The sequence below is a fragment of the Culex quinquefasciatus genome, chromosome 2, assembly GCF_015732765.1.
Source record: "Culex quinquefasciatus strain JHB chromosome 2, VPISU_Cqui_1.0_pri_paternal, whole genome shotgun sequence".
Taxonomy (NCBI): Eukaryota; Metazoa; Arthropoda; class Insecta; order Diptera; family Culicidae; genus Culex; species Culex quinquefasciatus.
Window position 1 is genome coordinate 163,562,221 of NC_051862.1, and position 60,948 is coordinate 163,623,168.

The 60,948-nt window shown below is 36.5% G+C and overlaps 1 protein-coding gene across 1 annotated transcript; it reads left to right on the forward strand.

Moving 5' to 3' along the window:
* The first annotated feature begins 11,633 nt into the window (after positions 1–11,633).
* On the forward strand, positions 11,634–58,609 carry LOC6037085 (diencephalon/mesencephalon homeobox protein 1). Its single transcript, XM_038255913.1, has 9 exons — positions 11,634–12,204; positions 30,066–30,189; positions 40,795–40,886; positions 40,986–41,087; positions 51,241–51,345; positions 51,444–51,646; positions 51,717–51,962; positions 57,223–57,347; positions 57,429–58,609. Exons 2-9 carry the CDS (start codon positions 30,093–30,095, stop codon positions 57,914–57,916), a joined length of 1,458 nt encoding a protein of 485 aa, XP_038111841.1. The 5' UTR covers positions 11,634–12,204; positions 30,066–30,092; the 3' UTR covers positions 57,917–58,609.
* Positions 58,610–60,948: the final 2,339 nt, after the last annotated feature.

Genomic DNA, 60,948 nt, shown 5'->3' on the forward strand with positions numbered 1-60,948 from the left:
CTTGTTTCTTGTTTCTTGTTTCTTGTTTCTTGTTTCTTGTTTCTTGTTTCTTGTTTCTTGTTTCTTGTTTCTTGTTTCTTGTTTCTTGTTTCTTGTTTCTTGTTTCTACAATTGTTTTAACAAAAAAATAAAAAGGTTTGTTTCAATCGAAACGTCGCATAATCTTTTGAGCAACCCTAGCTCAAATACCGGTTTCAGTGATGCAAAATGATCCCGGGTGGCCGCTTGATGTTGTCATGCCGCAGCTCCACCACAGGACAGGAAAGGGTTGTAGCGATATCTATGCAACTGCGCGATCGGCTGGCAACACGGGCTAGACGAAAATAGAATCAGAGGATGTTAAAACTGCTGTAATTGAATCGGATAATGTGCAACCTTAAGTACCCTAATGCGACTCAATTGGGTAATAAATAAAGTAAATTAAACACACCGGCTTATCAGGAACGACAGGCCGGTCGTTGCAGATGCAGATCGGTTGCATTTTGCAGCATCAGTCAGCCAGTCAGCCGTTCGGAGCAGATCATATCAGATCAGACCCGGGCAGCGGAACCGGGCGATTGTTGAGCGTTGAGCCAGGCGTACATCATCATCAGCATCGGGGTAATTGATAGAAACATTACTTCCCGAGCTGCTTAGCTGAATTATGATGCGCTTTGTAACAGTGCAAAGTGGAACGGAATTGCTTTGACATTGGAACGTGCCAGGAGTCGGATTTGGGTCAATATTGTTGCTGATTTATTGGATTTTGTGAAGCCTTGCGATTATGCGATGATTGCAAGATTTGTGCCGTCTTCAAGCTTGGAAGATTGAAATAATTCTAAAATGCGATTCTCGACGAAAACCGAAAAAGGGTATAGTTTGATTTTGTTAATTGGCCTAAACTTTCTGAGGTTCTTCTCTACGATCAAAGAAGTCATTTTGCAATGAAGATATATAAAAAAAGTATCCATACAATTATATACAAAAACCTTAGACAAATTTCCAAAACTCGACGATTTTAAAGCATTTATACCCAAAATTTACATTTTTATTTATTTTGATTTGATTTTTTGATCAAGAAGTTCAAATCTATCATACCTTGACGAAACTGAAGCGTTTACTGATCTCAACTTCAAAAATGTCAAGTTGTGTGATCAATGTTAAGGGGTTACATACAGATAAATCAAATTGGTTTGAGCACACATTTAAAAAAAAATTAGACCTGTTTTCAGGGCATTAAAATATACATTTTCATCTATTAACAAAACAAATTTTTAAACATTTTATTATATCATGCTATTTGAACTTAGCTGCTTCAAAAAACGGGTGCCACGATATCTCAACACTGATTTGACCATATAGGCTCAAAATTTTTGTAAAGTCTCGTTAAACCAGTCCCTGTGCATGACAAAGGCCGTATTCAACAAAAAAAAAATGGATAAAAATATGTTTTATGTTTTTCATATAAAAAAATCACCAGTTTTTGATTTTTTTTTAAATGCTATATTTCAAAATCAGTCATCGTCATGCACACGGGATATGCCTTGTAAGTCTTCACCCCGAATTTCAGCCAATTTGGCTCATCCCATCTCGAGATATCGTGGTACCCGCTTAGAACAAGATTGTCCGTTCGACGCAGTGGTGAACGCAGAACGCTGTGCCAGTTCGATTTTTCCATCAGCTGTCAGTCGAACAATCTGCAGGGGTTGCTTTGTTCAATGGTCGATGACTGGCAGGCTATGATGACAGGCGCAGAATTTTGCGTTTGCGTCCAGGCCTGACGGACAATCTTGTTCTTACCTTAAATCAACTCGGAGAAAATCGCTGACAAAGTTTGACAGCCCGCTTTGCGCATGGCAAAATTTTGAGCTTAAATTGTCTCTTACTCAGTTTAATCATGAAATATATTCATGAAACATTCAGGAGTGATTGAAAATCATCTCTTAAGTTGATTTAATATATTTTCAGTAATTTGAAATTTTATGATTTTCTACATGTATGTAGACCCCTTAAAAATATTTATTCGTGAAGTTGTCTGATATTTTCGAATATTTTATAAAGCATATATTAGGCCGATACAGAGGGTAATGATTCTCGGGAAAACGAGAGCTGAATTTTGCATTTCCCGGGATATCCAGAGACCCGAAAATTTCAATTTTTATGCAAAATTATTGATATGTTGACAAACAATTTGAAGAAATATTACTGATTTATAACATAAGCATAAATTTAATAACATTAAGTCAAAGTTATTCAACACAATATTAGTTTATTATCGAGATTTTAAAAGATTGTGGAATGATTTCTGCTTGCTGATAATGTTTTACAAATCCGAGAGTACAAGTTCAATTCAATGGCTTGTTTGTATTAAAAACCTAAAAAAAATCTATCAAATTTAAGTTGTCTAAGAACTGGTGTCTCGTTTCACCTTAATGAATCTTTCTGTGTCGTAGTAGACATCAAATTGTTATTTTCGTACTTGATTTTTGCCAAAAAATTAAATATTTGGAGTTACAGGGAAAACTAAACATTTCAAATTTACCAAGAGTTCACTTTTCTTTACTTCAATAATTAATCTTATCATAATTCCAGGGAGTCTCGCCGAAATTTTTCGGGAATCGAGAGGCTCAAAAATGGCTCAGTTCTCGGGAAATTTGACCCGGGAATTATGTTCATGCACTCGTTACCTTTTAGGCCCATACGAATAATCAGCTTGATTAAACTCAAATGTGCCCTTTTCAAATGTTCGTTTATTTTTTTTCGTGTAAACAAGCAAATATTCTGTTTATTTTCTCGGCTTTGAAAAAAATAAGACTACTTGTTATAATTACCTGTCAGTTTTCGTAAATGAACAATGTATATAAACAAAGCGAACAATTACATTCAAATTATGACGATAATGATGGAAATAATGTAAATTTAACATTTTCAAGTGTTAGCAAGAATAAAATCTGTACCAGATTTTGAAAGATTTTTCTATGTCTGACCATTCTGAACAACTTTTTGTTTCAAATGATCGAATTCAATTAAAAATCGAAAAGTTAAGTAACCATTACTAAACGAATAGGAAAAATTCAACAAAAAAAAGCGTAAAAATCAATGGAGCACTTCCATTCGAACAGTTTTTGCTTTTTTCTACAATTTATTTCTTTCATTCAAACTTTTGGATTAATTCATATCCACACTTTCCTTCCCCGTTCGTATTTGTTAGATATTCGACTGCTAAATTATCTTGATGTTTTTATTGGTACTTGCCAGATATTATTAAATTTTATTCACACGGAGAAAAAAAAGTTCCCAAAATCTTGAAAATCAGAATTGAAAAACGTTTTATGCAATTTGTACACTTTATTCGTGGTTTCGATTTTTATGAACGCTTGTTCACGATTTTGGGAACTCTTTTTGCCTTTCTTACAAAAGAAAGGTTTTAGGTTTGCTTTTGGAAAAACGCTTTTTTCAGAAATCTAAAAAAATCGTGCACGGCGAGGATTCGTCACAGGAAAAAATCCTATTACTAAATTGAAGGTATAGATGCGCTCTTTCAATTGAATTTTGGCCCGAAACCCGGAACTCAAAGTCTGATTTTTGAGAGCTCTTTTTTCTGAAATACATGGCCGATGTCTGTATCCGCTCTTAAAAATTTGTGTCTTCCATCACTGGCAAACCGCTCGTAAAACCCACAATTTTTAAAAGTCAGATCTGTAGCCGTGGGGTCGGAGACGAACATTTTATTTTTCGATTCACAATTTTCGACCAGTAAATGTGGTCAAAGCCATTTTTAGAGGTATTTTTTGGACTATTTTACAGATAACACTAGCAAATTTAAAGAATTCAGTTTCAAACAAAAAGCCGTTTGAAAACATGCGCCATAAACTGTTTGGGCCCAAAATTTGAAGCTTTTCCAAAATGTATTTCCAGAGATATAGCAATTTTAGTGTTTTTCGTTTTATTTTTACCCTATTTTTTCCTATTAAATTTTTGGATTTATACAAAATCATATACTGAACATCAAATTCGAAGTCCCGGCTCGTTCTCGCTCGAAAAATCGTCAAGTCGAAGCTTCAACGCCGGGGCTTTTACGCTTGCGCGTTTTACGCTGCGCGTGAAAGTGTTCTTTCTGGCTTCTCATAATTGATCGACAAAGTGCAATAGCGATACATATTTGTTTAAGTTTATCATAGACTAACATTATAGACTGAGTACTTTTTATTTATTTTTTCTAATAATGTCAATCCAATATGTTTTTTTAAATTAAATTTAAATTGCGACAAATAATGTACTTCTGGAATTTAAAAAAAATGGCATTTGAGGTTTAGCCTAAAATGATTCGAAGCCTTAATCTCACTGGATGGTATCATTATGTTTTTGAAAAATTAATTGCACCAATATATTTCTCGGAGTTTCATCATTTTGTAAAAAAGGCTCTATTTCACCTCTGGTGATATTAAATCGGGTTTTTCTCTGTGTAGTGTCTTATTTTACTTTTATATGATTTACGTTGATTTTTTTAATTATTGACTGGGCTGGCAAAGTTTTATTAAGATATATTTGCGTAAGATTGAAAATTCATTCCGTGTTTCATTCCATTCTTCTTGCGTCATTTTTTAATCTGAAATGAAATCTACCGTTTGATGTTTTAAAAACCTTGAAATAATAAACCGTTTACTAAAGAAAAATAACATTTACCGCTGTAAAACCACTACACACGGTTTCATTAAAAACCTTTTCAAAGTTCTTTGCAATTCGCTATCTTGCAGGAATCTTTAAAAGCCGGCAAGATAATTGATTATGTAGACCTCATCACATCAGCAGCCATCATCATTCCGAAATCACGTTTTCAATTATTTTGAAGAGCAAGCTCCCCATTCAGTTTCATAATTATTTCTAACCGATTTTCCAGGTTGTATTTGCTCAAAGTACTATAAAATTCCGTTTGACACTGAGATGAGTTTTTCTCTTGCTGGAAATGCTTTTCGCATCTCGTGCCTCCTGTTCTTTGCCGGCGGAACATCAAATAGATGCAACGGGACAGATACGGGACCACACCTATTTGCGATAAGGACCATTGCCGTCGGGAGGAACTTTTTGTTCAAGATCCTCTTCTGAAAAGGTACCCATTAGTTTTCATTTGCACATTCGGATTGCATTTCGCAACTGGACAGCAAATATTTGCTGGTCACTTTCCGTTTAGAAAATCCCATCTGATAAGAACAATTGGAAGTAATCTGGTCCCAGATATCGTTCCGGCCAGATCGACGCCCCCGGACACTGGACACGGACATTGAGTTATGTTCTGACAGAGATGGCAAGACCTCGTCGGAAGCTGGATTAAATTGCATGACACATAAATTGCTTAACCGAATCAATTTAATTTCTAAATTTAAAAACCAAGCAATTTAATACATTAACTTATAATGGACGTCTCACTCACACTCACTCACACCAATCATCGCCAGCACATAAGAGCAAGATGCCACTCACACGCGATTTCTTCATCTCTCTGCTATCTTTGTCTATGTACCTACCATGCGTCCCCACACCACCTCCAGCTCAATTTCCTCTTCTCAGTCTCAAGTGGACGCGCCAAAGGAAAATCCTATCATTTAATTTTCCTCACGCTCCACTCACACCCACACACTCACACTCACACAGCAGCAGCAGCAGCGGCCGGAAACTTTGCACGAGCGAATCCCAGGGACAATTGAATGAAAACAATTTAGTCGCAATCTTCAATTTAGCTACACACAAACACTCGCACGCACACACTTCTTGAAAAGGAAATTTCATATCATGCCTTGGTAGTGTTGGTGAAGTTTTCCTTCCAGCGACCGACGAACGTCGTTTCAAGACGTCTCGAGTGGCGTTAGTTTGCTCGAGAGTGTGAGAGAGAGAGCGAAAGCGAACAAGAGCGAACGAGAAAGTGGGAAAATCTTGAGAACAAAACGCAAAACCTTGAGCAAACGTACGACGACAATGGAAGCGAAACAACAAAGAAATGCAACTTTTTGGATTGCCTTGTGAAGAACGAGTGGTAGGGGAGAACGGGGTGTGAGTGTGTGCGAGAGTGATGGGCGGAGCCTAAATGTGCTTTTGTGGTGTTGTTATTCTTTCTTTCTTTTTTCGTCGTCGCTCGTTATTGTATCAAATGGATGGAGGATGCTGAAGCCGTATGATAAAGGGGATGGGAAAGGAATGGTTTCAGGTTTTGATTTGGGAGAAAATTGTAATTTGATTTTGGACGTGATACTTTGGATTATTACTTTTCAATCACAATTTGGCTGTGGGAAATCGATTAGCAAAATTGATGATTCCCTTTATAAAATACAGACTACTGCCAGTAGGGGTGACATTGGGTCAAAGTGATTTTTACGGATTTTACTATTTCTCAGGTTCTTCTCAATGAAACTAAATCCTGTTAAAAGGGTTGTGTAGGGGACATCTTAAGATGACTTCGCTGAAAAAATCTCGTTCCTAGAACAAATCCTGTTATTTTGGTAGCTGTCTAAAGTTGAGGTACGTTTTTGGCCAAAAATGACCTCTAGAAAAATATTTTTATAATATTTGTGTTGGAATTGCTCGAAAACTACTCAAATGTTTAAAAATCTCTACTTCAAACATTGTAGCATGTCAATACGATTCCCTGGAACAACAAACACTATTGGATGACTTGTTTTTACCACATCATTTTATTTGAGCATCATTTTAGTTTCATTTGATCCGATGTCACCCCCGTCTAAGGGATGAAATTGAATCAATTTTCAAACTATTGGCATTTAAGGTAGTGTTCATCAAAATCCACCATATTTTGAGAAAATGTTAGTAAACTATCTAACAACAAATCCACGTTGAAAGATTTTCGATGTTATTCAAATTGTTTTCGTTATGAAGAAATTACGAGAGGTGAATCGTTTTTTGACCCATAGTCACCCCCACTGACGATATGTTTTTATGCAATGGAATAGTTAATGTTGATGATTGAAATATTCTTTGAAAACTAAGGATTCATTAAAAGTGCTTCCCACATTTTCTTGTATATGGCATCAAAAAACTTTTATTTCTATTTTAAAATTATTACTGTTATTTTGGTCCCAATTTTTTTGGGAGACTTCATCAACATGAAGCCTGAAATTTTTGGCTACAAACCTTCATGAGATAACAAATTCATTTTTTCCATTTTTTTCTGTATTTCCATTGAATTAAAATTTTAGCCCGTTGCAATTTTTCTGGCCAAAAACAAGGGGGGGTAGGCTAAAGCAAAATATGAATATTTAAATTACAAGCCATGGTATTACCTGCATGGCTTGTATTTTAAATATTCATATTATGTTTTTGCCCCCCCCCCCTTGTTTTTGGCCAGAAAAATTGCAACGGGCTAAAAAACTAATTTAATTCAATGGAAATACAGAAAAAATGGAAAAAATCGAATTTGTTATCTCATGAAGGATTTTAATAAAAAAGTGTTTTGCAATGCATTTATCACCTGTATTTCCTTTAAAAAAAATTAAATTTTGCCCCCTAATTTTTCGGGCCGATTTTGGAAAGGGTTGGTGACATAAACATTGAAAGATATTTGGTGACATAAACATTGAAAAATAACGGCCTTATCAAAAATAAAAAAAAAACTATTTTTATTGAAAAAACGTTACTTAATCCACCATTAGGTGGTTGGTGCCTTCCTCACATGTTGAGTGTAATGCTAGGTAATATATGAGATCCGGCCTCCACAAAGTTCATAAATAACACTTAAGTGCTTATAACTTTTGATAGGGTCGTCAGATCTTCAATCTACTGAACTCGTTGGAAAGGTCTTTTGATTACTTATCCAACGACAGGTCGCATGATAGATCCGGACAACGTTTTCATCGAAATATATGAGATCCGGCCTCTTAAAAGTTCATAAATAACACTTAAGTGCCTATAACATTTGATAGGGTTGTCAGATCCGCAATTTATTGAACTCGTTGGAAAGGTCTTTTGATTACCTTTCCAACGACAATTCGCATGATAGATCCGGCCAACGTTTTCATCGAAATATATGAGATCCGGCCTCTAAAAAGTTCATAAATAACACTTAAGTGCTTATAACTTTTGGTAGGGTTGTCAAATCTTCAATGTTTTGGACTCGTTAGAAAGGTCTTTTAAACACCTTTCAGAAAATGTATAATATGCCAGGTTTTCTTACAAAAACCACCCTTTTTACAATCTTTCGGACTTTAGTCAAAATCGTTTTTTTAGCATAACTTTTGAAGTACTTTACTAAACTTCATAATTTTCAATAGGGACTTATGGGACCCCAAGACGAATCGAATGAGACCAAAACGGTCCAAATCGGTTAAGCCAGTGCTGAGATAATCGAGTGCATATTTTTTGGTGCACAGACCCACATCCCTACACACACACACACACACACAGACATTTGCTCAGAATTTGATTCTGAGTCGATATGTATACGTGAAGGTGGGTCTAGGAGGTCAAATTAAGAAGTTCGTTTTTCGAGTGATTTTATAGCCTTTCCTCAGTAAAGTGAGGAAGGCAAAAAACAAAACATTACCCTGAGAGTTTATTTTAAAAAATCATTTAACTACTATTACCATCTATTTGATTTTTTTTGTTTTTCATTTTTGACTTAAACATTTATATAAAAAAATATCTGAACCGTCAACGCTTCAGAAAATCCTAATTTGAACTGTAGGGTCAAAAAGTTTAACTCCGCTGCGCTAAAATTTAAGAAGGATGTAAAATGTTGTACCAAAAATACGATTTTTTGAAAAAATGTGATTTTTGAAAAACAAAATACGAAATATTGTCAAGCAAAAGTTCGAAAATCATTTTCTGATACTAAATCAAATTTATCATTCACTCTATTCTTTTCTTTTCTATTACTTTTTTATAAGGAACGCCGTTTTCAAGTCATAGGCATTGTCAGATATTTTTAATCGATAAAAGGTTTTATAATTTGACAAATTAATAATACATAGGCATAACTTTGAAAGGTTAACAATTACATGAAAATTTTTTGTCACATTTTTGAAATTTTACATGAGGGGTTGGTAAAATATTCATCAGTTGCAGTTGAATGTCACTTTTCAGCACATTATTTCAATAAAATTTCAACTGGTAAGTTTGTTACGAGTTATTTGTGGCTTTCTCAGTCAACAAAACAGATCAATCGATTTTGTTGTTTGAAATTGCCCTAAATATTAGTTTTTCTCAGTGTAATCTAATTAGCCCTTATTTTCAACTCGCAATATCATCGATTTTCTATGATAAATAACGTAAATTCATAAAATTGTCTGCTCGTTTCAATAAAAATATTTTGAAATTTTAGAATTAAGATTAACTTTTTCAAGGGGCTAGAACAATCATTTTGACATTTTTTTTTTTTAATGTTGGGCTTGACTTTCTCAGACTTTGCAAGTTGAAAAACGACACTGAGAAAAATTAACTACACGGATAGAAATCTTGTAAGCATATCCGGTAACTCTATTATTTAAAATTCGTAAACATTGAAATGTTGCCAAAATCATCATCATTTTTTCAATTTAGATGTAAATGTTTCAGAATCAACAACATTGTTGTTCGCAGTCGGATAGAAATGTTGACGATGTTCGAAACATTTCAATGTTTACAAATTTGAAAACATAGAGTTACCGGATATGCGTACAAGATTTCTATCCGTGTATCCAGCAGTACGATCAACAAAGTCCAAAAATTTAATTGCTGGAAATTTTCTCAACCCAACAAAAATATTTTTTGCAACATTTTTATGAAAAACTAAAACTTTTAGTAATTAAAAGTCGAATACAAAAAGGGATTCTTTTTCTGGTGATTTTTTTCTTAATACAGTCCAGACTCGATTATCCGAAGCCTCGATTATCCGAAGTTTCTATTATCCGAAGTTCGATTATTCGAAGGTTTGTATGGGACTTCAAATAATCAAATCACGAACATTTTTTTTTTGTTTTTTTTTTCTTTTTCTTGTTTTAAACATCAAATGCGAGTTCTGCGAGCCATTTCAGTCAAATTTGAAGAGTTGATTGCTTATTAAATAATAAAATGCATGTTTTCAATATTTCGTCCCCACCATATTGGCCGCCATCTTGGATTAAAAAATGTAAATCACTTTAGCGTAGTTCAGGGGTCATACTTAAGCTCGACAATCAAAAAAAAGACAGCGAAAATTTTTTTTTCCTGATTTGATTATCCGAAGTGAAATTTTTCCGAGGCCTTCGGATAATCGAGTCTGGACTGTAGTCTTAATAATACCCTGCAACTATGCCGAAGAAATCATAATGATCAGAAAATCATATTGATCCGTTATCAAGATTCAAATTGTTGAATATTCAAATTCGAATTGTACAGAAAAAATAAAAATGGCTATTTTTGACATATGGATTACGTGGACAAATTTTCATCCAAATAAAAAGTCCCAATTAAAATTAAAAAAAAGTGAAAATATAGAGAATGACTCATTTATTTTATTAATTTAATCAATTTTGATTGAGATTTATTTCAAATTTAATTATAGAGATCTCGAGAAAGCATTCAAAAATTCCATTATCAACATTGTTCATGCATCAGCAGATCCAAACCAGCATGAATCATAAGCTATGCCAGTATACACTACAAAACACTCCGTAGAACACCAACTTTCAAATTCCATCTTACTGCTCACCACCGTTAGCAATCTTCTCCCGTTACAATTGTCTCTTGCCACAGCAACCATGCCGAACACGCTCAGCGCAAATAAATAATATAATTGATTCATTAAAAGTTTACCACCGAAACCTCATAAATACTGTAAACGAATCTTGTCAGTTCTCCACGTTGCCCCAACACAAACTCCCCACCACGCGCATACACACACAGAGAAGTAAGAGGAACCACGTGCTACACCAACAATCTCACAAAACAGATAGGGGAGTTGCTCAACTGCGCAAGCTCGCCGTTTTCGAAAGCTCGCTCTCACCAAATCAGATTTCTGCACCCCTTGGTTTTCCCTGCAAAACAGAAGGGTGGAGGTGGCGGTGGTGCCAGCAAACTCATTACAGGATCATATTTTGATTAAATTCTCTCCCAATTCTTTGTGCGGCGTGTCTCCTTTGCTCTTCGTTCTGAGTTCCTCTCTATCTCACTCTAACCACTGTACCAGCTGAGCTGATCTCGCACCCTCTTCCTCATCCTTCCATCCCTTCTTCTACCACAGTGGAAAATTATTGCCGGTTTTATATCGTTTTCATTCAATTGGATTCCCGCTTTTCCCGTTGATTCGTCTCATCCTCTCTTCCACGGATCTCTTTCCTGAATCATCAGCTGAACTGCCCATATTTGAAAATTCGGCTATTATGCCAAATCAAGTATTCCGAGAAAAACGCGTTTTAGTGTTTGTCACAAAATCTCTGTCAAGGCAATTTCCCATAAGAGTGGCATATTAGCCGTTTGGTTTTTCGCATCGGCAGCTAAGTCTAAACACTATTTCAGTGAAATTCAAGTTCCAGGAGATGCGTTGGAACATCCTCTACCGCCTGGTGCGAATATCTCATTTTTGCCAAAAGTGGATATTAGCCGTTTTTTCAATGGTGGGCAGTGAACCCCCGCGCGCGCGTTCGCCGTCATAATCATCTCTCTCACTGCTTTTGCACTTCTCGTAGAGTTGTGCTTGTTCTGAAATTGGATGCGTGACTGGAGGACTTGAACCCTGGCTCTGCACTCGGCTGATGGTCTGAAATTGGATAACGGCAAGTGATTCGGGCGAGCTGTGGATGCTGGCTGATGATTCCTATCGTGAACGTCGCCGTGGATGGACGTGCCCGTAGTCTCAGCTTGTCGTGGCTCGATTCGTGAGTGAGTGTGAATACTGTGCGGTTCTTGTGTGTACGGAAACGACGACAGGTCGTACGGTCGACCATCAGGTGAAACTGTGATTTATTTTTCCTGAGATTAAAATTTGGAGCCTGGAACAAGTTGGAGCAATCGAAGAGGTGTTGACACTGTGGAATCAGAAACAAATCAGCAGAGCATCGAGCAAGTTTTATAAAAGTTCAAAAAGTTAAGATAAAAAATAATAGTGAAAAGTGAACTACAGAAAACCTGCAAAGTGCCCAACAAATATCAATTTTGATACCAAATTGTGAAAAATCAGGGAAGCTCTTTTCGGGATTACAGGTGAGCGGGCTGCTAGGAGCCTGCTGTTACGCTGACAAGATTTTCACGGACGGGAATAAGGTGAGCTAGAAGAAATGTTCGTCGTGAACTGTATGAAATACCGACGGTGGATGAGAATGATTTTGGTTTTTGTTGCTAGTACAGTCAGTATTTGATCCAATAATTGAACCATTTGTTTCTTTGTATCACTTTAATTTTAAAGTAAAATTCGAACTCAGATCAATTTGGACTTTCCCATGCAAATTTAAAAGATAATTGTATGAAGAATTATTGCGGTTTGCTCATTGTATGCTTTTTCCTTTTGTTTTCTCATTATATGTTGCGTACAATTATTTACTCCTCATACCAAACTGAGTAAAAAATCATTCAGTTTTCCCTTTTTGTTACGGGATGAATCAAATTGGATTGCATTCATGGAACTCTTCCGTTTGCATTGGCTAGTGTAATACAGTCATCCCACATATTCGGAACACCCACAAATTCGGAACCCTTTGTGATAATTCTGTCGAACCTACTATTTTTATGACCTTTTTTTGGACATTCTTTTGCTATTTCAGTGATAAAAGCAGTAATTTTTAAACAAAAACTGCATTCCCGAGCAGACGGTAATAACTTGAGAATAACATTTTTTGATATTTGAAATACTAAGCAAATAACATTTTATGTTATTTATAACAAGATTTGTTATTCGTCGTTATGGATTTTTTGTTATTTGATTGTTATTGTAATAACATAAGGATAATATTTTCAGTTATTTTTTCGAACAAATCTTTGTTATTATTTTTTGTTATTTTAACAACTAATTCCATCCCCATAAAAGTTGGAGGTATTCTTCCATAACAAAAAATGTTATTCCCAAGTTGTTTTGGCTTTCAATCAATATCAGACCAATAACAAATTTTGTTATGATAACATAAGCTGTTATTCAAATCTTATGCAAATGGATTTTCCAAGAAGATTCCATAACACTTTTTGTTATTTTAACTGTATTGAAATGACATGAATTTAGTTATTACCGTCTGTTCGGGTTTCAAGACGATTTTGTTCAGAGCAGCAAAACACTGCCTCCAAATTGCCTGTTCCATAATTGTGGTTTGTGATTGTGCCTCCCACAATTGTGGAACACCTGAAATTAACTGATATTTTCAAGATATCTGACCATGCATAAAACGTAACTAAGCTTGGTGTGTACTTATGGAGAGAACCAAAGTTTTTTTACAACCGTATGAAAACATTATTTCGAATTTGTGGATTTCAAGGGTCAAAGTTTTTCTTCAAAATCTTGATATAAAAGAACGCTCCCATTATACACAAAATATGGCGAGCAAATATTACAAAATTTGAAGAGAATCACGAAATTTGTTAAATTGTTAATGATGCCGACACCGTCGGGATTTTTTGTGCAAACAGATGATAATAATAACATAAAATGCTGTAAATCACAATTGAAGTTCATCAAACTATCAACTTAACAGCATATAAAAATGGATACGGTTCATCTGAAAATAAATCACGCTTAGAAAAAGATTTATATTTTAAATGAACTTTTTTTTCAATATTCCGTTTTTTATTTTAAAAAATCACACTTAAGCTTATACTGTATCCCATTTATTAGTCGGTGGATCTTTGTTTGAATGTTTGAATTAAAAAATCTCAAAAATAATTTTAGAACGTTTAAAATCATAAAATTTAGAAGTTTAGTCTAAAAATGTAGACTGATAAAGCAATATCACGAAAACCTATTTTCTAAAAATTTATTACTATATTGAAACGGAAATCACTAAAGGCTTATCATAGCTTTATCGAACTGCCTAAAAAGCGAATTAAAACAAATTAAAAGTAAAGAAGAGCGAATTTTTAACATTTTGGTTGTTAATCTTTAAAATTCAAAAAGTATACATTTCTTAGTAAGACTGTACCTATTTTTTCTTTACAGTCCATATCCACATGTAAATCAAGCTTTTCTGAATTACTCAGGTTTTGATAACCCTATAGGTGACATTGTATCTGGGGGTGAGATTGAGTGATTTTTTTAACGGATTTTACAATTCTCAGGTTCTTCTCAATGAAACTTAATTCTGTTTAAAGGGTTGTATAGGGGGCATCTTAGGAAAATTTGGCTGACAAAATCTCGTTCCAAGATCAAATCCTGTAATTTTCTCAGCCGTCTAAATTTTAAGTAGGTTTTTGGCAAAAAATTACCTTTAAAAAATCATCCTTAGATTTTTCATTTGCAAGAAAAGTATCTAATAGATTAAAAATCTCCACTTCCAACATTGTAGCATGTCAAAAAAATCCCTTATACAAGTAGTGCTGTTGAATGATTTTTTTTGACCCTATATTTTGGGAATTTGTTGGTATCCTATTTTTGAAAAAAAATACGTTATAAGTTTTTGATAGCATTTAAATTGATTTTGTTATTGAAAAATTTAGCAGGGTTTACTGTCCCTATTCGCATAAATGGCCCACATGCGATTTCATCACTTTTGAGTTATTGATGCAATTTGGTTCAAAATTGAAAAACCAGAAATATCAAGTACCGTCATGATTTTCTCAATGAAAATGATTTTGAATTGGAAAACCGAATGCATTTTAGGATTTTTTGGACAACTTTTCACTAGAAGAAGGTAACATTATTTTGTAAATAATAAATATTTGGTGTTTTCGAAACAAAATTTAAAAATAAAACTCTACATTTATAAGCATTTTTCGTTGAATAAATTCCATATGAAATATGAAAACTTTTGATTCGTGCTTTGAATTCAGTACTCGGGTGCACAGCAACGAAGGAAGTTGTTGTCTTCTTATTCCAAAATGGTCAAACTTACGGACCCAATCCTGCAATAAAGGGAATGTAAATTTAATCAAACTTTGTTGTAAATCACTTTGTGGACAGTACTTTAGGGGATGAATAAAAAAATATTTCGATAGTACCCGTAGTTCTGAAGATACTAAAAAGTCTGTAACAAAAATTTGGGTGCAAAATATCTGGTTAATGTGCACCGTTAAACAATTTTATCAATTATTCATGTATATTTGTTAAACAAACATATAAACTAAGTAAACTAATTATAAACACTTTTTTAACTATATCAGCAACCTTAGTGATAGTATATTTGAAGTAAAAATAAAGTTAGAACGCCATTAATCTGATTTTAACAAGAAAAACTATGGCTATCAAAGTCACCCCCAAATTCAAACTAAGAATAACGTAATCATTTTTTTAAGCACATTTTAAATAACTTTTTTTCAAAAATAGTGCATGGCCTTTGTGTGGCTTGCCCAAGTTAATGTTTAGAAATATTTCTTAAAAAAAATTGATTCGTATCAACGCATTTCATTTCATTTTATTAGGTTGCTTTAACAATTACATTGGTGCTGTTGTAATCCTGAGCTGAGATATGAACTACCTTTCAACAGCTGATTTGTTCGAAATGGAGAGAGAGTAGAGCGTCCAATTTCCCGGGGTTACAAAATTCCCGGGAAACGGGAAATTTTCAACAAATTTCCCGGGAAATCCCTGGAAATCCCGGGAATTTTGAAATTTAACAAAAATTATTCTAACCCTGCTTCTAATTAATCTTTTGCAACGAAATTGTATAGAACAGCAACTTTAATGGTCAAAATGAGTGTGAGGATCAATATTGATCAATGGCTTGACTGCTTGTAAAAAATCATGCAACTTTGAGAAAATATAAAAACTTTCTAATTTTTAAATCTTTCAAATCGTCCCAAATGAAAGAAAATATAATTAGTATTTTTGTTGAGAAGGATTTTTTTAAATCAAAGTGTTTGGATAGTGAAAATCTATGCTCCACAACCATGAAGTTGCTTTAAAATTTGTATCAGTGATCATAAAGTTAAAATAATAAAACCAAAAAAATCAACTTGTGAAAAAATAAATAAACATTGAATTTATCTAAGAAATCTAATTTTAGCGCTTTTTAACTTGAAACACTATTTCATGAAATCACAACTCAAAGTTTTCAAATATTTGGAGCGAGTTTTTGAAAAATAGTTGCATTCTTTGGGTAACTTTCATATGATACGAAGTTGTTTTTTAATAGTTTTTCATGGTTTTATGATATGATTTAAGTTATATGGTATTCCATTCCGCCTAATAAATTAATTACATTAAATTAATTTTGATTATTTAAAAGTGGTTGAAATTCAACAATATTTTTTCATATATAACCCTCTTACGCCCTTGGTAGCTCTCGTGTTTCATAAATTTATAACTTCAATCTGTAATTTCTCGAATACTGAGAAACAAATTCTTCTCACACAAACCTTTTTTTTTAATTTAATATATCAGTTCAATTTCCATCCAACATGTTCAAGGTAAAAAAAGTCAAGCAAATCTCAATGTTGATCTTGGCCGGAAGATGTAAATATCTTATTTTCAAATGATATGACAAAAAAAAACATTTAAAAAAGGTTGTCAAAAATTTTATAGTTTATATTCATTCCATAACAGCGTAAATTTTGTGGTCCAACATATAAGCAAACAATATTCCTAGTGGTGAATGCTTCAGAAATAAATATTATATGAATTAAACCTTGACATGAAATTTACAGACAAGCTGATCAGTTCAATATGAACAGTAGATGGAAATAAATAAAATCGAATCAGGTTCTCCATTTTTTTTTTTTTTTGTATAATTTCAAAACATTGATGCCAAAAAGGTAGGAAAATGTATACTTCTGCTTGTATTTCGGGAATTTCCTGGAAATTTACAAATTTCCCGGGAAACGGGAAATATTTTTTCCCGGAACGGGAAATTGAACGTTCTAGGAGAGAGTTTACTGGTACCAAGGAGAACGAATTGGACATAGAAGAAAAAAATGCAAAAATAACCGTCGAAATAGGGGGTTTCCTCTCAATGTCACGCCGATTTACTGTATTTTTTTCTAGAAAACTAGAAAGAATAACATGAAAAGAAAAAAGCCTTCAAAAATTTCACGTGAATTGATGCACAGAAAATTTGTTAGTTTTATAAAATGCAATTATAAATTCGTTGAAAACAGTTTTGATATCAATCAAATCAATTGCACGGCAAACAAATCATTGCTCTGCATTACAAATGCCAACCACAAGCACACCCAAACACAAACACACTCTCACAGCAACTTGCAGCCATTTTGCAAATTTTAATCCCTCCCAATCCACGAGCCCCAACAAACATCCTACCCCCTTTTCTCTGTGCTTTCCATTGTATCAACGGCCCGCGCACGTTGTTGGCGCCCAATAAATGTGCAAAATAGGCAGCGATTTAATAAATAATCGAGCGGATATTTATTCAATTTGTGCAATTTGCGCATTTGATTGATTCTGCAAATAAAAGTTGCCGAGGCGGGCGGCGCGCTCCGTGATTTTGCGTTGCTGGGCTGGACGCGTTGATTGGGTTGCGCGTGACCACGTGGTGGGTGGGGAGGGAAGGTGGGGGTGGCGTTACTAATTGGGGATGGAATTGGCACAATTAGCACTAGCCGGAGTGATTAGTGTGCGGGTGGTGGTAATTTTGCACATTGCAATATCCTGGGCGCAGTGCTTTTTAGATTTCCGGCACACGGGTCACACGGCTCGGTGGAGATAATCTGTGATTGTTTGTTTTTTTTTTTACGATTATATTCTAAATTGTTTCACTGAGTGGTACTAATGGATAACAGCGACCTTGGCCCTTGGTAATAGTTTGTCACTGGCATATGTGGTAAAATTGTGGACTTTATAACAAAAGATGAAGATTCTTTGATTTGCTTGAAAGGAAAAATTGTCAACAAAATGATTGCATTTCAATAATCTAGGTAGACTAGTATGAAATTAAAGACCCCAAATAAGAAAAAAAAATAGAGGTCGATTGCCTGTTAATTACTAAATTAATATTTCATCACTTCACCACCTCCATATTCTCGCCATCTTGGATTACATATTCTCTCATCACTTTGCATTTTGGAGGCCATTTTTTAGCTCAACGACCCTTAAGACAAAGACGAAGACGAAAATGGGATTGTAATTTAAAAATACTTAAAGATATAAATTTGTGAAATGGTTTTTGAAAACCATGAAATTCAAAATAAAGTCATGCAGAAATTCAGAGATTTTTTTTGTTCAATCTCGATTTCATCCTCGCCCGTTAAACCCTGGCCCGCGGGTTCGTTTATGCGCGTCCTTTATCCCCCGCCCGAAGCCCCAAATCTGAATAATTTAAATTGTATCCGAGCGATGAATAATTAATTTTCCTTAATTTCATTTGTCCCCAATCAGGACGTTGCCCGTTTGTACACAGTTTGTCAAACTGAAATTCAGTATCCAGAGAGAAACAGAGATTCAAAAAAGCACACTCTTTTTTTTCTCGGCCAGCAACATCAATCACAATCAGATTTCATCACACCAATCAGATTGAAGGATGAGTCTGCTGCTGATGGTGGGTTCTTTCTGTGGTCAATTTCATCCCCACAATCACCATGTTGATAAAAGCTGTAATCAAATAATCATAAATCAAAATAATTTCACCCGGTGTTGAGCGTTGGGCTGGCAGCACTGATTGAGCGACTCAACATGCCGATGCCGTGGGCACTCGTGGTCCAGATTTCTGCCAACCGCTATTTTTAAATGCATGCACTCTTATCACCCTTGAGGATCTTTAGGAAGTTGACGAAACCCACGGTAAGCTGAGCGGAAGCAGCAACTTGCGTGGGAGTTCGTACTCAACAATTCTCAGTACTCGTCAAAGTGGCTTAAAACTAGTTTTAAAAATAGATCCTCCCTGGCTACGCACCTCCAACATTCAAACAGAAATAGTATACCGCAATTATGATGAGACCACATCTGGTTACAAACTACAAGTGTCAGCGAAATTCAACCAACTCCCGAGCAAACATCATGTGCTGCACATGTGCGAATTGTTGTAATGAGTCCGAACGAATGTTAATTGCTTAATTGAGACCAATTAAATCGTATTCGACGTAGTAAGGAAGCAGCTGCTATCACTCTTTAGAATACGAAATTGACTTGCAAAACAGCTCATAAGTCAGACTGAAACCTTGAGAAAACAACCTAGGACTTTATTACTAAATTCAATTATCAATATCTCTGGCATTCTATTTTGACATCAAGTTCCCTTAAAACCATCAGAATTTCAAAATTGATTTGGCCTTGAAGCGTGCAAAAAGACAGCAGCAGTCCCGCAGAGTCCCGAGCGAGATGATATCGCCCAGCTCACTCGGCAGTGGTATCATTCTATTACGGCTAATCATATTCACATAACATTATACATCCGTCATAAAGTTAAAACAATCTCCCCCAGCAATTTGATGCTCAGCTGCATTTGGGTGCTGGTGGCGGCTCGTGTAGCTCATGATAGAATTTATACTTATCGTTTAAATTGGAAATAAAACTAACTAACATATATTTTAGAGTGTAAGTTCAATTCCAAAAGAACAATAAGATATTGAAATTTGATGTTTATTGAAATACATAGCTGAATGATTTTTACTATAAAATTAATCAATTCCATTATTGATAATTCAGAAAAGTCATTTAGAAACTACTTGGATACATTTTTAAATCCAAAACTTTTTAACGTTTGAGCAATTCCAACCCAAATCGGGTATTTTTCTGGAACTTTTGTATCCGACTCTCTCCGATTTTTTTATTTTGTGATTTAAAAATTACTGTATCTCGGAGCCGTTACATCGTAACAATAAGTGGTCAAAGACAAACTTGTATGAAATTGGACGGGCTTTCTGAAAAAATACACTGAAAGAAACATACACGCCACCTCTATGAGATTTTTTTATTTTTACGTTTAAAAGTTAGATTTTAAGGTGATTTCACTTTTTTTCGTTCAAATTTTTTGAAGAAATAGCCTAAGATGTTACAAAAAGTATCACGAAAAATGCAGGATCATTTACTAATACTGTTTTTTGAAAAGTGGTCTAAACGCCAAAATTTTTAAAAACCGATAGTGGGAATCGATTCCCCAGACAATTTCACATAAAGTCTCCATATTGACCATTGTCCAATTACCAAGCTTTGTGAAGATAGAGCGGTTTAAAAATAAAAATGTAGAAAAAATAGGTTTTTTGGTGGTATTTGGAAATTTTTATAAGACAGACTTGATTTTTCAGTCTCAAAAATATTTTTACCGGAAAGCTCGTCCAATTTCCTAAAAGTTTGTCTTCACAGCATTTCAATTGCATGTATGGGCTTATAGATAGGGGAGAGTGGGGAGACTTGATCCCCTTTTTTTGTATCGCACATAACTCTGTCAATTTCGCACAAAACAATGAACTTTTTGCATGAATTGAAAGCTTAAACATTCAACTATGTTTGGCTGATAAGGGTATTTCATCAGATAAACTCTTCGAATCAAGCCAAGCGTTTTTAAAAAAATATTTTAAATCGGTATTTTCAAAATGTTGGGGGTTTTTTGATCCCCCTTTCAACATTTTGAAGAAATCTTAAGCAAATTTTTTCTCATTCATCCAAACTTTTAATTTTCTATAAGTTACAGCAATTTCACATTAAACCTGTACGTTTGTGTTCAAAATATAACAAGTTTAGCATGTAAAATATTTAAAAACTTAAAATTTTCTTTTTAGACCAAAATTGAGCATGTTTACAAAAGCTGGTAATTTTTGTTTGCAAAACTTTTGAAAAATGGTTCAAAATGCAGTAAGTTATGTTCAACTATACTAAAGGAAACTATGTACGAAAACCCAGCCCAATTATATAATCTTGAGGCTGATTCTAGTGACTGTATAAATGCAGAGTCTCCCTAAACGCACTTTTTTAAACAATTGATTGTTAAAAATAGTATGACGATAAATTTAACATCAATTGCGTAAGGGTTTTGGAGTTGATATGTTTATCAAACAATTCATGCATAAAAAATATTTTTTTGAATAATTTTTGAGTGTTTTCTATACTTATCAAAACAAAGAAAAAAGATCTCTTGGAAGTTTTTTGCAACACTTTTTAGAAAAATGTGTGTAACTCAATCGAAACATTTTTTAATTTTTTTCTTTGTTTTCTACAATGAGTTTTAGTCAATTTCGCACAACTTTCTAGAACAAAGCTAATTGTTTTACCCACATGCTGACGAGATACAGGCTTGGGATCAAGTGTCCCCGGGGATCAAGTCTCCCCACTCTCCCCTATAAGCTTGATTATATTGCTCATAACTGAAAATAATTTTTTTTTCAGTGTGGTAGAAACCAGGATAGTAAATAAGCTTATATGTAGATATTAAAACAAGTCAAATCAAAAAGCTGTCAAAGATAAACTTATGGGGAATTAGACGAGCTTTCTGTGCTTGTTTCGTCAACATGCTCTTGCTAGGTTGTTTAAACACGAACGCGAACTACACATAAACAACTTGTTTACGATAAATACCAACTGAAGCCAAAGGTCAAATCTACTATGATAACTCATGTTTAGCAAACTTTAACTGAAACATCATGTCTGCAAATGCTTTTCGAGTTCTTCAAGCATGTTTCATTTAAGTCAGAATCCGATGCTAGATTTGGCATTTGAGTTACACAACCATGTTGAACAATGGTTTTTAATCAAAATGTGAACAATTGACCATATTTTATGACACTTGTTTAATAATAAACGTAAAAAAACGTTTGTGCAGCAATTATTTAACAAAAATAAAAAGCGAAGTTATGCTTGCTACTTGGGAAGCTTCGATAATTTGTTCTAAAGTTATGATAATACTACCTTAATCCACCTATGTGGTTGGTGCCTTCCCACTTCTTATCAAAAATGGGTCACAAAAAAGGTCAGGAAATGATAGCATCAAGCATGATTCTGGTGCGGAACCAACTGAAACCAAAATATCCGGATTCATAAAAATACAACGTCATGATTCGAAATCCGGACACTTAGTAGCATATCATTTTTGTTATAGCTGGCAAAAAATCATGTAATAAGTTGGAAATGTAGAAATATCATAAGGATGTAGTTTAAACAGTCAGTTTCAAGAAAATTTTTCAATCAGAATTTTAAAATTAAAATGACTTGTTGTGCTTTGAATCCCGGACACTGATAAAAGCTGATTCGAAATCCGGACACTTTTGCTTCGAATTCCGGACACTCGATTTTACTTATAAATCGCACAAATTTGGACTGAAATGTTAATGAATGGTATTCTTTAGGTCTCAAATAAGCTGTTAACATCAAAACAATCGATAGTTTATATAATAATTTGTTAGAATTCAAGGAAATCGAAACCATTAATTTCTGCTTTGCCTTCCCGGTGCTTCGAACGCCTATGAAATATTTCAAGTGAAATGTTTCGCATTTTTGGTAAACCTATAATTTTATTGTATTTAATTGTTTTGGCATTAACTACAGCGTTCAAACAAACTTTAAATGAAAGTTGATGTTGGAATTCATCAAATAACACAGTTTTGACATTCATAATGCGAACTTATATCCAAATTATTGAGAAAACAAGATGAAGTGTCCGGGTTTCGAAGCGTCCGGGAATTCGAATCATGACGTCATAAATATCACTGATGTGGTCATGACTTGACACAGGGTTGCCAGTTCTTCAAAGTTTTGCAATCGTTTTAATGATCTTTTGATAACCAATTTGACGATACGTCGAATGATTGATCTGAATTTGGTTTTCATACAAGCTTAAGAAAAAATATAAATATGATCCAACCTACAACAGGGTTGCCTGATCTTCAAGATTTTCGACCAGATCCAGATAGCAATATTTTCCCAAGCTCGAGAAGTTTAAGTGTTGAGCACGAATAACTTTTAGAAAGGTCAAATGACTCCCAACTCTAAAAAAAATGTGTTAAAATCAGCTCTTGCTTCACGATCTTTCACTCGACACTCCAATCTTCTCTTCATCAAAACCCAGTCTCAGTTCGTGCTACTGCCTGCCCTGACTAGCCTTTCCCTGATAGTGTCGCGTTGCTCTGCCGGCGGAGCAGCAGCAGCGTCAAATTCAATTTAAGTTAATTTAGATGAAATTGTTTGACTATAAACGCTGTTAATAATGTATTCATAAATTAATTGTAATAAAAACTAATTTATCAGAGTCGCGTCTCGTCGCGCGCCGTGGCATGTCCGCATGTAAAAGTGGCTGCTGCCAGCAGCCCCGTTTAAACAGAATTAAATTAATCAAGACGAATGAGCTTTTCTGCGTTGATGAACATCGAGCGATGTGCAGTGCAGCACCGCGGGTTGATGGTTATTCCCGCAATTGAATCGAATCGATTCGCTAGACTTTGGCCCGAAGGCGCCTCCCGCGAAGTTCTGCAGCAGCAGCTGATGACTGTTTGCATTCAAATGTCGTTTGGAGAGTTAAAACCCTTTTCTTTATGATCGAGAGATTGCCCAACTAATTCCATGGGTGCTACTCAACAGAAGAGTGAAGATTAATTGAATTTGGCTCGCTACCCGGCTGAACCGTAAATGCAATTGCTGTGGTCCGCAACTTCTCCGGACTGGGTTGTGACAACATGTGATTAGCGGGCGCGTCCACTTATTACGCCCCCTTTTTTAATTATTCCCGGCGGGAAGGGGTTCACAATCCTTTTGGGTAAGCTGCTTGCTGGCAGGATATACGCCATATGTCTGTCGTCATGCGATGCTCCACGAGGGCGAATTCGTTAGATGACATCATACTTCAATGTTTGTTTTTTTTTTACAGTAGGGATGATCAATTTTTGAATGAAGAAATGTTTATGTAGAAACAAATATAATTCATTCTAAATTTTAATGTTGCTTCCAAGATTTCTCGAGCATCCTCGAGCTATATTAAGACTCCAAATCCCCTAAAGAAACCAGAGATGGGCGATGAGGGTTTTTTTACTCCCAATCTTCCATCCACTCCGGGATTCGAACTGATGACCTTTGGATTGTGGGTCCACCTGCCGACCAGCGATTCTACCGGAGTTTGTTTAAACATTTACTAGGGTTACGACTCCACTACTGGGACTGAATTAACAACCTAACCTCCTTTTTTATCTTAATTTACTTCGCCATCCGATGGAAGTCGTGATCAGACAAAACATGTTACCACTTCGCCACTAGACCCGGCTAATTTACAACAAAAATATTGTTTACGGTTAAATCTACATAAAAATTTATTTTAAAAACTGAATTTACATTTTCCAGCAATCTAAGAGAAACCGGATACTGGACCATCCCTAGGACCGGGGGAAGCCAACCCCAAAGTGTTGAATACCAACTGGTTACCAACACTTGAGGAGCTAAATCTTTACCCTCCCGAGAGTGTGTAAACAGGCAGCAAACTGAATCAAGCGAATTGGTACCTCCTTATCGCGATCAAGAATTTGTTCAACATCCACACCCCTGCCAATTCCCCTTCCGAGTCCTCGTGTGCTTCAAGTGGTTCCAAAAATTCCGTTCCACCACCGTCGTCGTCACTTTTTTTTCGTCTCGTTTTAATTTGCCTTAATAAAATCACGCAATTTTCTTACCCATTTAGAGCGTACACAAACTCGTTTTATTCAATTACCCAACACTCCATCTACATGCGGGTCATAATTGCTGGCGGCAAACACGGTGACGACCGACGAGTTTTTAGATCCGGAGGCCGCGATACGGTTCAGAACCATCCCCTGAGTGTTGTTGTTTTTTTTCGAACGAAATACCTTCCTAATCTCAAGAGTGTGTGAGCTTTTGTGTAAAACCAGGACATGTGAGCAAAATCACAGGAAAGGAGCGAAAGAAAACACTTCACGGCTGGATTCCGATTGATCTGAAGTTTTTATTGTTCTTATATTTTTTTGTTTTGAAATTCCATTCAAAAAGCGTTTTTCGGAATTGCAGAAAATGAAACTAGATTTTTTCAGCACTCGTGTTTATCCAACTCTGAAAACTATCCAGCTGAAAAAAAAACTTCTTTTTGTAACTTTTTGCAAAAACTACTTTCGCAAAATTTTGATAAGGTTCATCGTGTTCAAATAAATCAAAACATTTTAAACAACCCGTTATCAAAACAACCAATCAATCATGGCAACACAATTGAAAACACTTTCCCCCCCAAAACATGTCCCAATTTCATCAAAATCCCGTGGCCACTCTGTCCAAACTTGAGTGCGGTTCAAGCGCGTAAATTGACCACGCCAAAATATTTGCGCTCGCGCGTGAGTCTGCTCGTGCTCGTGGACCATTCCAGCCCGGAGCAGAAACTAGTTTAGAACAAAATATCCAGCCAAACGTTTATTAAATTAGATCTCATTGAATTAAATTAAGTTAATAATTTAAATTCATCTGCATATGTATCAGCGTCATCACACCCGTCATCGCGTCGCCGTTGCTGTCGTTGGCCACGGTCCCCGGGGGGAGGGGAGTGAGCGTAGGGACCCGGCCGGGCATCACAGTTTGCACAGCGTTGACGAGGTCGGCACAAATTTGCGACTTGTGCATTGTTTTCTAGATGAAAATGATCCCCTCCCTGATGTGCGAGAGGGACGGAGGGGGTCGTCATAATTCCGGAACACATAAAACCACTTGTCACCGAGTGTGATCAACCGTGCTAGGGGTGCTGGAACTGGACACAAAGGTTGGCTTGTTGGAGTGGGGGGAGCATTGCAACCGGTCCCTTCCAGTGCAACAGCACTGGAAGATTCGTCCGTGACCGTCGACGTTGGCGCTGGTGCGCCGAAATGAAAAGTGCAAACGCAAAACACCCTCATCCGGATGGAGCACGGTGGGACTGAGAAAATAATATTTGGTCTTTGTTATCACATTTTTTATCATTTTTTAATTCATCTATTAAGATTTATAATTTATTATAATTCTATGATTAAAAATCAAATACGAAAAATTTTAAGAATTTTTTTTTGTATTTTTCAGTAACCACAAACCTGTCCAAATTTGAAGCACATACACAGAAAGATCTGATGAATGTTTATGAATGTTTTAATGTTGATATTTTTTAATTATCCAACAGATACGCCATTAAATCTAATGAACCTTAAATTGACATGACAAAATTATGATTCTTGGCCAGAATTTAATGAATTTGATATTTTAATCTTTTTGTACAGACTTTTTTTTGTTAAAAATTTGGTGTCAAAGGAACATTTGTGCCCGATTTAATGGAGTACTCAAAATTAAAAAAACTAATTTTGCATTAAAAAAAGTTTTAACATACATAGTACTCAAATCACTGCAATTTCACGTTACCCAACTGTCAAAAATCGAAAACATGTAATTTTATAGGCAATTTCATGTTTTTTTATTTGCAACCACTCACAGAGGACAGTTTCTAATTTAGAACAAACTTTTTCATTTTAAAATTACGTGTTTTTTGTAACTTTGCAGGGTTACTTTTTATGTAAATTTAAGTTTCACTAAAACAGAACTTTTGATGTAAGAAGTTTGCATGTACAGTCGACTCTCTGGTTGTCAATATCCAAGGGACCGTCGAGGAAGAGAATCATCAGTTTACAGAACGATGCAAAATGAAGACTCGATTGAAAATATGTTTTTCTTGGTACCCAGCTATGGGAGAGAATCATGGCAACGTCCAGCAAACAAAAACAAACTAATGTCAAACACCCTTCAAAGCTTCGTTTTGCAAAGAAAAATGTCTATGCAAGCCATGAGATAGTGACAATATTGACAACCGGAAGAGATTTTTAAAGCAAACAGAATTCAAGGGACCGTCGAGGAAAGGATCCTTCAAGCAAGAGAAAATATCAAGGAATAAAGCCAATCGAAGTATGCAGTTTGAAGGGACTGAAGAATTCATCGATATATGGAGCAATATTGATATCGAGAAGATCGACAGCCAGATAGTCGACTGTATTTTTCACGAGTTATCAAAATCTAACGTAAAGGTTTTTTGAAAAGGGGCGATTTTGAACATTTTTGACAAGTTTTTCAAGAGTTTTTCGTAGTTATAAACCATAAAACTCGTTTATGCGCTTTTGAAAGTTTTTTTTTTCGGAAAATTCAGCAAAATTTGCAGATGTGGGATTTTTTAATAAATAAAGTAACAAACAAGATGCTTCGCTCATCTTTTTTTTAATCCTCTCATTCTAGCAGTGTCATTCTTAGGTAATTTGCTGAACTTTGCAAGAAAAAAATCAAATGCACAAGATTGAGTTTTAGGGTTTACAACAGGGGTGCCCAATCTTTTGGCTCTGCGGGCCAGATTTGATTTTTCTGAAGCAGTGGTGGGCCGGAACTAATATTTTTATTTTTTATTTTTATTTTGTTTCGGTTAAAATTGTATAATAATTGTTTTTTTTTCGATTAAATCATAGTCTGTGATTAAAAACCCTGATATACAAATTTCGTAGTTGCATGTTTTTTTTTAAGTTTGAACAATCAACGAAACAAGATAAAATTTATTGAAACGTAATTTGGATTCAAAGCTTCTTTACGAAAAAACTATTTTAGATTTGTTTTGCACATTTATTCAAATATTTCACAAAAGATTTCAAAATTAATTTTAAAGACACGAAATTTAAAAATGTGTAGAAAAATATATATCTGAAAGTTTTTATTTCGTCATTCTTCAAATTTCTTGGAATTATTGAAGCTTATGAAAAAATGGCTATCTGATTTCTTGACTCAATTTAAAATATTTTTTTAAATTTGAAAAATATTTGAAGCGATCTTTATTTTCAATATTTTTTTGCTTTTTAAAAGCGTTTTTCCAGCAAAACTTTATCATTGAAAAGTTTATCTGAAAAAAGAAACATTTTTGCTTACTCGTTTATGAAAAACAATTTTAATAAAAATTCTCAAAAAAAAAAACAATTCAACTAGAAGTGAAAACAGCCAAAACATAAAAAGAAAATTAGTGTCTTTTTGCAATCTTTTTGCACATTTTTCAAGTTTAATAATTGATTCAGAAAATATCAATATATAAATAATAAGAATCAAATTCAAACATAAAGAATCTTTAAATGTGACATTTAATCATTTTTAAAAAGTATAAAGGAAAAATTCAAACAAAACGTTAAATCATTTTATGTAAAAATCAAAAAAAAAAAGAACAAATAAATGTTTTGTTATAATATCTGAATATTTTTTCTCAAGATTATTTTTTTTTAATTTTGACATTCAATTTATTTATTGAGTTTTTCATGAACAGCCTTTAGGGCCGTTCATAGAACTATTTTGAAAAACCGTCACGGGCCGGATGAAATGGCTTCACGGGCCGGACGTTGGACAGGCCTGCGTTACACCCTGCTGCCATCTGGTTTTTTTATGTGCAAGAGTGAAAAAGTGCTGAGTCATCGTCTAAAAATAGAGGGCATCCTATCTCGCCCAGCAAAACGAAGTCGATAAAGTAGTCGGTTTCTGATGGAGAAAAAGTGGAAAATGTGGTCTAAAAATAGCGACGCCATCCCCCTATAGAGGAGAAAAGCAACTCGCGACAAAATTTTGAGGCTAGGAATTTTGACAGGTATGGTTTTCATAAAGTATTCGCCTCCTTTTCTCTCCCACAGCAAACTGGGGACAATGTAACTGTCAAACTAGCAAAAATTGTTAAAGTCACTCACAAAATGAACTTTGAGTGATTTGAGTTCATTTGTGACGTCATGATTTTTTTCCTCTATAAGAGGAGAAAAGACACTCGCAACGAAATTTATGATTTATGATTTTTTTAGGTATGATTTTCATTAAGTATTCGCTTCCTTTTCTCTCCCACAGAAAACTTAGCACAATGTAGCTGTCAAACTAGGCCAAACTGTTAAAGTCACTCACAAAATGAACTTTGAGGGATTTGAGTTCATTTCTGACGTCACGATTTTCTCCTCTATTTTGTGAGAGTATCGCCTCTCGCGTGTTCATTCGTTCATTGGAACAGTTCATCCTATTGAGTGGCTTATATGGACAAATGACCGCCACTTAGTCACCGAACTATGGTGGCCCATACGGCAATGGCACGGTTCAATATGCCGAAGGTCTTGGGTTCAATTCTCGGTACCGGTACTTTTTTTATGGATGAGCTTTTTTTGAAGATGAACCCATGAGTACAGTACTCTCGGTAATTTCGGGATTTATCATCTCAGTCCGCACACAGTACCATTTTACTACCGAATCGTGCTATTTATCCTCTCGTATGCCGATGTCCAGTTCTGGGTGTGTGTATAGCAATCATAACGATCTGATGTTCTGTCCATCTAAAATAAATTCAGTGTGCGCAAATAATGTCACTGCTGATACCAGTTGGGTCATTTCCAAACTAGTTTCGAAATCAGCGTGCGCGCCATAACGTAGATTTCCGATCCAAATTCGCGTAGCTCAACAGAGTGCAATGAAATTTAATAAACTGTTTGAAGTCGAGTACAATTTATAATTAGCTTGCATGTAGCAAAAATCTAATCCATTCCACGTAGTGAAATTCGAAAGGGTGTTGCAACCGTGTCACAAAGTAGCAAAAGTACAGAGTTCGATCCTAAATTCCTCGAGATTCGAGGCTCGAATTCTAATTCTGCAACACCGGGGTAATCTCCGGCCCTGCTGCTATTAGATTTCAACAGTCAGAGCAGTGTCACAGGAATGAATTTTTAATCACACTCGAAAAGGTCCAATTGCTGCACGTTCCAACCAGATCGCAGTGCACAAAGTTTGGCCCACACAAAAAAAATAGGTCCGGCTCGAAAATCCTATAAATTTCAAATTTGATTCAATCTAGTCACGTCTCGTCACCAGGTTTGTACCCGACACAGACGAGAGAAGGATTGCCGCTGAATCGGGGAGCAAAAATATCTTCAATCAACGGGAAATGAAACGATTGACTAGTGCATGAGGCCTAAAAGGGTTTAGAGGGTTTGCCCGTGGACACTTCCTGAATATAGAGGGCTCATACGGATTGCAAGAATCGATTGCGGCGCTTGATTGAGACACTTTAAGCTCAGCAAAAAAAAATCATGTTTTTTCTCTCTCTCGCCTATTTCAGCTGGGTTCCGCTACAGCGGGTCGTGGAATGTTCTGCTACCACTGTCCACCGTCGCTGCATCCGGCAGGACCACATCCGCCACGGTTACCCACGCTCGAGTACCCGTTCGCACCGACCCATCCCTGTAAGTATTTTTTTTTGTAGCTGTTGGAAATTTTTCACATTTAGATTCAAAAATTATTCAAAGAATCCATATCAGAAAGCAAATTTCAACTTCAAACGAATTTGCCCTGATTAGAAAATCCACTTTTCTCGGTCAGTCCGATGGCATAACCCTTTCCGTCCAAGGGGAAGGGTGGCAAATACATGCCACAAGTGCACACAGCTCACATGAACGAATTATGTTGGCAACCCCTCTCCCAGAACTAGAGCTTAGACTAGAGTCATGAAGTACATGTGTTTGACCGTAGTGGTACGGCAGTACCGGACACCAGATTGGATTAACCTCAAAGTTTTGGGACCCATTGCTCTGTACTGCATTTCGCACACCATGTTGAAAGCGCGGTGGTGCAAAAACTATCAAAAACTTGATCTCTCCGGACCCGGGGCGAGCAAAATTACCCCCCCGAAAAGATAATCTGCACCCGTAACTACATTAGTGCAACGTTAGACTTATGAATTAGTCACTAATTTGCTAAGTGGTTTCGGAGTTGGGTGAGTTTTCAGAAGAGAAGTGTGTGTTGTGTGGAAGTTCGTGTTAATCTTGTGGGTTTACCCCGAAAGTAGGGAAGCGTGTGTACCACGTAGAGATTATGACCACAGAAAAGGAAATTACATTTGCCATGCACCATGTAGCCATGAAGTGTGAGTTACCTGTGTAGTTCATGTGGAATGGAATTAATGAGTGAGCAATGGAGATGACCTACCTATTTCTAATCTTAAATTTTTTTGAAGCAATTTATGGAAAAAATACTTCCACGTTTATCTGTTATCGTCACGTTATCAACGAAAAAAAAACAATTTTCGGTGGCTTTAACTTGGTAATGGAGATCATTTTTTGTGAGACAAAAAACAATAAAAAAAATAAGTTTTTTTTAACTTGTGACTATTTTTCCTGAAAAATATTTAGCAATCGTAAAAGAGGCTTTGGTTGACTCACCACTAGGGTGACAATAATAAAAATCGACATTCGATTTCTTCGGCAAAAATAAGTATCTGTGACAATTTTAAGCCAAATCAGTTAAGGTTAAGAAGTCGTTTTTTATCGCTTTTTATTTATAATTGATTGTGATCACCCGCGAGTTTGCTTCTCCAGCATGCCAAAGGCCGGCCGTGGCGTGGCAGTTCGAGTGCGGCCTCGAAAAACCCACGAAGTTCGTCTACCGACCGTGTGCAAAAAGGTAAACAAATCAATGCCGTGTCGGCCGCCATTGCGCAGGGGAGCGTGAGCGCAGGTGGAATCGACAAAAAGTATCTACATCCCGGATATGTTCCGAGATCACCAGTGCGAACCCGTTCAGGTACTTCTGGTGCCACGACCAGCGGCACTCAACATCCGCCAACATTCAACACGTTGGCGGACGATATTGACGAGTTGCCTCGGATATTGTCTGAAAATTGGTAAGTCGTCAGTGCAAGTTTACACATTTGACGAAAAGAATTTCGACCTGGTTGTGGAGAAATTGAAGCGTCAAAACTTCAAGTTTTACACATTCGACCCCGTGCAGAAGACAGCTGTTAAAGTCGTCTTGCAGGGGTACCAAGACCGCCCGATCTCCAACCTCAAGAAGGACCTCTCGGGTGCTGGAATAACGCCGCGTGACATAAAAGTCCTCTCGCGGAAGACACCAGTCTCAGGTACACACACCTTCTACCTGTTGTACTTCGACCGCGGCACCGTCAAAATTCAAGACCTGGCGAACTAAAGCGTTAGACGGTTTTTCGGTAAACTGGCGGTTCTACTGAAGTGCGGTGAATCACACCTCTCTGAGGCGTGTGCACTGTCGTGAAAGGCGGACTTGGGGGACAAGGCAGAGCAAAGTGCGCCAACTGTGGAGGTAACCATACCAGCAACTACCGTGGATGCAGCGCATCGAAAAACTACCTCGTGGAGCAGAAAAAGAGGAAGAAGAAAGCAGCAGCGTCCCACCCTCCTCAGCGAAGAACGAGTGTAACCGTGTCGGCAGCTGGTCATCGTACGGTTCCAGCGGACAACTCAGCGTTCCCTCCTGGATGGGGGCGATCGTTCGCCAGCGTGGTCGCTGCCGGTAGCGGCAATGCGGCCCAGCAAGAAGTCACCGGGGAAGATCTCTTTACCCTGCCAGATTTCTTTGCTTTCGCAGGGGTGATGATGACGCGGTTTCGGACCTGCCGTAACAAGGCGGAGCAATTCCTGGCCCTTGGGGAGCTGATGATCAAGCACATCTATAAGGGTGAAAAACTTTGATCTAGTCTTATGCTTTCTCTATTTCTATCCCCTTTCCCATGCAATTTTAGTAAGTTTTTTTCTTAGTTTTTCTTACTCTTGGTGACCTTTATTTACAAGCAATAAATGTTTCAAAAATGGATTATGATGTAACACACAGCTGAAAGGAACTCCAAAACTCTGTAATGTACCTCAAAAGAACTTATTGTATCTTGATTATTCACAAATAAAACCGAAATGAATCAAATTATTTTTTGATATGTTTTAGGGGACATAAAATGCCAACTTTTCAGAAATTTCCAGGTTGTGCAAAAAATCTTTGAACGAGTTATGAATTTTGAATCAATACTGATTTTTGTTGAGAATCTAATTTGCAATCAAAAAGTACTTTAGTGAAATTTTGATAAAATGCACCGTTTTCAAGTTAAGGCCATTTTAGGTTACTATTTTGAACAAAGTTCCACTTTTTCATTTTTAAATTATTGCACATGTTTGCCCACTTTTGAAAAAAATATTTTGGAATATATATTTTGCTTTTTGAACTTTGTTAATAGTACGACCCTTAGTTGCTGAGATATTGCCATGCAAAGGTTAAAAACAGGACAATTGATGTTTTCCAATTCTCACCCAAACAACCCACCATATTCTAACGTCGATATCTCAGCAACTAGTGGTCCGATTTACAATGTTAAAATATGAAACATTCGTGAAAAATATTAAAAAATATCTCTTCGAAAAAAATATTTGAAAAGAATTTAAACCAAGACAAACATTTTAAAAGGGCGTAATATTGAATATTTGGCCCTTTTGAAATGTTAGTCTTGATGAGCAGAACCTTGCAACAGAGACCACAAAAGACACGGGGGTTGTTAAAGTGGATAGCTTAGCAATACAGTCCAGATTAGATTATCCGAAGCCTCGATTGTCCGAATTTTCGATTATCTGAAATTCGATTATCCGAAGATTTGTATGGGTCTTTTGATAACCGAATCACAAACAAAAAAAATGTCAAATCTAAATAACAAAATACAAAATAAATAAAATTTTCCTATATTTCGTCACTGCCATATTGGCCGCCATCTTGGATTAAAAAAATTAAATCACTTTAGCGTAGTTTAGGAGTCATACTTCAGCTCGGGAATGAACAATTGAACGACGAAAAACATTTTTTTTCGTGGTTCGACTATCCGAGGTGATATTTTAAACTTTGCGGAAGACACCAATTCGATCAGAAAGTCCGTTCCCAACAAACAGGTATTTGAATATTTTAATAGCCTTTATGTCTGGACGGTTGCCAAAATTTTATGGAAATGTTTGCCTTGATTTCTAAATTTCCAAAATATTTTTTCGAAAAGATCAGAAAATTTCCCGAACGATTTTTTATTATCATTGAAAAATGGGCCATTAGTTGCTCAAATAATGGCATTAGAAAATAAAGGCTACTAGGGTGAAACTTTAGTGAGATACCTCCCTCCTTAACGGTCCCTTCGATATCGACATAGAGAGGGTCTGTTTATTTTGCTTATGTCACTATTCACTTTATAATCAAACCATCAAAAATGCAAGTGGATTGATATACCGTGGACCCTCTCTGTGTCGATATCGAAGGGACCGTTAAGGGAGGGAGGTATCAGAACATATAACGTAATAATCTAAGTATGCCGTTTGAAGAGACTGAAGAATCAATCGTAACAGTAAGGATTACCGTAAAACGGGGTGACTTTAATAGCCAGGGTGACTTTGATAGGTTTCAGATTTTTCCGCAAAATGAAGAGTACAAATTAAATACGTACGCAACGGTTTGAAATCAAACTGACCGTAGTAGAGGAGTGTTCAAAGTGCCTTAAGAAAAACTTTTGATAAAATTTTGAAAATTTTAAAAAGGTTAGTTAACTATAATAGTAAAGGAAAAGTTGGTGAAAGACATTATTTCATACTTCAGAAAGTGTCATGATTTTCTCAATGAACATGATTTTGAATCGGAAAACGGAATGCATTTTTTGGATTCTTTGGACAATTTTCCACTAAGAGAAGGCAAAATAAGGTTGTAAATAATAAATAATATATGTTTTTGAAACACAATTTAAAAAAAATCTCCAAATTTATAGGCAATGTTAGTAAAACAAATTTAATGTAAAATGTGAAAACTTGTGATTCGTGCTTCGAAATCAGTTTAAAATGCAATATTAATTAAAAAAATGTAATCAAAACCAGTTTTAATGAATTTCAGGATAAATTTCGACAATTTTACAATTTTACCTAAAATTTAAATGTATTTTGTTAAAATGCTTCTAAACTTAAATAACTAAATATAAACAATATTTTTTTTTCTTAAAAACAATATCAGCAACCTTAGTGATGGTACATTTGATTTGAAAATGACATTTGAACACCTTAAATCTGGTTTTTACAAGAAAAATTATAACTATCACAGTCACCCCGGAATTTAAACTAAGAATTTTTAACGTAACTATTTTTCTAAACTCTACTGAAAAAACTTTTTTTCAAAAATAGTGCATGGACTACCCCAGTACATGTTTTAAAAATAATAATCTTGAGAAAAACCTTACCAGTTGGAAAATATTTCAAAAATAAATTGAAATCCTATCAAAGTCACCCCGGTTTACGGTATTGGAAAATCAGAAATCGATAACCGTAGAGTCGACTGTATTGCCAATGACAGTGTTTATCAGAGAGCATTTACAGTGGACTCTCTCGTTGTCGATATAGAAGGCACCGTCGAGAGCGGTAAAAGTGCAATGAATCATTTTTTCGTCACTGAACTTCCACCACCTTTCAAACAGTATCACTTTTCAGCTAAATTATGTTTCTATATTTGATTAACAAGCTAAATCAATTAGAAGTTGCGTCCTTCCACGATCTGATCTCTACCCTCGTAAGCGAACCTGGCCATGTCCCTTTCAAAACACTGTCCGCCGTGAAAATCGCCGGAAAAGTTAACTTTTGGCGAACACACATCATCAGAGCACACTTCTGTCCGTCCGTTCCTACACTAGTTAGCTAATCTCTTTTAATCCCTCGCCGTCAGTCGGGGTTCCGCGAGATGAGGATTGACCCCCCTCCGGTCCGGGAAAGCGGGCGCGCACACGTTGAAAGCCGCCGGTTGAAGATAATTCAATTTTCGGGAAATGTTTTCGCTGTATGTATAATACGTTGTTTCGATTTGTCCGCTTGAATCTGATATCGTGTCGTTGGGAGAGGGACATGATGCAGGGGCACTTTGCCGTCAAAATCAGCATCAGCATCAGAATCCGGTGATGCCAGGGGTTTTCGGGCTGGTCCGGAAATTCGAGATCTTCCAATTCCCATCAGATTTGGGCCAACTTCGCTCTTCGCTCGGTCGTGTTGCCGAAAGTCGTCGTACGTCGGCCCAGCAGAAGCAAGGAGCAGGTTCCTGGGGAAAAACTTTAACGTGCCAAGGAATTATCATCGTTTATGAGCCCATTAGGCCGGCTGCTGGCTGCTGGCAGGCTCCTTCGGGGTCTTTTGGCACTTTGGTATTGGATTTCTCCGCAAGGAGTTCCGTTCGTCGAAGTCGAGCCGAAAGGCGGCAGATAAAAGCTGGTAATCGAATTACTGCTAACCGAAATTTGGGATCCTCTTTCTCTCGGCCGGCGGTGGAAGGAAGCACTCTCCAATCAGCCCACTTTCACCGTTGCAGAGATAGGCAAGGCAAGTTCAAAAGTCATCATTCTCACCGCAAGCGAAATTCATGTTCATCGAATTATTCGTTTAACTCGGATCAATGAAGTAAACCTGTCAGCAGTACACAGTATCCGGGGTCCGGCCGGAGAGGTTGAAAGAGAATGTTGAAGCTCGTCGAATAGCAGCACGATAGTCGAACGTACATTTCCAGTTCAATTAGACGCAGAAATAACGAAATCTAATTACGGCTGCCGATGCCGATGCGTTTCGAGGTACGGTTTGAACACACTGGTACTACAGACAGGAAGAGTCAGATGTTGAGTGAGAGTAGGTATGTTGCTGTCGAAATGTTGCTACTAGTATGGTAGATCGGATGTGGTTACCCTTGAGTGGGTCAACATTCGACTGACTAGGCTGGAAGGTTGCGAGGGAAAATCGATAGAAATTATCATTTTCAGATTGTGAATCGAGCTGTTATTTTGTACTATACACAGCATAGTATATGTTTATTTTGCAGATTAAATTAAAAAAGCTTCACATTTTCAAAAATTATCACAGCTTTCATAGCTTCATATTTTCAACAGCTATCGAGTTGTAGCTTGAAATACACACATCAACTAATTTCATTAATCATGATGAAGGAAAAGGAACCATATTAGTTCTTCAGTTTGTGTTATTTATAGGTAGCAATGAATCCTGAGTTTTTAAGAGAACCCTAGAACAAAACAAATTTTGTTTGATCTTATTAGGCAACATAAAGAATTAAACAACTTTTTATCAACTTATCATTTTTTTAAACTTGATTTGACTGTTCTTTTACATTTTAAAATCTTTACCAAGCAAATACATGTACATGCACCACATTTTCGTAATTGAAATACGCAACTTTTGATACCCAAACATGGATAAAAGTTGATTTTTCCCGTATTCGTCATTTCTTATTTTCCACGCGGCACGTCGAAAACATCTTTTTTAAATCATATCTTGGAATCCTGTTAATGAATCGGATCTGGTACATTTCGCCGAATGTCGTTTCGCCGAAAGGACGTTTCGCCGAAAAACATATTTTTTGTATGATTTATGGTGATTCTTCGCAGCATTGCTATCTTGTCACTCGTTCAAACAAACATGTATGAGAGCGTTCTTTTATTAAGTAACGCAGTTGAGGGAAGGGAAGGGAGGGGGGAGGATCGAAGGCTGTGTTGTGTTACACTTCATAACAAAAAACTATAAAAAAATCGAGGGGGTATAAAAATCCATATCATTCGTATCAAAGAGCGGCAAGATAATAATATAATAAAATTATATCTTTTATATAAAAAAGTAAATAACTGCTTTTGAACTGCTTCTATTTGAAATAATGCAGAAACTTACAGAAATAATTCAAATAATTTGCTTTGAAAATTGAAAAAAATGCATAAACCAACAAAATTAGAAGGTGAATAAAAGAAGAACTGATCATATTTGAGAGAATTCATAAACTCACAGAAATAATATAAATTATTTTCTTTACATAACGAAAAATGCAAAAAAATCACCGAAATAATTTAAAATTAAATGCTGATTTTTTTTTGTTGTTTATTTGATTAATGTAACTTTAACCTTCATAATGTTGTTCGTCACTTGAAGATTAATAGAACCTCTTATGTTTTAACCCTTTAAGGCCTGATGGGTCTCGTGGCGCAGGGGTAGTGGCTTCGGCTGCCGATCCCGATGATGCTATGAGACGCGGGTTCGATTCCCGCCTTATCCACTGAGCTTCTATCGGATGGTGAAGTAAAACGTCGGTCCCGGTTTCTCCTGTCTCGTCAGAGGCGCTGGAGCAGAAATCCCACGTTAGAGGAAGGCCATGCCCCGGGGGGCGTAGTGCCAATAGTTTCGTTTTTTTCGTTTTCGGCCTGATGGGTCATATATGACCCAAAAATCAAAATTTTCTAGCCTATAATTTTCGTATGACTCTTAGGATCATTTTCCATTCATTAACTAAAAAAATATTTTTTTGAAAATTCAAGCCAGCAGAATCAATAAAGATTATTCACTTTAAAAAAAAGAATGCATAAAATCACAGAATTTATTAAAAATAATATGACAAAAATTAAAAGAAATGCTCTTGTTTTAAACAAGAGCATTTCTTCTTATTTTCGTGTTTTAAACAAGAGCATTTCTTTTAATTTTCGTCCCATAATTTTTAATAAATTCTGTGAATTTTGCATTCTTAGTAATTTTTTTAAAGCGAATAATCTTTATTGATTCTGTGGGTTTGCAATTCTATAAAACATAAGAGGTTCTATTAATTTTCAAGTGACGAATGCACAAACTCACAAAAATAAAACAAATATATACTGAAAATTTAAAGAACTGCTCATGTTTGAAAGAATGCAAAAACTAACAGAAATTATACAACTTGTAAGAAAAACAAAGATAGCAAAAAATTTATAATAAAATTATATGATGAAAATTTAAAAGATCTGCTGATGTTTAAAATGCAAAAAACTCACAGAAATGGCACAAATAAGTAGCTTTAAAAATCAAAGAATGCAAAACCTACAAAAAATATTCAAAATTATATGCTGAAAATTTTAAGAATTGCTCATGTTTGAAAGAATGCAAAAACTCACAGAAATTATACAACTTACGCAAAAAAACAAAAAAAAAATGCAAAACAAACAAAAATTCTTGAAAATTTTATGCTGAAAATTTAAAGAACTGCTCATGTTTGAAAGAATGCAAACACTCAACAAATTATACATATTACATGAAAAACAAAGATAGCAAAAAACCAAAGAAATTATTCCAAATTATATGATGAAAATTTAAACAGATCTGCAGATGTTTAAAAGAATGCAAAAACTTAAAAAAATAAAACAAATAAGTGGCTTTGAAAAACCAAAGAATGCAAAAAAAAAAACAAGAATTGGGTACTAAAGCCCTATGCCAATTTTTATGTACAACGGTAAAAAACACGTTTAAAAACCATTTCTGATCATTTTTTTTCATTTTAATGCAAAATTTTTTTTGACAAGACAACATTTTTTCGATGGATCAACTATGGTCCCCTTGGAACGACCTGTCAAGTAGGAGCTTTTCGGTCAAGAAGGACCGCGAGGTAAATTTTTCAAAATTGATTTTAAAATCCATTTTAAGCTCTTTATGGTCGTCGTACAAAGGGTCATTGTACTCAGAAAAATAAGTTTTATCGCTGTGAACAATAATATCAGCAATCTAAGCTTCATTTTAGGACCCAATTACTCAAAATGTGAATTTAAAGTTTAAAGCACTTTTGAAACCTTAAATTTTTGTACAAAAAAAAGTGACAATAAAACTTCAAAAAATATCTGTAGTTTCTTTATATTTCCATTAATAAAGTATGTGTGCATTTTACATTGCTTTGTACGAAATTTTGTTAATTCGGCGAAACGACTTTCAGCGAAATGTCCCGCACCCGGTCCAGACACCATCAAAACGGCATTTGAAGTTTTCAAAAGACCTTTTCAAATGTTACGCTAGAATTTTGAAACTCCAGATTATTTTTACGTAAAAGTCAAACTTATCATCTTTGATTTGCGCCCAAGATAGCTAAAATCAGTTAAAATGGAGCGAGGTATGATGTTTTGGTTTTTGTGAAAATCGACGAAAATTGCCATTTTTCGGACTACCCTAACACGGCGTTGGTCACCATCATGGCCAAACAAAAAATATCGGGTCTTATTACTTCGGCCAGGAAATCCAATTTTGAGCCAAATAGAAGCATTTTTTTTACTTTAATAAGGAACTGCTGAATATATTTGTGATAGCACGTCTTTTGAAACATCATTGATAGAAATAAAAAGCAACTAAGACTATTTTCTTTACAAATTTCAGTACTCAGTTAAACTTCATAAATTTTACATTTATAAAATGTTGTACATATTTTGTATCTTGAGCTATATTATATGTGACTTCCGTGTACAGTTTTTTTTCTAAAATAAAACATTTTTGCATTTATTTTAGGCAAATTTTAAAGAGCCGTGAAATTGTCGTGAAATTTCAATGTTTTGTAATTCGACGTCGTCGTACTATCTTGTCGCACCCGCCATGTCGGCGTTCCGAGAAAAACGCGTTGTAATGTTTGACCTTGAGTAAACAAAGACTAGAGCACGCAACTTAAGCAATAAAAAAGAAACACGTTTTGTTTGGTTGATCATTTTGTGCATTGTCCCGAAGTTTGGTTGAAGTTGGTTGCTAGAGTCCCGAGTTATAATTACGAATGTTTACGGTAGTCTAACTTGTCCGTGCGTCAAACGCGTTCTGACCTGAAATCTCTTTGTCCAGTAGTCACACTCACATCAGTTTTCAAGGAGTGACAATATAGCACGACAAGATTAAAACTACTTTCATATGTAAAGTGACAAAAATGTACGGAGTTTTTTTGAGGATTGAAATCGAATTTTGGAGATCTGTGAAGGTCAAAAGGTGAGGCATTGTGAGCTGCACAAAACGCACGTATGACAAATTAGCACGATGTCGACGAATTGGCAAATTTCAATATTTTTGCCGTGGAAAATAACCTGCCCTTTTAATGAATCACATGAATTATAAACTTTTTGTTTGATAATTTAGTTCGGAATTGCGTATTTGTCATTTAAAAAACACATATGAACAGTTACAATTCAAAGCATTGATTTTAACTAATTCTTCCTACTTTATTCTACTCCCCAGACACTAGCTACTCGTACCACCCCGCGATCCACGACGAAAGCTTCGTGCGACGGAAACAGCGAAGAAACAGAACCACCTTCACCCTGCAGCAGGTAAAACCTCCTTTTTCCTCACACAAAAAAAAATCAGCGAAATGCTTGAAACCGAAATCCGATTTTCTTACCCTTTATTTCCTTCATTTTCACCAACAGCTGGAGGAGCTGGAAACGGCCTTCGCCCAAACCCACTACCCGGACGTGTTCACCCGCGAAGATCTGGCCATGAAAATCAACCTCACCGAGGCCCGCGTCCAGGTAAGAGTCGAGTCAGCGCCAAAATTGAATCAACCTGTGCTGGAAGCACCTGGGAAGAAGAAACAGTCAAAACTAGTCACTAAGTCCCGAAGGAGGAAGAACAGCTGGGGGGAAAAAAACACACTTCCACCATGTAACGTTATGTCCAGAACCAGGGGGATGCTAACCGGCGGCCATCTTGGAGGCAGAGATTGATTTGACAACGCACACTGTGTTAACACACACACGCGCACATACGCAGACACGTTGCGCTCGAAAACAAAAACAAATCTTCCTTGCTTTTTCGACTCGTTGTTTAGATTGATTGTTCGGTCGTTTTTAGCTACAATGAAGTGCATCGTACCGTTCTGTACCACGGATTTTCACCAAATTCCCGTAGGAATCACGCAACATTGGTTCCCTGTTGACGAAATTCGCCAAGCTCAGTGGTTTGAAGCTATCCTCGCGGCCGAAAACTATCATCCAAACGTCCTATCAGCGGTCAACTTTAAGCGTGATCGAATTTGTTCGAAGCTAACTAACTAAGTTCGAATAACTAACTTTAAACAACTTTTCTTCCAGGAGTTGACAAATCACAAACACAACGCTGATATCGAAGAGTTGTACGAAGAAATGGTGTCGCAGTCGACTTTACTAGCTTCGACTTTCGATGATTTATCCGATCATCAGAGTTGCCGGGACCATGCAGTGCTCGTTGTCGTTACCGAATATTTGCACACACGGATCGGCAGCTACGTCCCTGCAATGATCAAATTCAAGCCCAGCAACCGACCCCAACTGACCAAGCTGATCATCTTCGAAGGACTTTAAGTTCTGTTTTATTTTCGTTGTAACTTTGTTATTAAACACCCAGCTATTAAATGCTTAGTTTTCTTATTTTACTGTCATTAATTAACTTAAAAAACGTTGCTTTTCAAGCAACTCCGAATCATGCCGGATGAGATTTTATTAGTTATGCACTTTGGCCGATGCTTGTCGATGCCGATGGTTTGCTGTCGCTGGCGGCGCTTCTCAAAGTTCCCGGTTCGATCCAGGTCGTCTTCGTCCGAAGTGGACGTTTCTTGTACCATCGACGTGGTTAACGCACATTGCCCTAGTGTGTGACTTTGGCCAGCTCAATCCGGCGCACGTGAGATCCCGGTGAAAGTTCCTCCTGTTTGTTGTCCACTTCGTGAGCTTTCCGTTCTTAGTAACTGCGTAGCAACTTTTCCAGGTCGTCTTCAATTTGCAGCTCTAGAAAAAAACGAACATTCCGAATAAGACACCAGGAAATAAATGCACCATTTCTATGGTTGCAATAATCAAACACAACGTACATTTTCCATCGCAGCTTACTTCGCCGCCGGTTTTTTTGTGAGACATTGAAAAGTTCAAAGAAAAATCAGTTCAAACTGTTAAAACCAGGGGGATGCTAACCGGCGGCCATCTTGGAGGCAGAGATTGATTTGACAACGCACACTGTGTTAACACACACACGCGCACATACGCAGACACGTTGCGCTCGAAAACAAAAACAAATCTTCCTTGCTTTTTCGACTCGTTGTTTAGATTGATTGTTCGGTCGTTTTTAGCTACAATGAAGTGCATCGTACCGTTCTGTACCACGGATTTTCACCAAATTCCCGTAGGAATCACGCAACATTGGTTCCCTGTTGACGAAATTCGCCAAGCTCAGTGGTTTGAAGCTATCCTCGCGGCCGAAAACTATCATCCAAACGTCCTATCAGCGGTCAACTTTAAGCGTGATCGAATTTGTTCGAAGCTAACTAACTAAGTTCGAATAACTAACTTTAAACAACTTTTCTTCCAGGAGTTGACAAATCACAAACACAACGCTGATATCGAAGAGTTGTACGAAGAAATGGTGTCGCAGTCGACTTTACTAGCTTCGACTTTCGATGATTTATCCGATCATCAGAGTTGCCGGGACCATGCAGTGCTCGTTGTCGTTACCGAATATTTGCACACACGGATCGGCAGCTACGTCCCTGCAATGATCAAATTCAAGCCCAGCAACCGACCCCAACTGACCAAGCTGATCATCTTCGAAGGACTTTAAGTTCTGTTTTATTTTCGTTATAACTTTGTTATTAAACACCCAGCTATTAAATGCTTAGTTTTCTTATTTTACTGTCATTAATTAACTTAAAAAACGTTGCTTTTCAAGCAACTCCGAATCATGCCGGATGAGATTTTATTAGTTATGCACTTTGGCCGATGCTTGTCGATGCCGATGGTTTGCTGTCGCTGGCGGCGCTTCTCAAAGTTCCCGGTTCGATCCAGGTCGTCTTCGTCCGAAGTGGACGTTTCTTGTACCATCGACGTGGTTAACGCACATTGCCCTAGTGTGTGACTTTGGCCAGCTCAATCCGGCGCACGTGAGATCCCGGTGAAAGTTCCTCCTGTTTGTTGTCCACTTCGTGAGCTTTCCGTTCTTAGTAACTGCGTAGCAACTTTTCCGGGTCGTCTTCAATTTGCAGCTCTAGAAAAAAAAACGAACATTCCGAATAAGACACCAGGAAATAAATGCACCATTTCTATGGTTGCAATAATCAAACACAACGTACATTTTCCATCGCAGCTTACTTCGCCGCCGGTTTTTTTGTGAGACATTGAAAAGTTCAAAGAAAAATCAGTTCAAACTGTTAAAACACTATTTCATTAGCAGAAATAATCACACTTAACCTTCCTCGAGCGAAATCAAATCACGTTTGTTTTGGTTCCCAAATTGGCTTTGTGTTGGTGTCGTTAATGACAGGTCTTTTGTTTCGGTGCCGAAGTTGACGGCTGTGGAGCCGAAATTGATAATTGATGATGGCTGCGCTGCAATTGCCTGTGTTGAGATACAGATGTCGCCCCCCTGGTCCAGAACACATGTCCGGAACACCGGAGGGGAACCAAATTTAATAACGTCCAAATCCTCTAATCCGATAATGTGACGATGACAAGGTTATGCAAGTTTGAACGCTATCGAGGTTAGATTAGGGTCGGACGGCCATCGTCGTCCACCGTGGCGAATCAATTCAGTGGCCTCGACGGTGGAAAACTCTTGAAAGGGGCCGTGGGAGGAACTCCACCAACTTGGACGTCCACCGGCGGCCAACTTTTTCATTCGAGTTTCGCCTTTTCTGCGCCGTGGACGTCACCAACTTTGTCGTTAGCTCGTGTCGTCCCGATGGCCTGAAGCGAAAGCAACGGCAAATGGACCCCCGTCCCCGTCCACGATTGGGTGGGGAAAATTGGAAAAAGTTGGCGAATTTGTGCGGTGAAAGGTTGGATGTGTGTGTGTGTGTGACGACACGGCACATCTTTTCCACTTATCGAGTTTTGGCTCTTAATAGGTCAACTCGATTTGAACCTTATGGGTTAGTTTGGTTGAAAATTGAATTTAGACGAAACGAGCCCGTTGTTTTATATAGGGGTTGCCTTTTGTTGAATAAAAAAAACTAGATTTTCTTTTTATTTTTTTGCATTTCAAACATGAATAAAAAAGCAATAAAAAATCAATAATTGTAACATGTTTTTTTTTTGTTAAACAAAATTAGATCACAAAATTGCTCTCTTGTTTGTTTACTTTAGAACACATTTTTCATAGGCCTTATTACATCTAATCTGATAAGTCCAGAAAAAGTATTGAATTTCAAAAAACAATCTGCCTGAAAATCGTTACAAACCCCACGTAACCCATCCAGGCAAACGTCTAATTCAATTTTAAAACACTGCCCTACATCAAACCCTTGTTCCATTTTATTTCCCTTGTCCCGGGGCCTATCTAATCGTAATAACGCTTTTCCCCGACTGAGCCCGGCAAGTGTGCCAAAGTCGGGTGCAATCGCAATTTGTAACTTGACACCACCGTAAATGGAATTGTCCGGGGAATTGTTCCGCACCGTTGTCGTCCTCTGACTCAGTACACGTGTTACTTCAACAGAGTTGAAAAAAGTGGCTGCTGCTGGGGCGCTATTAATATTTCAAATGCCAATCAAGAACAAGGAGTTTCACCACCAAAAAATAAAAGTGGAGAAGTAACCGTGAGCTCCCACGAAAGTTGAAGGTGGAAGAATATAGCATTTCATAATTTTCTCCCGAGAGGGGCTCATGTTTTATGGATTTTTGACTGCGCGCTGAATTTTGATGTATTTCTTGAGCAGTGCTCCCAACATTTGCAGCGGCAGCGGCGGGGAAGTCGGTTTGAAAAATTTAACACAATTTTCAGCGTAAATAATCATAATTTCATAAATGGAACGAGACCAGCAAGTGGGAAGAAAACGTTACGAAAAATACATCCACCAGCAACGAGATTAAGGAATTACCATTTTCCGAGTGTTCCATCCGACTTCTTGGATGGGGAAGACACGCGGGCAGTCGCACACGTGGTGAAGGTTTTTCGTGTGTAGAGAGCTGGAGCATAATTCGTGAATTATTTCACGTTTGCTGGCTCAAGGACGTCGTCATCGGATGGGATGTCGGAGTTGGTTTTCCCTGGAGAGGTTTATTTTGGTACGTTCTTACCGTTGAGCAGTAATTCCGGTGCAATGTTACGAAAAGCTGTTTTAATGAGATAATTCAACACCTTGACCTAAAAACAGACACTCAAGTAAACTGGCATCTCATGGAATTTTGTTTAGAGCAGTTTCATAACAGGTTGCTTATGATCAATTCAAGCGTCTAATTTCCCGGCGATCCAGCATGATAGAGCAGCGACTTTAGTGGTCAAGTTGAATATAGGGGAGAGTGGGGAGACTTGATCCCCTTTTTTGTATCGCACATAACTCTGTCAATTTCTCACAAAACTATGATCTTTTTGCATGAATTGAAAGCTTAAACATTCAACTATGTTTGGCTGATAAGGGTATTTCATCAGATAAACTGTTCGAATAATGCCAAGCTTTTTTAAAAAATATTTTAAACCGGCATTTTCAAAATGTTGGGGGTAATTTGATCCCCCTTTCAACATTTTGAAGAAATCTTAAGCAAAATGTTTCTTATTCATCCAAACTTTTAATTTTCTATAAGATACAGCAATTTCACATTAAACCTGTACGTTTGTGTTCAAAATATAACAAGTTTAGCATGTGAAATATTTAAAAACTTAAAATTTTCTTTTTTAGACCAAAATTGAGCATGTTTACAAAAGCTGGTAATTTTTGTTTACAAAACTTTTGAAAAATGGTTCAAACTGCAGTTAGTTATGTACAACTATACTAAAGGAAACTATGTGCGAAAACCCAGCCAAATTATTTAATCTTGAGGCTGATTCCAGTGACTGTAAAAATGCAGGGATCAAGTCTCCCTTAACGCACTTTTTTAAACAATTGATTGTAAAAATAGTATGACGATAAATTTAACGTCAAATGCGTAAGGGTTTTGGAGTTGATATGTTTATCAAACAATTCATGTATAAAAAATATTTTTTTGAATAATTTTTGAGTGTTTTCTATACTTATCAAAACAAAGAAAAAAGATCTCTTAGAAGTTTTTTGCAGCACTTCTTAGAAAAATTTGTGTAATTCAATCCAAACATTTTTTAATTTTTTTCTTTGTTTTCTACAATGAGTTTTAGTCAATTTCGCACAACTTTCTAGAACAAAGCTAATTGTTTTACCCACATGCTGACGAGATACAGGCTTGGGATCAAGTCTCCCCGGGGATCAAGTCTCCCCACTCTCCCCTAAGGATCAGCGATGGAATAATCATCATCAAAAGAAAATCTTCGGACGTTCATCAAGAGAAAAAAAAAAATCCGAAGAGAGCAAGGCTCTCCTCTCTCGCGCACGAAAGACCGGTAAAAAGAATCTAAAAAAATCATCATCTCGATTTTTCTGCGGAACATCTTTTTCACTACTACTTTTGCAAGTGTAACGTCACACGTCGAAAAATTACCTGTCACATTTTGTGCAATAAATATTTTGAAGTGGTGCTGCCAAGGAAATTCACAAAAAAATTATCAGCAGATTGAATTTCTTGGAGAATTTCGGGAGCGATTATCGTTTGCGTGATTTGCCTACTCTCTCTTTCGCGGGTGAAGAAAGTTCGCAAGCGAAAATGATTCTTTTGCGATTATTTCATCCCTGATAAGGATCAATTAATGGCTTAACTGTTAGTAAAAATAATAAACTATGAATAAAATTATTGGTGCTTCGATACACAATAACCCAAAACTCCGGTTGTGGAGCAGGGGGTAATTTTTCTGTGACCAGTTCCAGTGTTTTCCATGACTAATAACTTTTCAAGAACAGTTCACTTGGAAAACATTTTTATTGAAATATGTTTGCATTTTTTGGGCACCGTTCATATTTTGAAGTATTATTTGATTGACTTTTTTATGGTTTAATTTAGGGTTCGGTTTATGTTTTCAGCTTTATAAATGACTTCGGTTAACCGTGTTTTTATAGCACTTTTTTTCTAATAATCGATAAATCGACATAAGATTGTGTAATGATGGCTTCTATTTGTATTTAACCTTCCATGTTAGTAACAGTACTCACTGAATTGAATAAATTCTTCTCACACAATCCTTTTTAAAATATTAATGGTATCATTTCAACGTTCATCCAATTTAGTCAGGCTTAGCTAAAACTTAAAATATCTTGACTACAAAAGGGTTTAGATAACTGTTTAAACTACATAACAAAAATTATTCTTTGAAAAGCTCACGATATATGAGCATATTATATTTATTCGGTAATATCGTAATTTCTGTTGCTCGACAAATAAGCAAAATTTTCCAAAAAAAAACCTTAACATGAATTTTTTGAGTTGGTTGATTCAATAAGCAAAAAAATTAAAAAAAAAACTGAATTTCAAATTTCATGCCGAATTTTCATAATACCTAAGCGAACAGTATTCCAAAATGCTTAATACATAATAACAATTATGGTACTACCGGTAATTTGTAAAATTTCAATCAATTTATGGAAATATTATTTTCTAAAGTGTGGTCCAGAAAATCCAAAGGTGCAATAACTGTAAGAGTACCCTATTTGATCAAAAACACAAAATAAACGTTATACAATACATTTTTAATAGTTAACAATGGGACTATCCATAAACCACGTGGGGGGGGGAGGGGGTTCGGCGATTGTCCACGCTCCATACAAACCATTTTCCAAATCAAAAATGAAACCATCCACATTAACGACCCCCGGATCGTGGCCGAATGGTTACGCTGTCCGCTTTGTAAGCGGATGATTCTGGGTTCGATTCCCATCTGCTGCAACCTTCCATCGGATGAGGAAGTAAAACGTCGGTCTCGGCCTTGGTTGTTGTTAGGCCGTTAAGTCATTCCAGGTGTAGGAGTCATCTCCATGCCATAAGGCTGGTACAAATATTTTTTAAAGTTTTTGTCACCCCCTTCAAAATTGGCCCAAAATCAGGGGCAAAAACATATTTTACAATAAACTTCAAAATTTCAATGAAAATTCAAGGGCAACTAGCTTGTTATTTAATTTTTTATTTTGCCCCCCCACAGCCAGGGCCGAGGGACAAAAACTTTTTAAACATTTGCATCGGCCTAAGTACAAACAACACACCAAACCAAGCCTACTCCGGTGGAATCGCTGGCGGCGGTTGGACTCGTAATCCAAAGGTCGTCAGTTCAAACACTAGGGTGGAAGGTTCCTTGGAGTATAAAGAGGTTTGGGTGCTCTCCCCATTGAAGCCTTCGGACTCTAGGTTCGAGCAGCAACTTGCAACAGAGACCACAAAAGACCCGGGGGTCGTTAATGTGGATGGTTTGATTTTTTTTGGGTCTTTTGTGGTCTCTATTGCAAGTTTCTGCTCGAACCAAGGAGGCCGAAGGCTTTTGAATGGGGAGAGCACCCAAACCTCTTTATACTCCAAGGAACCTTCCACCCCAGTGTTTGAACTGACGACCTTTGGATTACGAGTCCAACCGCCGCCAGCGATTCCACCGGAGTAGGCTTGGTTTGGTGTGTTGTTTGTACTTATGGCATGGAGACGACTCCTACACCTGGAATAACTTAACGGCCTAACAACAACCAAGGCCGGGACCGACGTTTTACTTCCTCATCCGATAGAAGGAGTAAATTTAAGTTAAATTGCATTGCTTGGGTTAGTTGTCACGCACCTTTCAATAACAATGCAGTTTTTATATCAATCAACAAAAAAATATCCTTCACATGCTCTCAATTTAAAAACATTTAAAATTTCACTTTACAAAAGTATAGTTCGAAAAACACCAAAGTACGTTAAATCAACTTAAAGATCCAAATAATTCATACACCAAATCAAGTTCCAAAATAACGAACCAAATTGAATTTTCGGATCTCTCATTGGTTTCCTTTCGAGAAACGCAGACAAATCACCTTAAGCCACCACCACAAGGATAACAACACTCAAACCCACTCACACCCACCCAAATTTGCTGATTGAGTTCTAAATGTTATATACACACATATCACCAACAGTTTCTTTTTCTCCATTTCTGCTAACCACCTCCTTCCACCCTCAACCCCCAATCAGACAAGGGGGTTGATTCCCACAAATACCATCAAACCAGTTACGTTTCGTTCGGCGAAAACCCATTGTGACGGAGAAGCACCATTTTGTTTGAGTGCACATGCGCCTTGCAAGAAAATGGTCCAATTACACCCACACCCACCCCCTTTCTTCCCTTACATGCTGCCAGACAGACAGACACCACTTGCCTTAGGGGGTGGAATGAAGAATAAAAGAGAACGATATAAAAGAGAAACAATTCTTTGTGCTTTAAATGGTAGTGGGTGGAAGTTTTCTATATGTGTGTGTGTGTGATGTTACGATGGTGTAACAAGCGTTTTGGGGAAGCACGATTTGATAAATTGATTTGAAAATAAAGAAAACCGCAAATAACTTTTTTTTTCTAAATTTACAAGTGATAATATAAAATAGAAAAAAAATCAATTTTATTATAGGGGTAATTCTCTACCAACTCACACGAAACCGGGAAAAGTTGCCCCGACCCCTCTTCGATTTGCGTGAAACTTTGTACTAACTTTTGTCCCTGATCAAGAATCCGAGGTCCGTTTTTTGATATCTCGTGACGGAGGGGCGGTACGACCCCTTCCATTTTTGAACATGCGAAAAAAGAGGTGTTTTTCAATAATTTGCAGCCTGAAACGGTGATGAGATAGAAATTTGGTGTCAAAGGGACTTTTATGTAAAATTGTACGCCCGATTTGATGGCGTACTCAGAATTCTGAAAAAACGTATTTTTCATCGAAAAAAACACTAAAAAAGTTTTAAAAATTCTCCCATTTTCCGTTACTCGACTGTGAAAAATTTTGGAACATGTCATTTTATGGGAAATTTAATGTTCTTTTCAAATCTAGAAGGGTCATTTATGCATTTTGAACAAATTTTTTCATTTTAAAATTTCGTGTTTTTTCTAACTTTGCAGGGTTATTTTTTAGAGTGTAACAATGTTCTACAAAGTTGTAGATTAGACATTTACAAAAAATTTGATATGTAGACATAAGGGGTTTGCTTATAAACATCACGAGTAATCGCGATTTTACACAACATAGTTTTGAAAAAGTTACTTTTTGCGTTTCTTTTTGTTTTGTCGTCCGTGTCTGTCGCGGGTGACCATGAACGGCCATGATCGATGACGACCAACTTTTTCAAAACTTTTTTTCGCCCCTCCGTCACGAGATATCAAAAAACGGACCTCGGATTCGTGATCAGGGACAAAAGTTACCCCTTAGGACAAAGTTTCACGCAAATCAAAGAGGGGTCGGGGCAACTGCTGTGTGAGTTGGCGGAGAATTACCCATAGATAAATAATATTGGGGTTTTTTATCTTAATTTTAGATAGTTACAATGATTTAATTTCAATTTAATACCATTAATGCAGTTTTTAACTTTACAGTATTTTTTGCCTTATTTTTTAATGGTTTACTGTTAAACGAGGAAAGATATCTCTAAAACTTAATAAAATCATGAAAAAAATAGATTCTTTACAAAATATTTTGTACAATTATAACATTGTAGTTCCAAAAACAAGTCATAAAATCAATCAGACTATTCTGAATGTTATTAAAAAAAATAAAAATTTACAATCTGAGACAAACAGCTTATTTTACTGTCGAGTACATATCCCTTCAGAATAAGTGATCACATCATTGATTAAATATTTTATCAATTTTTACAGGTATGGTTTCAAAACCGCCGTGCCAAATGGCGCAAGGCCGAACGGCTAAAGGAGGAGCAGCGAAAACGTGGAGACGGGTCTGATCCTCAGTTAATGAATGATAAGGTAAATTGACCTGCTATACCAAATTATTTCAAAGAAAATTTCCCCTACAAAGGTCACTTCAGGGTCTAATCGAGTTTTTTTTTTTGCTCATTCATTAGCTGGACACCGACAGTCGTGACTCAAGCCCGGACATTACCGGGGACGCCGACGATGACGACATGCGTAGCTCAAGTGCCCCACCGATGAGTCCTCGGATGGACTCCGAACCGGATCGGCCTCACTCCGGCAACAACCAGATGCACCACTCGATGAACACTCAGTCTGGTTCGAACAGCGCCGGAACGCCGTCACCCGGGTTGAAGTGAGTTTAGCTTTTCCCTGTTGGGAGTTGAAGATTCTTAAACAATGTTGTGTAATTTCTCAATTTTCAGATATTCCCACCAGGCGGAGCTGAGCCCGTCCCCGTCCGTGACGGCGGATTCCCCCATCGAGGTCGGCGGGCCGATTTCGCTGACGACGTCGACACGTGCGGACACTTCCAGCCCCCTGACGGCGGTATCCAGTGGCAGCGGCAACATTCTGAACGGCGGTCACAGCACGGCCACCACCGCAGGAGGAACTGGCAGTACCACCCATCACAGCTTCAGCAGTCACCTCTTCGGGAGCTTCGGGGAGAGGTTGGTATTGAAAAGATGCAATTCTCTAGGAAACTGCATTTTTTTAATATAATTTTATTAGTGAATTTGAATAAACTGAGTCAGTTTAACGCAACAAAATTCATGCAATAAGAAAACTGATTTAGACAAGGATTTGGAACTTTATTCTAAAAGATGTTAACAAGCTTGGAGTTCTTCCAGGAATGCATAACATAAAAGCTTAAATAAGGTGTTATAAATTGTTGAGACTATTTGAAAATTTCCTGAAGAATTCCTCTCAACAATATCTCGAGAATCTGCCTTTTCCGGTTTATTCAAATGTCACTTTAATGCCAACTGCCAGAAAATCATAAATCTTCCCCGACATCTATGCAAAGCTCTGCCTTAATTGAGATGTTTTCACCGTCACTGCCAAATTTTCCTCATTTTCCCCGTTGATTTTTATGCCATAAAATACCCCTAGAACGAACGCAAATAACGCAATTACCCCGGCAAAACGCATCGTCCGGAATTCCGGACACTCGCTGATGAAGTGGCCGCCACGTGGCTGCTCGCTCCAGTTGGCTCGGATCGAGCCGTAATACGAAAACAATCAGCACGAGGTTCGCTTTTCGTCCCCCTCACCACGTGGGATAGATTTATGAGCGACTTTGGGTGTGTGCTAAAGTGTTTAGGTGTTTGCACAAGCATAAACACTGCGTAATTGTTGTTGGGGGGAGGAGGAGGACGGAGAGCAGACACACGTCACTTATGCTTGCTGTCTTTTAGCATAATGATGATGTCGTGACTTCCAAAAGTCACTGTTTATGAGAAAGAGACATGCAATTAAATGAGTATATTTACTCGGAGACTTCATTCAAAAAATTTCACGATACTTTAAATATGTTGACATGGGTACCAACTCACACGAAATCGGGAAATTTAAAATACTTTTCGAATCTACATTAACCCACAAGAGTAATTTTTTAGTCAGAATTTATTTTCGTTTTAAAATTTCGTGTTTTTTTTAACTTTTCAGGGTTTTTTTATAAATCTAACAATGTTTTACAAAGTTGTAGAACAGACAATTACATTTTTTTTGCAAACATAAGGGGTTTGCTTATCACCATCTCGAGTTATGGGCAGCGAATGACCAAGAAGGTTAAAGCTGCCAGAAATAAATGAATTAACAACAACATCTCGAGTTATAGTGATTTTACAAAAAAGGTTTGGAAAAGTTATTTTTTTGTGTTTCTCTTTGTTTCGTCGTTCGTGTCTGTCGCGTGTGACGATGAACGGCCATGATCGACAGAAACCAACTTTTTTAAATCTTTTTTTTTTCGTAAAATCGCGATAACTCGTGATGTTTATGAGCAAGCCCCTAATGTTTTTATATCATTTTTTTATTTGTCTCTTCTACAACTTTGTAGAACATTGTTACAATCTTAAAAATATCCTGGAAAAGTTAGAAAAAATACAAAATTTTAAAATGAAGAATTTTGTTCTAGATGAAAAAATTATCCTTCTGGGTTAATGTAGATTCAAAAAGAACATTAAATGGCAGAGTTTTTAAAACTTTTTGCGTGTTATTTCGATGAAAAATATGTTTTTTGTCGGAATTTTGACTACGCCATCAAAGCGTGCGTCCAATTTTACATAAAAGTCCCTTTGACACCAAATTTCATCACCATAGGCTGCAAATTATTGAAAAACATGTCTTTTTTCGTATGTTCAAAAATTGAAGGGGTCGTACCGCCCCTTCGTCACGAGATATCAAAAAACGGACCTCGAATTCGTGATCAAGGACAAAAGTTTCACGCAAATCGAAAAGGGGTCGGGGCTGTGTGAGTTGGCGGAGAATATTTAAAATCAGAAGTATTTTTGCTTTACTTAAAAAAGTTCAACGTTATTGCTTATTGCGAGATAAAATCACGTTTTTCTTTCGCTGTGACTGACAGGAGATTATAGCCGGATAACTACCGCAGTGTGAAAATCAGCAAGTTGAACCAGCGTTGCCACAACGTACAGATATTTGAGCACAAAAAAAATGATCAAACAAGTTTAACTCTAAAACTAAACATTATTTTCCCAAACTGGAAAAGTCAAAAGTTAAGGAAAATTACCATCTTTTTGGTCCAGAAATCAATCCTTTGATTAATTGCCGAAATCAGTTGTCATGCGGCTGTCATGCGCTCATTATCTTGCGGTCGTATGACCGCGCGTGAACTCTAATTTTTGACGCCCGAAGTAATATTTTAGTGATTTTACGAAAACCTCGTTTTTCTTGTGTGGTTTTCTTTCGGAGGCTGTATCTCAGCAACCACTATAATGTTTTTTTTTTCTTAACTTACTTTTTATTAGGTCCTTTTAGGTGCTGTGACCAGGTTGGGACCGAGGATCAGTATAACAATATATAATAACAAAAAAAACTCCTTAAATTCCATACTTGGAGATCATGTAACTGACGAGGGTTACTTGGTCCAAGCGGGTCTTGCAGGTTTTGAACCTGCCTATGTACTCGGAGAAAATCCCCCACAGCTCAGCCGAACTGTAGAGTACCTCCCCGGCTTCCTTCTCCGTGGCTCCACCGTCTCGGGAGCCACCTTGGCTGCTTCCTGCGGGACGAGGGCGATCCTTGGATTTTCCGTCCGGAACTGCGCCCGGCAGCGGAGGGAACTCCGCCGGCGTAAACGCCGGTACTGCTGGACTCTGCTTCTCCGCCTTCCTTACCGGCGGTTTCGGATTCGACGCCTGCTGGCGCCTCCGGATGAAGTCCGCACGCTTAGGGCAGCTGCGGTCCGTGGCTTCGTGGGATCCAGAGCAGTTGGCACACCGCTTCGGCTCGGCTTCTTGGACTTTGCACTCGTCCGTCTTGTGGGGACCTCCACAGTTGTTCCTGGTTCCATGACCCAGCTGCAAGCAGTTCCTGCACTGGGTAACGTTCGGCCGCTTGTTCCGGTAGGCCTCCCACCGGATGATAGTGCTTGCCACAACTTTCATTGCAGAGAACTTCTTCAGATTGGTGTATCCCTTGGGGAAGACCACAATGTACGGAGTTTCGTCCACGGTGGACTTTTCCTTCCGCTTGATGGTATGCACCTCCAGCGCGTCCAGCTTGAGATCCCTCTTCAGAAGGTACTTGACCTAGTCCGGTTTCAGTTCATCAGGAAAACCACGAAGAACCACCCGATGATTTCGTTCGCTCCGCCGATCGTGGGTGTAGAATTCTACTTTCTTCTTCTTGAGTAGCTCTTGCAACTTGTCAAAATCTTTGACAGAGAAGCAGGTCACCTTGGTTCCAAATCGGGTTAGTTTGTAAATCGGTTTGAAACCTAATTTACAACTTTCCACTATCGCCACGAGCTTGTAAAAATCCGTGGTGTTCTTCACCACCAAAGGTGGTTGCTTTTGTTTACCTGCCGACTGGCCGGGTGGTGGAACCGCCGGGGCGTCCCCCCCTCCTGCTGGGCTGGCATTGTTGTTGTTTTTGTTATCCGCTAGCGGGCTGAACTTGTTTTTGTTGAGCAGGGTCTTCTCAACTTTTTCTCCTTCGATGCCGATTCCAGTGACCTCGCTGGACTTCTTCCGCTTCCGATTCCCGCGGACGGGACGAAAATCTTCCTCCTCGGAGGATTCCTCCACCTCCATCTGTCAAAAACTTCCAAGCACGCGAGATGACAACACGAGCAAAACACGTCTTAACTTGTCGCTGGCTGGCGACTGAGTGTGAACCACTATAATGTTGTGTTTCACCTTCCTGATTAAGAATATATTTGATTCAACATATTCTATTGCTTTTTCAGAAAAAACAAGATTTTTCATACTAATGGAGTTTTGACCAACTATGCAACAAAAAAATGGATAATTTAGTTAAGAGCATAACTAGTTTTTTTTCTTTTGATAAGTCCTAAGTGAATACCTACAACTTTGCCGAAGACATTCGATCAAAAAATTCGCACAGATTTTTGAATATTTTAATAGCCTAGTCCACACAAGCGGCCAAAATTGTATAACTTGTATGGACGAACTAATTATGCAAAATGACTTCTTAGTCATAAAAAATTACACACAAACTTTCATCCAAATAAAAAAATACAAAAATGTCTCAGAGACTTGCTCGTTGTCAAATTTATTATAGAAGCTCGCTTGTGGCCTGGACTTTGTACTAAGATCATCCGCATACTTGAAGAGTGATTCTTTGAGAGAGTCCTATATCAATGAATTTTCTACTATTATTTTAATCGTTTTAACATGAAAAACAAGAGTTTCCTAATGGGTAATTCTCCGCCAACTCACACAGCATTCACATCAACTTTATTCTCAGAAGCAAAATGTGTACTATCGCTTGTCCTACCTCCTCTGGGAGGGATATTAGGTTACCCTTGTCAAAATCGATTTGAATCAAATTTTAATGTACCGTTTTTTCCTCACTCGAGTACCATCGCACTGGCTCCTAGCGGTAGTCAGTCTGGTTGAAGTCAGTGTCCGGATCGATTTTCCGTACAGAAAGAATTCCGCTCGACCCGGTTCAACGTAACGCACGACTGGGATTCCAAATCAGGGCTGATTACGCTCGTCAGCCCGCCCTCGAGTGAGATCAGGCTATAGAGAAGATATCAATTTTTATCAGATCATCTATTTTTTATTCATTTTATTTGAATTTGCATTTTTCCTCCTCCTCCCTACCTCCCTGAGGGTCTAGAAAAGGGGAAAAAAACCTGACAGAGGAAAAGTCATCGTTTGCATTTCCACGATGCATTGGCTGACATTCTGAAGCGGAACGAACTCTTTTTTCAACCTGAGCTCACGTTCATGGCGATTTTCCTCCCTATTCCCTGGTTCTCCATCACACTCACAAAAAATGATGATACTCAAACATCAAACCCCCTCGTCACACACTGACAAACGTGCTCAAAAATGGCTGGGGCTTGAAAAAGCGAAGAACTACGACGACGTGAACATAATTTTCCGAAATTTATTTACCTTTATATTTTATGCCCTAATTGCGTCGAAGAGGAGGGGGGAAATCAAATTTGCGGAAAATTGCTTTTCGCCAAGGCAAATAATTGCCTCCGGGTGTGTGGTGCAGAAGGAAGGTGCCTTTTGGGCATGGGGCGCGCATGATGGCAACCGGGCTTCATCGTTCGCCATCTTTGAAGAATGTCGTGCATTGAACTGTGAAATTTGTGGAAAATCGATGCAAATAAATGAAAGGCTCTTTTTTAACATTAACATTAAGAATATTCTATCGGTGGATTACCATTCTAAATATTTATCAAATTTCACATTTTTTTCATTTCAGCAATGGTGGATTCCGCCCAGTACTGGACAACGGTCAACCAAGGACGACACCCCCGCTGTTCCTTCCACCTCATTTGGCTTCCCTTGGTTCACAGTTCGCCCCGCCACTGTTTCCAAATCTGAAAGGTAAGCTCCCATTTTCATCCCTAAAATCAACCAAAATCCTAATCTTTAAAGTTCTTCCCCACCTCTTCTCGACCCATTCAGCTGCCTTCCCCGGTTTGTGTTCGTGCTGTCCGGTCAAGTCCCCCATCACGAGCGGTGCCTCCTCGACCGCGACGTCCTCCCCGACGTGCACCTCATCATCGCACTCCCTGGTGACGACCAGCCCCAGCCCGGATCCGCGCTCCTCCTCGGTGGCCGAACTGCGCCGGAAAGCTCAGGAACACTCCGCCGCCCTGTTGCACTCCCTGCAGGCCGCGGCCGCCGCCGGATTAGCCTTTCCGGGCTTCCACCTGCCGCCACTCGCTGCACAGTGCCTGGCCGGTGGCCGCAAGCCGAGCGATTTCATCAGCGACCTGTCGATGCACCACCATCTGAGCAGCCACGGAATGTCCGCCCTCGGAATGCACGGGTTGGCCGCCAGCAACAATAACAACAACAACAACAATAGCCCAAATAGTACCAATAACAATGTCCCGAGCGGGGCCGATTCGCCACCCCGGCACAACGGTGACAAATCCGGTAGCGATTAGTGTTGCGATGCTAGCGGCACAGATTCTGACCAATTGTGATTATGACCAGTATCGAAATGAAATTGTTGTACATACTTAAGTAAAACACTGCTAAAAGTAGCCTTTTTCCAATCACACGTAGCTTTGTTCGTACTATTTCTATGAAAATATAAAAATAATTAAACCATTTAAACACATTGAGTATTCTGTACAGTGAGAGTAGGTTAAACGACAGTTCACGACAACTTGCAATAACTTAGACACTAGAAACGAGTAGCATCGCTTACCCACCATTACTTAATTTGATTTATAAAGATAATTCTAGTAGAAAAGTGAAACATCTTATGTAATTATAGTTAAATTTTGAGATTAAACCATTGTTTTACATGTTTCCCGTGAAATAAAACTTACAACAACAAAACTCAACAAATATTTGTAAATATCGAAATAACATTATCATAGCACGCGCCAAATCAAAATTATTTATCGTCAAGCAGTACACGACGAGTAGTTTTAAAGCATAATGTTTGGACCCAATAATATTCATAAGCAGTGAAAAAGGGAAGTCGATTCCAATATCTGGTAAAGATTTGCTTTATTTATTCCAAAACCATCAAATTCACCGTTTTCAAACACTATGCCATCAGAATATGTAAAATAAACAGTAAACACAGAATAATAAACCAAACGAATTATGAGTACCGTTGAAACCGCTTTGCATTGTTTTCAATCATCCGAACATTTTCCTCATAAAACTTTTTTTACGTGGTCTATACAATGACATTAATAAAACATGGTTGAACAAAATGTTAAAAGTCTTATTAGCATTCCAAAATTGAATTATCATCAATCTTATTTCAAACATTTTTTTAAAGCTAAAAACTAAAAACTAAAAACTAAAAACTAAAAACTAAAAACTAAAAACTAAAAACTAAAAACTAAAAACTAAAAACTAAAAACTAAAAACTAAAAACTAAAAACTAAAAACTAAAAACTAAAAACTAAAAACTAAAAACTAAAAACTAAAAACTAAAAACTAAAAACTAAAAACTAAAAACTAAAAACTAAAACTAAAAACTAAAAACTAAAACTAAAAACTAAAAACTAAAACTAAAAACTAAAAACTAAAAACTAAAAACTAAAAACTAAAAACTAAAAACTAAAAACTAAAACTAAAAACTAAAACTAAAAACTAAAACTAAAAACTAAAACTAAAAACTAAAACTAAAAACTAAAAACTAAAAACTAAAACTAAAAACTAAAAACTAAAAACTAAAACTAAAAACTAAAACTAAAACTAAAAACTAAAAACTAAAACTAAAAACTAAAAACTAAAACTAAAAACTAAAAACTAAAAACTAAAAACTAAAAACTAAAAACTAAAACTAAAAACTAAAAACTAAAACTAAAAACTAAAAACTAAAAACTAAAACTAAAAACTAAAAACTAAAAACTAAAAACTAAAAACTAAAAACTAAAAACTAAAAACTAAAAACTAAAAACTAAAAACTAAAAACTAAAAACTAAAAACTAAAAACTAAAACTAAAAACTAAAAACTAAAAACTAAAACTAAAACTAAAACTAAAAACTAAAACTAAAACTAAAAACAAAAAACAAAACTAAAAACTAAAACTAAAACTAAAAACTAAAAACTAAAAACTAAACTAAAAACTAAAAACTAAAAACTAAAAACTAAAAACTAAAAACTAAAAACTAAAAACTAAAAACTAAAAACTAAAAACTAAAAACTAAAAACTAAAAACTAAAAACTAAAAACTAAAAACTAAAAACTAAAAACTAAAAACTAAAAACTAAAAACTAAAAACTAAAAACTAAAAACTAAAAACTAAAAACTAAAAACTAAAACTAAAAACTAAAAACTAAAAACTAAAAACTAAAACTAAAAACTAAAACTAAAAACTAAAAAACTAAAAACTAAAACTAAAAACTAAAAACTAAAAACTAAAACTAAAAACTAAAAACTAAAACTAAAAACTAAAACTAAAAACTAAAAACTAAAAACTAAAAACTAAAACTAAAAACTAAAAACTAAAAACTAAAAACTAAAAACTAAAAACTAAAACTAAAAACTAAAAACTAAAAACTAAAACTAAAAACTAAAAACTAAAACTAAAAACTAAAAACTAAAAACTAAAACTAAAAACTAAAAACTAAAAACTAAAAACTAAAAACTAAAAACTAAAAACTAAAACTAAAAACTAAAAACTAAAACTAAAAACTAAAACTAAAAACTAAAAACTAAAAACTAAAAACTAAAAACTAAAAACTAAAAACTAAAAACTAAAACTAAAAACTAAAACTAAAAACTAAAACTAAAACTAAAAACTAAAAACTAAAAACTAAAAACTAAAAACTAAAAACTAAAAACTAAAAACTAAAAACTAAAAACTAAAAACTAAAACTAAAAACTAAAAACTAAAACTAAAAACTAAAACTAAAACTAAAAACTAAAACTAAAAACTAAAAACTAAAAACTAAAAACTAAAAACTAAAAACTAAAAACTAAAAACTAAAACTAAAAACTAAAAACTAAAACTAAAAACTAAAAACTAAAACTAAAAACTAAAACTAAAACTAAAAACTAAAACTAAAACTAAAACTAAAAACTAAAAACTAAAAACTAAAAACTAAAAACTAAAAACTAAAAACTAAAAACTAAAAACTAAAACTAAAACTAAAAACTAAAACTAAAAACTAAAAACTAAAAACTAAAACTAAAAACTAAAAACTAAAAACTAAAAACTAAAAACTAAAAACTAAAACTAAAAACTAAAAACTAAAACTAAAAACTAAAACTAAAAACTAAAAACTAAAAACTAAAACTAAAAACTAAAAACTAAAAACTAAAAACTAAAAACTAAAAACTAAAAACTAAAAACTAAAAACTAAAAACTAAAAACTAAAAACTAAAAACTAAAAACTAAAAACTAAAAACTAAAAACTAAAAACTAAAAACTAAAAACTAAAAACTAAAAACTAAAAACTAAAACTAAAAACTAAAAACTAAAAACTAAAAACAAAAAAACAAAAA

Excerpts from the sequence above, each read along its gene's own strand:
- LOC6037085 (XM_038255913.1), top strand. The coding sequence starts at position 30,093 with ATGTTCTGCTACCACTGTCCACCGTCGCTGCATCCGGCAGGACCACAT. Across the intron at positions 30,190-40,794 it reads GTTCGCACCGACCCATCCCT|ACACTAGCTACTCGTACCAC; the intron begins GTAAGTATTTTT and ends TCTACTCCCCAG. Across the intron at positions 41,088-51,240 it reads TCACCGAGGCCCGCGTCCAG|GTATGGTTTCAAAACCGCCG; the intron begins GTAAGAGTCGAG and ends CAATTTTTACAG.